We start from the raw sequence: 72,089 nt of genomic DNA on the forward strand, positions 1-72,089 counted from the left end.
ACCAAACCTATCTCCACACAAGATTGTGCACGAGTGTGCGCGCGTCGCGAGAGTTTTTGCAGGGTGAGATGTCTGCAGATGGAAAGTAAGCAAGTTGAAACGTTAGCAAATATAATTGCTGAGTGTTCTGACAGAGAAAGTTGGTTCAAATTGGTCGTTATTATTGTGACTAGAAAGTGTCTGATTATAGTTCCATGGTATGTAAAATAGTGTCAAAGAACTAGCAAGCTAACTAGCTTACTCAGAGGTGATTAGATGAGCTACTCTGCTGCACACATGCCAGCTAAAGAGCTAACTGGATGCACTTTATTATTTTACTTAAAGTAGATATTAGGGGTGGGCATCGACGATCGATAATTGATCGATAAGGATCTTGGTCGATCACAAAATAAAACATTTGGTCGGTCACAAAAAAAAAAAAAAAAAAATTTTTTTGTGATCGACCAAATGTTTTATTTTGTGATCGACCAAGATCCTTATCGATCAATTATCGATCGTCGATGCCCACCCCTAGTAGATATACTATCTTTCTTATTCTGCTAGAATTGGGCTTCATGGTAATACCATATTGGCATATTTACAGTACATGGACAGTGGATTGAAGCATTGGAAATGTCTGTTTTTTTATAGTTGGACGTACGATTTTTTTTCAGGTGAGAGAGTAAAGTCAAAATGACATTATCTGACTGCATTGCCCACAGCAATCCAATATTCAATTACAATTATGTTATGAATTGATATGGATCAATTTATACCTCTTATTAGATTATAAATACTCTGGTTGTTATGTTTGCCTTTTGGTTGACAGTAAAAGAGGGAGAGAGGAGGATAGAGAGGGAGAAAAGGAGAGAGAGCAGGATGGTGCACCAGAGAGAGAGAGCGAGCAAGAACCAGGTGAGAAAGTTGACAGGTAGCCAAGACCACATAAGTAAGTAGCCTTGAGAACCGAGGGTTCTCGAGCCTAACGGCCCATAGGTCTGTTTCCGTAGCGTGACGCGACTTAATGTACAAGTTAGTACACCCCCTGGACATGACGCTGGTATGTCGCAGGGTCTTACCCCCCGGGGGGGGGGGGGGGGGGGGTCCATGCCACGGTCCATGCCACCCCCCCAAGGCAGCAAACCTAGGGGAAACACTGTCTACCATAGAGCTAGGAGATGTCAACATGGTATCTACCATAGAGCCATGAGATGCAAACATGGTATCTACCATAGAGCCATGAGATGTAGACATGTGATCTACCATAGAGTCATGAGATGTAAACATGGTATCTACCATAGAGCCATGAGATGTAGACATGGTATCTACCATAGAGTCATGAGATGTAAACATGGTAACTATCTACCATAGAGCCATGAGATGTAGACATGGTAACTATCTACCATAGAGCCATGAGATGTAGACATGGTATCTACCATAGAGCCATGAGATGTAGACATGGTATCTACCATAGAGCCATGAGATGTAGACATGGTATCTACCACAGAGCCATGAGATGTAAACATGGTATCTACCATAGAGCCATGAGATGTAAACATGGTATCTACCATAGAGCCATGAGATGCAAACATGGTATCTACCATAGAGCCATGAGATGTAGACATGGTATCTACCATAGAGCCATGAGATGTAAACATGGTATCTACCATAGAGCCATGAGATGTCGACATGGTATCTACCATAGAGCCATGAGATGTAGACATGGTATCTACCATAGAGCCATGAGATGGAAACATGGTATCTACCATAGAGCCAAGAGATGTAGACATGGTATCTACCATAGAGCCATGAGATGTAAACATGGTATCTACCATAGAGCCATGAGATGTAAACATGGTATCTACCATAGAGCTAGGAGATGTAAACATGTGATCTACCATAGAGCCATGAGATGTAGACATGGTATCTACCATAGAGCCATGAGATGTAGACATGGTATCTACCATAGAGCCATGAGATGTAGACATGGTATCTACCATAGAGCCATGAGATGTAGACATGGTATCTACCATAGAGCCATGAGATGTAGACATGGTATCTACCATAGAGCCATGAGATGTAGACATGGTATCTACCATAGAGCCATGAGATGTAGACATGGTATCTACCACAGAGCCATGAGATGTAGACATGGTATCTACCACAGAGCCATGAGATGTAAACATGGTATCTACCATAGAGCCAGGAGATGTAGACATGGTATCTACCATAGAGCCATGAGATGTAGACATGGTATCTACCATAGAGCCATGAGATGTAGACATGGTATCTACCACAGAGCCATGAGATGTAGACATGGTATCTACCACAGAGCCAGGAGATGTAGACATGGTATCTACCATAGAGCCATGAGATGTAGACATGGTATCTACCATAGAGCCATGAGATGTAAACATGGTATCTACCATAGAGCCATGAGATGTAGACATGGTATCTACCACAGAGCCATGAGATGGAAACACTGCTATTGCTACTAGTGTAGGAATATGTGTGTTTTGTTTGTCTCAAATAGCAGTGTTTACATCGCTTCATTAGGACAAAACAGAGATAATTGTATTCGGTGCACCTGACAAAAGATCGAAAGTCAGTGCAAAACTTGATTCCCTCTCTAAACTAAAAAACAGGTCAGAAATCTTAGTGTACCGTATTTTCCGCACTATAAGGCGCACTTAAAAGCCTTTAATTTTCTCAAAAAACGACAGAGCGCCTTATATATGGATCAATTGGTTAATTGGTTGATCCATACTGGTTGTACACGGCGCTCAAGGCGCTCTGTCAAAATGTTTCAGTATGAAAAACCAATAAAAACTATTTACGGTAATAATAATAAAATGTTTCAGTATGACTGGTAAACTACAAAGCCGCACCGCTTGCAGCATTACGGCTACCGTTGTAACCGGTACTATGGCACCTTTCTAGAGACACGCTTACGACGCAGAGTTCAAGCTCAAGGCTGTCAGTCACGCAGTAGAATATGGGAATAGAGAAGCAGCGAGAGAATTCAACATTAATGAATCAATGGTACGGAAGTGGAGGAAGCAAGAAGATGACCTGCGCCAAGTAAAGAAGACTAAACAGAGTTTCTGAGGGAACAAAGTGAGATGGCCACAGTTAGAGGACAAACTCGAACAGTGGGTTGTTGAACAGAGAGCAGCAAGTAGAAGCGTCTCTACAGTCACTATTCGAATGAAGGCAACAGCGCTAGCACGGGACATGAACATCGATGAATTTCGAGGCGGTCCTTCTTGGTGCTTTCAACTTGAAGTTTTAAAGTACCCACTCGATATAATAAACAACAGTTTAACGATCACTAAACACTTATAATTTGTGTATTGGATTCATTATTCTTGTTTGCCATAGGCTACCGGTAAGGGAGGGTTGACTTGTAAACATACTTTCGTTTTAGCTCGTGTTCAAAAGCAAGAACTGTGTGTTCATCTTGTTATGTGTAGTTATGTGTTTTTAGCATGTCGATGTTCTCCCAGTATGTTGTGATGTTATTAAAATACAGTTTGGATCTTCGTAGCGATGTGTTTTGTTAGCCGCTAGCTGTTAGCGGCGTTCGTAGCTGTGGCTGTGTTTAGTCACTTTTCTCCCATTCAGTGTTTGAGGTGCACCAACATTCAAATACGCCTGTTGTGTTCAATCTTTCTCCGATTTCAATGTATGACACATCATTTGAAAGATTACAATCTGTAGTTTAAGCACATGTAAAAACTGAAAAATTACGTTGCACATTTCACCAGGAGCTGTCACATATTGGTTGTTGGTTATAATTGTATAGCCTATTGGTTGTTTTCTGGTGTTGTTTTCTTGTTTTGCTCTGTTTGTAGTCTACTTGATGTATTTTTATCAGCTGTTAAATCACCACAGCGGTTAATCCACTAATAGAGATAATACCAGATTGAAAATGCTTGTAGCCAACTACTCTATAGCTCGTGGTCGCAGCTATTGCGAATTGCTATTCACGCGAGTCAGCTGTGAATCACCACAGGTCCTTGACGCTTGTTGCAAAAATGGATGACGAACGGCTGATACTTGAGGTGGAAAAATATATATTTTGACAATGACAGTGGAGCAGGTAGAACGTTGACGGTGACGCAACGCTCAGGTGGAGCATGGACAACGGGAAGTTGACGCAAAGCCGATGGCGAGGTGACGCAACGCAGTAGGTGGAGCTTGGGCCTAACGCAACCCCAGTCAAACGTTTGACTGCAGTATCTTCTATTCTATGCGCCTTATAATCCGGTGCGCCCTATATATGAAAACAGTTCTAAAATAGGCCATTCATTGAAGGTGCGCCTTATAATCCGGTGCGCCTTATAGTGCGGAAAATACAGTAATTCTAGACTCAACAGCCACATGAACTCGATAACTAAATCAGCCTACTATCACCTGAAAAACATAACAAGAATGAGAGGTTTCATGTCCAAATAAGACCTTGAAAAAAAAAAAAACTCATCCATGCATTTGTTTCGAGTAGACTTGATTATTGTAATGGTCTACTAACAAGCCTATCTAAAGGGGCTGTTCGTAAGCTGCAGCTCATCCAAAACGCAACTGCTAGGGTCCTAACAAAAATGAATACGTTTGAACACATTACACCAATCCTGAGATCCCTACACTGGCTACCAGTCTCTCACAGAACATGGTCTGGGACCAAAATACATTTCAGATCTCCTCCCAACCTATATTCATATCAGATCTCCTCCCACCCTATATTCATATCAGATCTCCTCCCACCCTATATTCATATCAGATGTCCTCCCACCCTATATTCATATCAGATCTCCTCCCTCCCTATATTCATATCAGATCTCCTCCCACCCTGTATTCATATCAGATGTCCTCCCTCCCTATATTCATATCAGATCTCCTCCCTCCCTATATTCATATCAGATCTCCTCCCTCCCTATATTCATATCAGATCTCCTCCCTCCCTATATTCATATCAGATCTCCTCCCACCCTGTATTCATATCAGATCTCCTCCCTCCCTATATTCATATCAGATCTCCTCCCACCCTATATTCATATCAGATCTCCTCCCTCCCTATATTCATATCAGATCTCCTCCCTCCCTATATTCCCTAAGGCCCCTAAGGTCAGCTGCTGCATGCTCCTGGAACAAACTCCCTGAAGAAATCCAACAGGCGCAAACCCTAAAAATATTTAAATCTAAGCTAAAAACCTTCATGTTGCAGCAGTTATGATTAAACACTTCTATCAATGTCTTTTATCCATGAACTATTGTCTTATTAAATTGTTTTATCAATTTACCACTTATATTTGCTTTTATTCAGTCGTTTATATTTTCTTGCTATGCTCCTCTTGCTGTATTTTTAAATAATGGAAGTAAAGCACTTTGAATTGCCCCTGTTGAATGAAATGTGCCATACAAATAAACTTGCCTTGCCACTGGCAGCATTGATTTTACAGCAGTGCAATGACCCTCACCACTATACAACAAAGACTAACCATCAGTGTCTTCAATCTCCACTTCTACTTCGACCTCTTGTTTCACCATCACTCCCTCCTCCCTCATTTCTTCTCCTCCATCTTCTTCTTTCACCATCACACCCTTCTGCATTACAGCTGCACCTCCTTCCTCTTCTTTCACCATCACTCTCTTCTCCTCCACTTCTTCTTTCACCATCACACCATTCTCCTCTCCATCTTCTTCCTCCAGCTTCACTGCCACCATCGCTGGACCCCACTGTGTGATTTTCAGGGCTGGAGAACCACAGCCAGATCCGGGGGACTCTGTGGACTCTGGTTCATACATGGTTACATGAGCTGAAGAGGACCTGCATCTAGAAACAGTGGAGGCACAAACAGTGCAGGGTCAATTGACAGCCAACCAGTTAAATTAAAGCCCATCTAGACTAAAAATGCAATAATAAATTACTGATTGCATTTCTTTGTAATTAAAGGGTCTGGAAAGTAGACATTAAATGGTTCCAATTGTATTTTGTGTCCAAGAAAAAATTACAATAAACTTCTAGTTAGGCTCAACTTCCTGGTCAGACAGAGGGCTGTGTGGGCGTGGACTTTGCACGCTTGACTGCCCTTTAATTACCAACTGTTTAGCTGCTGCTGAAATGTGTAAATACTGAGCTAATACAATGACTTGGCTAAGATTATAGTTATATGCACCTGGCAGTATAATTCATCATATCAATTCAATGACCACCATTAGCATACTGTACACCTGGCACCCTATGGTGAATTATCGAACACAATAGGCTACTTGTGGACAGGATTCACAGCATGTGTATGACTTACTGATCAGTTGTTCCACAATGGTGTTGTCCTCCTTTTCTAATTCGCTGCCGTATTTTCACAATATCCTCCATGTTTAGTTTCTTCCCACACTGGACGTAGCACTGGCGCATGTCGTCATCACGATAGCGCTCTTCGACCTCTTGACCTCTAGTCTTGACCGCTGAACTGGCGTTACTGTCACTATCCATGTCATTACTGTCACTATCCATGTCATTACTGTCACTATCCATGTCATTACTGTCACTATCCATGTCATTCGGTGCTTCAGAGAGTCGATGCCTCTCTTTAAGAGCATGTGCATCTTGCCCTGAGGCATTTGTGCTGAGCATCTCATCTTTGGCCTTTTGGTTTTTGATGTAGTGCCGTAAAAACATATCCCACGGTGTGTCGTACTCTTCTTTAATGTTGGGAGAGTGATGGTTCCTACTGTGGGTGGGAGGTGGTGGTAGTGGTGGTGGCTGGAGCCTAATAAGATTGTCCTTCCGGTGGTTCTGTCCTTCTGTCTCTGCATCAGGGGACCCAAGGTGTGTCCTCTGGCTCTCTGACACTGAATAAGCAGAAGCATCCATCATTGCCCAGATGGGGAGTTCGCAGTGCAGGGAATCCTACGAATGAAGATGATCAAAATATTAAAACAAGAGTGAAGAAATGTAATTTGTAATCATCAGAAGTGGAAAACAGTAGCCAAGCTACAGTTAGGTCCATATATTGGACTCTGTCAGAATTGTTGTTATTTAAGCTGTTTAGTAAAACATACAGATTTCAAAACTTACAGTTATAGAATGAATATGGCCTTAAGTGCAGACTCAAATACCTCTTTAATTTGAGGGTATTAATATCAAAATTGGAGGAAGGGTGTAGAAATTACAGCTCTTTAATATGTAGCCCCCTCTTTTTCAAGAGACCAAACGGAAAATACCCTACGCTTCGTGCTTTGAATTGCCCTACATGGAACCGTGGGAATTGTTTTGATAGCACATTTTGTTTAGGAATTACGGTAATGAGAACAATGTGTGTAAAATGCATGGCCGTTTTTATTAAGGCGTTTATTTTATATAAAACGATTTATGACAGTTTTATAGTGGTATTGACAAAAAACGTTGCTATTTTCAAAAGCCGGGGTTTACGGTACAACCGTCAAATCGCCCAACCCTAGAATCTGTGAGATCTACCCAGTGTTTCCTATATTCCTGATGCTGAGCTGCACTTTTCCCTCTTTGTGTATTCCGGTAAGCTGTCTCCAGTTAAAAGGTAGAAACCCATGCTACTTTACTGAGCTCTCTGGATTAATTCAGGACAGAAACCACGCTTGTCCTGAAGCCAGATGTACTGAATGATAGACTATCCTTCAGCTCAGAAATAGATGTACTGCCATGATTATAAAGTCTAAATCAAGTTACTATTTAAACACCATCTCTGATTCTGGCGGTGATCCAACTACATATTGGAAAGCAGTTAAATCACAATAAATAGTTCCTCTCCCTGTCAACGTCATCAACTTTTATCCAAGTCTAACATCATATGGATACAAACAGAATAAGTGACGCTTTCCACCAGCATTTTATCAATCACTCCAACTCCTACCGTCAGGTCGGCGCCTCCGTTGTTGTTCAAGCTAGTGTCGCTTTCCCAGTCTTTGTGTAATAAGTGAACATGTTGTAATGTTTGCCCTCTAGCACAGTTATAAACTTAATAAATGACTTGTGTTGTCTTCAGTCTCAGCACTGTGTGCGTTTACTGATCCGCCATTTTAGTTCCACATCCCGTTCCTTGGTCTCGCGAGAATAACTGACGTCTTTATGACGTCTGAAGTTTATTTGTATAGCATTTTTCATACAACAGGGGCAATTCAAAGTGCTTTACTTTTTAAAAAAAAATACAAATATGATACACAAACAAAATACAAATATGATGCCTTAGGTTAGGAGAGACGTCAGCTATTCCCGTGAGACCAACGAACAGGTCCATACACAGTCCGGTAGGTGGCGGTAATGCGCCTTAAGTTGGTCGCAAACCTTCAAACTGAGGAGAAGAAGGAATGAGGAACTAATTTGGAAAGGTCAACGCTGCACGTTCATGGAGTAAATAAGCCGACTTGTCTTTACGGGATTCATTGGGATCGTAAATGCGGAACGTTGATGGAATACCCCCCCGACATCGTTCCCTGTAGAACATGTTATTGTGTTGGACAAAGTGCGTAGACAGTGCTGAGACTGAAGACAAGAGTATGTGAGAAGTCGTGTGTTTGTGTTTGTGTTTGCTAGCCCAGCTGGATGGCGAGACGTGCTGCCACATGCTTGCCTGCTGGGAGTAGTGAGTTACATACCATAGCCAAACATGTTAGTTTGTTAACTATGAAGTGAGTTACATGCCATAGCCAAACATGTTAGTTTGTTAACTATGAAGTGAGTTCCATGCCATAGCCAAACATGTTAGTTTGTTAACTATGATGAAGTGAGTTACATGCCATAGCCAAACATGTTAGTTTGTTAACTATGATGAAGTGAGTTACATGCCATAGCCAAACATGTTAGTTTGTTAACTATGATGAAGTGAGTTACATGCCATAGCCAAACATGTTAGTTTGTTAACTATGAAGTGAGTTACATGCCATAGCTAAACATGTTAGTTTGTTAACTATGAAGTGAGTTACATGCCATAGCCAAACATGTTAGTTTGTTAACTATGAAGTGAGTTACATGCCATAGCCAAACATGTTAGTTTGTTAACTATGTTGAAGTGAGTTACATGCCATAGCCAAACATGTTAGTTTGTTAACTATGAAGTGAGTTACATGCCATAGCCAAACATGTTAGTTTGTTAACTATGAAGTGAGTTACATGCCATAGCCAAACATGTTAGTTTGTTAACTATGAAGTGAGTTACATGCTATAGCCAAACATGTTAGTTTGTTAACTATGTTGAAGTGAGTTACATGCTATAGCCAAACATGTTAGTTTGTTAACTATGAAGTGAGTTACATACCATAGCCAAACATGTTAGTTTGTTAACTATGAAGTGAGTTACATGCCAAAGCCAAACATGTTAGTTTGTTAACTATGATGAAGTGAGTTACATGCCATAGCCAAACATGTTAGTTTGTTAACTATGATGAAGTGAGTTACATGCCATAGCCAAACATGTTAGTTTGTTAACTATGTTGAAGTGAGTTACATGCCATAGCCAAACATGTTAGTTTGTTAACTATGATGAAGTGAGTTACATGCCATAGCCAAACATGTTAGTTTGTTAACTATGTTGAAGTGAGTTACATGCTATAGCCAAACATGTTAGTTTGTTAACTATGAAGTGAGTTACATACCATAGCCAAACATGTTAGTTTGTTAACTATGAAGTGAGTTACATGCCAAAGCCAAACATGTTAGTTTGTTAACTATGATGAAGTGAGTTACATGCCATAGCCAAACATGTTAGTTTGTTAACTATGAAGTGAGTTACATGCCATAGCCAAACATGTTAGTTTGTTAACTATGTTGAAGTGAGTTACATGCCATAGCCAAACATGTTAGTTTGTTAACTATGATGAAGTGAGTTACATGCCATAGCTAAACATGTTAGTTTGTTAACTATGTTGAAGTGAGTTACATACCATAGCCAAACATGTTAGTTTGTTAACTATGAAGTGAGTTACATGCCATAGCCAAACATGTTAGTTTGTTAACTATGATGAAGTGAGTTACATGCCATAGCCAAACATGTTAGTTTGTTAACTATGAAGTGAGTTACATGCCATAGCCAAACATGTTAGTTTGTTAACTATGATGAAGTGAGTTACATGCCATAGCTAAACATGTTAGTTTGTTAACTATGTTGAAGTGAGTTACATGCCATAGCCAAACATGTTAGTTTGTTAACTATGAAGTGAGTTACATACCATAGCCAAACATGTTAGTTTGTTAACTATGAAGTGAGTTACATGGCATAGCCAAACATGTTAGTTTGTTAACTATGAAGTGAGTTACATGCCATAGCCAAACATGTTAGTTTGTTAACTATGATGAAGTGAGTTACATGCCAAAGCCAAACATGTTAGTTTGTTAACTATGAAGTGAGTTACATGCTATAGCCAAACATGTTAGTTTGTTAACTATGAAGTGAGTTACATGCTATAGCCAAACATGTTAGTTTGTTAACTATGAAGTGAGTTACATGCTATAGCTAAACATGTTAGTTTGTTAACTATGTTGAAGTGAGTTACATACCATAGCCAAACATGTTAGTTTGTTAACTATGAAGTGAGTTACATGCCATAGCCAAACATGTTAGTTTGTTAACTATGATGAAGTGAGTTACATACCATAGCCAAACATGTTAGTTTGTTAACTATGAAGTGAGTTACATGCCATAGCCAAACATGTTAGTTTGTTAACTATGTTGAAGTGAGTTACATACCATAGCCAAACATGTTAGTTTGTTAACTATGATGAAGTGAGTTACATGCCATAGCCAAACATGTTAGTTTGTTAACTATGTTGAAGTGAGTTACATACCATAGCCAAACATGTTAGTTTGTTAACTATGAAGTGAGTTACATGCCATAGCCAAACATGTTAGTTTGTTAACTATGAAGTGAGTTACATGCCATAGCCAAACATGTTAGTTTGTTAACTATGAAGTGAGTTACATGCCATAGCCAAACATGTTAGTTTGTTAACTATGAAGTGAGTTACATGCCATAGCCAAACATGTTAGTTTGTTAACTATGTTGAAGTGAGTTACATACCATAGCCAAACATGTTAGTTTGTTAACTATGAAGTGAGTTACATGCCATAGCCAAACATGTTAGTTTGTTAACTATGTTGAAGTGAGTTACATACCATAGCCAAACATGTTAGTTTGTTAACTATGATGAAGTGAGTTACATACCATAGCCAAACATGTTAGTTTGTTAACTATGTTGAAGTGAGTTACATACCATAGCCAAACATGTTAGTTTGTTAACTATGATGAAGTGAGTTACATGCCATAGCCAAACATGTTAGTTTGTTAACTATGTTGAAGTGAGTTACATGCCATAGCCAAACATGTTAGTTTGTTAACTATGAAGTGAGTTACATGCCATAGCCAAACATGTTAGTTTGTTAACTATGTTGAAGTGAGTTACATACCATAGCCAAACATGTTAGTTTGTTAACTATGAAGTGAGTTACATGCCATAGCCAAACATGTTAGTTTGTTAACTATGAAGTGAGTTACATGCCATAGCCAAACATGTTAGTTTGTTAACTATGTTGAAGTGAGTTACATACCATAGCCAAACATGTTAGTTTGTTAACTATGTTGAAGTGAGTTACATGCCATAGCCAAACATGTTAGTTTGTTAACTATGAAGTGAGTTACATACCATAGCCAAACATGTTAGTTTGTTAACTATGTTGAAGTGAGTTACATACCATAGCTAAACATGTTAGTTTGTTAACTATGAAGTGAGTTACATGCCATAGCCAAACATGTTAGTTTGTTAACTATGTTGAAGTGAGTTACATACCATAGCCAAACATGTTAGTTTGTTAACTATGATGAAGTGAGTTACATGCCATAGCCAAACATGTTAGTTTGTTAACTATGTTGAAGTGAGTTACATGCCATAGCTAAACATGTTAGTTTGTTAACTATGAAGTGAGTTACATGCCATAGCCAAACATGTTAGTTTGTTAACTATGTTGAAGTGAGTTACATGCCATAGCCAAACATGTTAGTTTGTTAACTATGAAGTGAGTTACATACCATAGCCAAACATGTTAGTTTGTTAACTATGTTGAAGTGAGTTACATGCCATAGCTAAACATGTTAGTTTGTTAACTATGAAGTGAGTTACATGCCATAGCCAAACATGTTAGTTTGTTAACTATGATGAAGTGAGTTACATGCCATAGCCAAACATGTTAGTTTGTTAACTATGAAGTGAGTTACATGCCAAAGCCAAACGTGTTAGTCCACACAGTCCAGTAGGTGGCGGTAATGCACCTTAAGCTGGTTGCCAACCGCCAATCAAATACAAAGAAGAAGAAGAAGAAGAGGAGAAGAAGAAGAAGCCCAACGAACGGGACGTGAAACTAAAATGGCGGATCAGTAAACGCACACAGTGCTGAGACTGAAGACAACACGAGTCATTTATTAAGTTTATAACTGTGCTAGAGGGCAAACATTACAACATGTTCACTTATTACACAAAGACTGGGAAAGCGACACTAGCTTGAACAACAACGGAGGCGCCGACCTGACGGTAGGAGTTGGAGTGATTGATGAATGAAGCAGAGAGCTGCTAGATACAATGGTCCAGTGTTTTTCAACCTTTTTTGTGCCACGGCACATTTCTTACCTTGAAAACAATCCCACGGCACAGTACTGAAAAGGTACCGAACCGTGACTTCAAAACCACAAATCTCTTACCTTTCAATAGCTATTTTCATTTCGTCTGCACTCTTATCCTGTGGCCTGTAAATGGTATTTGAAAATCATGGCATGATCAGCCTATTTGCTGTGTTGTCAACACAGAAAAAGCTAAACTTTTGTTTTTCCCTTGAAAAAGAGGGGGCCACATATTAAAGAGCTGTAATTCCTAGACCCTTCCTCCAATCTGGATGTGAATACCCTCAAATTAAAGAGGGTATTTCGTCTGCACTTTAAGGCCATATGCATTCTATAACTGCAACTTGAATATGTTTTGGTAAACAGCTAAAATAACAACAATTCTGTCAGTGTCCAAAATGCATATATATATACGGACCTACATATAGCTTGGCTACTGTTTTCCACTTCTGGTAAAAAAATGTTTTGATTACATTTCTTCACTTTTGTTTTAATATTTGGATCATCTTTATTCGTAGGATTCCCTGCACTGTGAACTCCCCATCTGGGCAATGATGGATGCTTCTGCTTGTTCTGGTCATGACGACATGCGCCAGTGCTACGTCCAGTGTGGGAAGAAACTAAACATGGAGGATATTGTGAAAATACGGCAGCGAATTAGAAAAGGAGGACAACACCATTGTGGTACAACTGATCAGTAAGTCATACACATGCTGTGAATCCTGTCCACAAGTAGCCTATTGTGTTCAGACTGTTCACAGGGTTCGACAGTAACGCTTGTCCGGAGCAAGTAAAACATTTGCCGGGTTTGTTTGCGCGAGCCCGATGACGCTGCTAGATCCTGGATATTTTTAACTGTGTGCAGGAAAAACAACAGACGGCATAATAATAATAATATCTTTACTCCACGATCATCTAGTCTGGTCTGGCGCCTGCGCCGTCTTTTGTTCTTCCTCAGTGTTTCCTCCAGGATTTTTCACATTAGTGGCGGAGCGGTTATCTTCCGCGCGCACGCGCATAAAACGCGCACTGGCGCTCAAAACAAAGACGTGGTTTCACCAAAAACTAGTATCGAGGGTGGCAACAATTATAATTTCTTAAATAGCGGTTAAGTCATTAAAGCCGAGCAGGTGATTTTATATAGAAGGTGATCAAATACCAACATATCCTACAGCTGCAGCGGAACATTCAGAACGCGCATGACACACACACACACACAGAAAGATCAATACGAAGTAGGCCTACGTGAGAGTACACGCACAGAACCGGCTAACGTTACTCATTATTAACTGTTTACACAAGTAAAATCACAGTGTGACAGTCAGATGGAGCATTCGGTAAACAACAACAGCAAGGTAATGCATCAGTTGAGTTAAAGAAAACCAACTCTTACCTTTGAGGACACCAACATGAGCCCTGCTTACCCGTACCTCCGCCGTCCTGTTCGTGGTGATTTTGAAGCAATAGATTATTTTTGCCCCGCGCGTATTGCTATGAATAGTTCGATCTCCACACATGACTCGGCGATGTTGTCATTTAGCCAGCTCTCAGAGAAGCACATCAGGCTGCACTCCCGTCTCCCGATACACTGAATGATGCATCACGAGTGCCTCCAACTCGTCACATTTGTTGGGTAAGGAGTTAACATTTCCCATTACGATTGATGGTAGAAACGGCTTGTATCTCCACCGCCTCCTCGATTTAGCTTTTAGCTTCGCTCCAGCTTTGCACCCCCGGTATTTCTTCCGTAGTTCCTTCGGTAATGAGTGTTTGAAACCCTCATGTTTTGCAGTCTCTCTTAGTGCAAAAATTCGGACCAATCACAAAACTGTTTTGAAAGCGCGTCGCCTCGCGCTGCGTGCCTGTTGAGAGTCTCGATTGCAGTGCGAACACAAATGACGAGGTTAATTGCAACATTGTAACATATTGTAAATAACTACCACTAAATCGTAACGAAATGTTGGTCTGGAAGCGCCTAAATCAAGCTTCAATCTGCTTTTTTTCTGTTCTCCGGTCATAATAACTCGCTGCCTTTCTGCGCAGCCTGAATCAAAGTGGACTGTCTGAATCATTTGGTGGCGGAGGAAATTCTTTGGTGGCGGCCCGCCACGAATAAATGCATATAGAGGACACACTTTTCCTGCACACAGGTAAAAATATCCAGGATCCAGCAGCGTTGTCGGGCTTGCACAAACAAATCTGGTGAATGTTTTACTTGCTCCGGGCAAGCGTTACTGTCGAACCCTGGTTCAATAATTCACCATAGGGTGCCAGGTGTACAGTATGCTAATGGTGGTCATTGAATTGATATGATGAATTATACTGCCAGGTGCATAACTATAATCTTAGCCAAGTCATTGTATTAGCTCAGTACATTTCAGCACCAGCTAAACAGTTGGTAATTAAAGGGCAGAACTATAAGCACATCTAATAGATGAATGTCATGTATGATAACGCAGCAAGCTAGCTTGAAAGGGAGCTGCCAGTCAAGCGTGCAAAGTCCACGCCCATACAGCCCCTGTCTGACCAGGAAGTTGAGCCTAACTAGAAGATTATTGTCATTTTTTCTTGTGTAAAGTATTTAAAATATCAAATATCAAAATACTAATTGGAACCGTTTAATGTCTATTTTCCAGACCCTTTAATTACAAAGAAATGCAATCAGTAATCCATAGATTATTGCATTTGCAGCACATGTCCTGTCAGTCTAGATGGGCTTTCAGTAGGGATGTCCCGATCCGATACTGATATCGGATATCGCCGCGATATTGGACCTGAATGCTGGATCGCGGATCGCACCAGAAAAAAAAGGCTCCGATCCGCGCTCTCGATCTGGTGTGTCACTCAAGTGACGACAACAGTAGTAGCCAGTAGGGATGCACCGAAATGAAAATACTTGGCCGAAGCCGAATTTAAGGAAACACTTGGCCGAATACCGAATGTGTATCGGCAGTTTTTAATTTTATCATTGCATAAACTAAATACATTTTGCTTTTTATTCATGCTTCTCAAAGAAAGAAATTGAGATTGAAAAAGAATAACTTTTATTGAACATTCCAGCAGACATCAGTCTATACCAACAAAGCACAATAAATAAAATAAATCAGTCAAATTAAATGTTTTTGTTTTCCCTGAATAGCTGCTGAAAGAAAATCTTTCATCAATGTAGGCCGAAGCTTTATTCATGACTTGTGTTAACAAGAATGATGTGCCATGATAATATTATTACAAAATACTTTGGAAGATTGCAAGTTAACTAATTAGGTGAACTCTCTTTAAAGAGATGCTACAGGATTTTGATAATTCTGTATGTTGTGGCTTAAGTATTGATGTCCGTATGGTTCAATGACATAGTGTTACGGCTGGGCCTTCACACACCCTCCCCCGCCCCCACAGCTCGAGCACAGTGTGCTCTCCGCCGCAGCTGAGGCTTGTCCCCGCTAATTAGATCTTCAGCCAAACCTGCACACCTGTCTCCACTCCCAATCAACCCTCTGTCTCCACTCCCAATCAACCCTCTGTCTACATCTACCCTGGACTTCTCTTCACTCATCGTCAGTTCTTCCCTAAGAATGGCCTGGCAAGTATCATCAAAACACGCCCACTATTCGGTGGTAAACATTCGGTGTTTTCACACATTCGGCCGAATACCGAATGTGCTTTATTTTGCGATATTCGGCCGAATACATTCGGTGGCCGGATGTTCGGTGCATCCCTAGTAGCCAGTGGTCACGTGCATGACCAGGGCTCGATAGTGCGACTGTTTTGGTCGCATTTGCGAGTGAATATATTTCTGTGCGACTTGGAAATACATTCAATCGCACCAGTGCGACTAAGAGACTGCTGAACTACTGTCATGCGCAGTCAAACTTATGTGTATAAGCGATGAGGGAATGAAAACAGTGAACAGAAACGCGTGCACGCGAGTCCTATATGCGCTTAAAATGCGCATAATGGATACAGCTCTCATAGTTCGTAGCGCTGTGTGCTTCCGGTTTCATTACAAAGAGGTTAACCCTATATGTGCCTGACGTCTAACAACATTCAAATGACTCTAATTTTTTCGGATTTCAATGTATGACACATCATTTGAAAGCTTATGATCCGTAGTTCCAATCCACAACACGTCGCATTTGTTGCTTTAATAAAGGCTGGCAGTCTTTAATTTAACTGTTGTTTGTGTGGACTATATACTGGGGAGGTATTTGTTATTATTCAGGGGTCAAAAAAATGTATACAAATATCGGATCGGTATCGGTATCGCAGATACCCGAAGCCCAGGTATCGGTATCGGTATCGGTAGTGAAAAAGTGGGATCGGGACATCCCTAGCTTTCAGTGAACTGGTTGGCTGTCATTTATAATTGACTCTGCACTGTTTGTGCCTCCATTGTTTCTAGCTGCAGGTCCTCTTCAGCTCATGTAACCATGTATGAACCAGAGTCCACAGAGTCCCCCGGATGTGACTGTGGTTTTCCAGCCCTGAAAATCACATGGTGGGGTCCAGAGATGGTGGCAGTGAAGCTGGAGGAAGAAGATGTAGAGGAGAATGGTGTGATGGTGAAAGAAGAAGTGGAGGAGAAGAGAGTGATGCTGAAAGAAGAAGATGGAGGTGCAGCTGTAATGCAGAAGGGTGTGATGGTGAAAGAAGAAGATGGAGGAGAAGAAGAAATGAGGGAGGAGGGAGGGATGGTGAAAGAAGAGGGCGAAGTAGAAGTGGAGATTGAAGACACGGATGGTAAGTCTTTGTTGTATAGTGGTGAGGGTCATTGCACTGCTGTAAAATCAATGCTGCCAGTGGCAAGGCAAGTTTATTTGTATGGAACATTTCATACAACAGGGGCAATTCAAAGTGCTTTACATGCATTAGGCTATTTTAAAATACAGCAAGAGGAGCATAGCAAGAAAATAAAAACGACTGAATAAAAGCAAATATAAGAGGTAAATTGATAAAACAATTTAATAAGACCATAGTTAATAGATAAAAGACATTGATAGAATTGTTTAATCATAACTGCTGCAACATGAAGGTTTTTAGCTTAGATTTTAATATTTTTAGGGTTTGCGCCTGTTTGATTTCTTCAGGGAGTTTGTTCCAGGAGCATGCAGCAGCTGACCTTAGGGGCCTTAGGGAATATAGGGAGGGAGGAGATCTGATATGAATATAGGGTGGGAGGAGATCTGATATGAATACAGGGTGGGAGGAGATCTGATATGAATATAGGGTGGGAGGAGATCTGATATGAATACAGGGTGGGAGGAGATCTGATATGAATATAGGGTGGGAGGAGATCTGATATGAATATAGGGTGGGAGGAGATCTGATATGAATATAGGGTGGGAGAAGGTCTGATATGAATATAGGGAGGGAGGAGGTCTGATATGAATATAGGGAGGGAGGAGATCTGATATGAATATAGGGTGGGAGGAGATCTGATATGAATACAGGGTGGGAGGAGATCTGATATGAATATCGGGAGGAGATCTGATATGAATATAGGGTGGGAGGAGATCTGATATGAATACAGGGTGGGAGGAGATCTGATATGAATATCGGGAGGAGATATGATATGAATATAGGGTGGGAGGAGATCTGAAATGTATTTTGGTCCCAGTCCATTTCTGTGAGAGACTGGTAGCCAGTGTAGGGATCTCAGGATTGGTGTAATGTGTTCAAACGTATTCATTTTTGTTAGGACCCTAGCAGTTGCGTTTTGGATGAGCTGCAGCTTACGAACAGCCCCTTTAGATAGGCCTGTTAGTAGACCATTACAATAATCAAGTCTACTCGAAACAAATGCATAGATGAGTTTTTCTTTCTTCAAGGTCTTATTTGGACATGAAACCTCTCATTCTTGTTATGTTTTTCAGGTGATAGTAGGCTGATTTAGTTATCGAGTTCATGTGGCTGTTGAAGTTTAAAGTCTAGAATTACACCAAGATTTCTGACCTGTTTTTTTGTTTAGAGAGAGAATCAAGTTTTGCACTGACTTTCGATCTTTTGTCAGGTGCACCGAATACAATTATCTCTGTTTTGTCCTAATGAAGCGATGTAAACACTGCTATTTGAGACAAACAAAACACGCATATTCCTACACTAGTAGTAGTAGGGTCCCAAACCTAAATTCCGTGACCACTCTCTGGCTAACATGTTTTGATGATTTATTTGACTTCTAGGGACCTTTTATGAAAAAGTTAGCCTCCAGGTCCCTCCCAAAAATCCCGTTTTTTTTTGCCAGAGGGCCAAATCCAAAATACCTGTAATCTTTAAGGCAGGTGAAAAGGGTAAAAAAATTAACTAATAGCTATCACTATGAAACTTCCCCAGTTAATCACTTACATTAAGACAATTATTTGTTGTATTACAAGTTTTCTGAAATTGTATGTTTAAATATGCAAATGAGGTGTTACCTAATTAAATATGCTGTAATTTGCATAACATTCAAGAACTTAAATCTGAACATTGGATAAAGCCAGGTTAAAAATTCTTGTTTCATCTTGTTGACACATTAGAGTCAAAGGCTTGATTCATTTGTTTGTTAAATTGGATGCCCGTTAGTTGCCACCAGGGTATCAACTATTATGAACGTATAACAAGAGACGTACCGTATTTTCTCACTTAAAAGCCTTTAATTTTTAAAAAAAAACTACAGTGCGCCTTATAATCCGGAGCGCCTTATATATGGATCAATTGGTTAATTGGTTGATCCATACTGGTTGTACACGGCGCTCAAGGCGCTCTGTCAAAATGTTTCAGTACGACTGGTAAACTACAAAGCCGCACCGCTTGCAGCATTACGGTAATCAGTAAACAAGTGACCGGTACTGTGCTTACTCACAGTCCCACACCACTTGTGTGTGTATAAAGACCCCAAGTAAAGAAGACTAAACAGAGTTTCCGAGGGAACAAAGCGAGATGGCCACAGTTACTTAGAGGACAAACTCGAACAGTGGGTTGTTGAACAGAGAGCAGCAAGTAGAAGCGTCTCTACAGTCACTATTCGAATGAAGGCAACAGCGCTAGCACGGGACATGAACATCGATGAATTTCGAGGCAGTCCTTCTTGGTGCTTTCAACTTGAAGTTTTAAAGTACCCACTCGATATAATAAACAACAGTTTAACGATCACTAAACACTTATAATTTGTGTATTGGATTCATTATTCTCGTTTGCCGGAGGCTACCGGTAAGGGAGGGTTGACTTGTAAACATACTTTCGTTTTAGCTCGTGTTCAAAAGCAAGAACTGTGTGTTCATCTAGTTATGTGTAGTTATGTGTTTTTAGCATGTCGATGTTCTCCCAGTATGTTGTGATGATATTAAAATACAGTTTAGACCTTCGTAGCGATGTGTTTTGTTAGCAGCGTTCGTAGCTGTGGCTGCGTTCAGAGTCACTTTTCTCCCATTCAGTGTTTGAGGTGAACCAACATTCAAATACGCCTGTCGTGTTCAATCTTTCTCTGATTTGAATGTATGACACATCATTTGAAAGCTTACAATCTGTAGTTTAAGCATGTGTAAAAACTGAAAAATTACGCACATTTCACCAGGAGCTGTCACATATTGGTTGTTGGTTATAATTGTATAGCCTATTGGTTGTTTTCTGGTGTTGTTTTGCTCTGTTTGTAGTCTACTTGATGTATTTGTATCAGCTGTTAAATCACCACAGCGGTTAATCCACTAATAGAGAAGATACCAGATTGAAAATGCTTGTAGCTAACTACTCTATATCTCGTGGTCGCAGCTATTGCGAATTGCTATTCACGCGAGTCAGCTGTGAATCACCGCAGGTCCTTGACGCTTGTTGCAAAAATGGATGACGAACGGCTGATACTTGAGGTGGAAAAATATATATTTTTGACAGTGGAGCAGGTAGAACGTTGACGGTGACAACGCTCAGGTGGAGCTTGGACAACGGGAAGTTGACACAACACCGATGGAGAGGTGACGCAACGCAGTAGGTGGAGCTTGGGCGTAACGCAACCCCAGTCAAACGTTTGACTGCAGTATCTTCTATTCTATGCGCCTTATAATCCGGTGCGCCCTGTATTGATTGATTGAAAACTTTATTACCGTAGAAGGTTTGCAGAAGTAGGTACATGAAAGTACATATTACATACAAGGTCAACTAAAAGGATAAAAACCCAAGAAAGCCACTGGCTTATTTCAATTGGGGTCCTTGATTCTCAATTCATCGTTACATGTAAGACAGACAAAAGAAAAAAACTAGTACTATCTACAAGATAATACAGACAAATAACTATTACTATCTACAAGATAAACATACATCCATCATGGGAAGAACAGTACAACAAAACATACGGTATGTACAGCGGGTAGGACAGGTGGGGACATACACCACAGGTGGGGGCGGGGGACAAAACACAAAGTATGTACAGTGGGTAGTTCGGGTCTTTTAATCTGATATGAAAACAGTTCTAAAATAGGCCATTCATTGAAGGTGCGCCTTATAATCCGGTGCGCCTTATAGTGCGGAAAATACGGTAATTATACTTCAAAATAAGCTCTTTAATAGCTGTAACTTGAATAGTTATAACAGAACAATTTAACCACTTTAAACACATGTGATCACTCTGAATGAGAACATTCTGCCTCACTAGATTCTGAATCCTCATCTCCCTCCTCCTCATCTCCCTCCTCACTCTCATAGCACTGAATACTCACTCTCACTGCAATACCATGTTTACATCTCATGGCTCTATGGTAGATACCATGTCTACATCTCATGGCTCTATGGTAGATACCATGTCTACATCTCATGGCTCTATGGTAGATACCATGTCTACATCTCATGGCTCTATGGTAGATACCATGTCTACATCTCATGGCTCTATGGTAGATACCATGTCTACATCTCATGGCTCTATGGTAGATACCATGTCTACATCTCATGGCTCTATGGTAGATACCATGTCTACATCTCATGGCTCTATGGTAGATACCATGTTTCCATCTCATGACTCTATGGTAGATACCATGTCTACATCTCATGGCTCTATGGTAGATACCATGTCACATACCCATCGGTTCTCAAGGCTACTTACTTATGTGGTCTTGACTACCTGTCAACTTTCTCACCTGGTTCTCGCTCTCTCTCTCTGGTGCACCATCCTGCTCTCTCTCCTTTTCTCCCTCTCTATCCTCCTCTCTCCCTCTTTTACTGTCAACCAAAAGGCAAACATAACAACCAGAGTATTTATAATCTAATAAGAGGTATAAATTGATCCATATCAATTCATAACATAATTATAATTGAATATTGGATTGCTGTGGGCAATGCAGTCAGATAATGTCATTTTGACTTTACTCTCTCACCTGAAAAAAAATAGTATGTCCAACTATAAAAAAAACTGACATTTCCAATGCTTCAATCCACTGTCCATGTACTGTAAATATGCCAATATGGTATTACCATGAAGCCCAATTCTAGCAGAATTATAGAAGTAGTAGTATATCTACTTTAAGTAAAATAATAAAGTGCATCCAGTTAGCTCTTTAGCTGGCATGTGTGCAGCAGACTAGCTCATCTAATCACCTCTGAGTAAGCTAATTAGCTTGCTAGTTCTTTGACACTATTTTACATACCATGGAACTATAATCAGACACTTTCTAGTCACAATAATAACGACCAATTTGAACCAACTTGCTCTGTTAGAACACTCAGCAATTATATTTGCTAACGTTTCAACTTGCTTACTTTCCATCTGCAGACATCTCACCCTGCAAAAACTCTCTCGCGTCGCGCGCGCACACTTGCACAATCTAGTGTGGAGATAGGTTTGGCTATGCGAGACTAATGCCGGACTAACGTTACCAACGAGCCCATGGGCTTGCCACTCGCCAGATTCGGATTGGGTGCATTTAAAAAAAGCTGATATTTTAGCCTACTTGTCAGATGTTTGGTGTCTACGTCCGTAATAATTCCTCTTTCTTGGGTGGGCGGGGGTTTCCGTTGCAAGGCAGTGGTAGGGGAAACACTGGTAGATACAGGGTTTGACGCTTACCTTTTCCCCAGGTAGCACTGTGCTACCATGTCAAAAAATTTAGTAGCACACCAAGAATTTCAGTAGCACAATGAAAATTGCGCAATTTTCGTATGACGACAACAAATTATCATAATCATAACATATCAGAATTATCATAACCGGCTCTTGACACTGTAGGTGTTTATTAATGCCTGTGTGGTGTTATTTTTAAATGTTTACATTTTTGAGTTAGTAATTCATAAAATACAAAGGTTCCATCTCACAGAACATAATGGAATGTAAAAACTTTGACGCTCAATATCTCTGAACTGCCCTAAGCGGAGATAGAACCTTATCATTCTAAACGGAGATAGAACCTTATCATTCTAAACGGAGATAGAACCTTATCATTCTAAACGGAGATAGAACCTTATCATTCTAAACGGAGATATAACCTTATCATTCTAAACGGAGATAGACTTTGTATGTTAATATCAAAGGACCATGTTGGAAATAGGTGTTCACACTTTCACATGTCATCCCTTGGATTACTGCTTACTGTCGAACCATGAATAAACTCAATCAATCAATCAAAGAGACAAAGCGGAGATTCCTTATTTGACAGCATCTAGACAACACAGCTCCGAGTCTGCCCAACCAGGTTAATGCCAGCACTCCAAAACCAACTCAGTAATCAATCAGCCAAACAGCAGTGAATATGCAAACCGTATAGCAGCCATTAATATGCAGCATACACAGGTAAGCCTACCTGGCTTCTGTGATTGTCTTTGGCTGCAGGTCCCGAAGTTAATATGTTGACAAGTTCAGTGATTTATCTCCTATGGTCACTTGTGATCATGAGGGACATGATCCCCATGATCTCTTACTCAGGGACACAGAGGCTCTCACAGTATGAATGAATGAATGAATGAATGAATGGTCTTTATTGTCATTGCTATAGTACAGGTACCAAACAACGACATTTAGGAGGGGTGGCTCCCCTGGTGTTAAAAAAAAAAAAAACAACTTGGCTCTATGGTAGATACCATGTCTACATCTCATGGCTCTATGGTAGATCACATGTTTACATCTCCTGGCTCTATGGTAGATTACATGTCTACATCTCATGGCTCTATGGTAGATTACATGTCTACATCTCATGGCTCTATGGTAGATACCATGTCTACATTAGGGATGGACGGTTTTTCGGTTAAACCGAAAACCGGGGTTTATAAAAATAGAAACGGTTTTTTATCAAAACCGTCTGAAACCGGATTTTTTTTTTTTTTTTTTTTTTTTCCTATGTTGTTCAAAGAATAAAACTGGAACATGTCACATTTTTGTCGTGTGTGAAAATAACAATGATACAGTCTGAATCTGCCGCGCAATGAGTGAGAGGTTTGGTCAGTTGTGAAGAATAACTGAGGATTAATATCTAATTGGGATTATATTTAAGGGTAACGAATCACTCTATGGGAAAGATAGTTGCCTTCAGTTATTGGTAGATAGGAAAGGTTTTTTACAATTAGTCGCTTACATTTAATAAGATAATTTTCGCTGCTCTCTGTAAAGCGCATTGGGTCACTTTTGTGAGAAATGCGCTATAGAAATAAAATGTGATTTGATTTGATATCAATCAATCAATCAAACTTTATTTATGTTCTATAGCACAAATCATGCATTGAATGTAACTCCAAGTGCAGTATTTACTAAACCACAATAAAACAAGAGCTATACGGATCAAGAGTGTTTGTGCACAGCACCACTGTGTGTGAAGGCGCTACTGAAAGTGATGACAGAACGCATGTCTCAGAAGATACGCGGTCAATTAGTGACGCAAACTTAGTTCTGTATTTATCTCTATCTGTATTAGTACATTTATTTTGAAAGCTCTATTTTGACAGCTCTACCATGGGCACTTTTATTTTGATGGGGCATTCTTTGTTGATTGACTTACGACAGTTCAGGACGAGTCAGTCTCGCGGCATGTGGTTTTTATGAAAAGCTTTAAGTATGTTCACTGCATAATTCTAAGTCTAATATTTCAGTGATTATTGAGCAGTATTCAAATATTTCAATACATTGAGCAGCAGCTGAAACTTTGTCTAAGAACCAAGATATTGAGAAAGCAGTTCATTCAATGAAGACGCTGTTCCAAGAGATGATCTTCCGTGCAGGCGTGCACCCTGGATCAGCGGAGCTGGTGTGTTAAGTGTTCATGTGTTTTCATGTATGGTGTAGCTTACAAAAGTCTGCCTTTCCACTTATATTTGTGAAACTAAGTAGCCTAAATGTGTTGCGACTGTGCTTACGGTGTTTTAATGGTGTTCGACATGAGTGTATTGTAGCAGTAGGGCTCAATTATTTGAAATTGTCGCTCTCTTTTTTTTTTTTTTTTTTCGTTTTTCGGTCGTTTTTCGGTTAACCGGAAAACCGCGGTTTTAGTCTTTGACGGTTTTTCGGTTTCAATAATTGGAAACCGTCCATCCCTAGTCTACATCTCATGGCTCTATGGTAGATACCATGTCTACATCTCATGGCTCTATGGTAGATACCATGTCTACATCTCATGGCTCTATGGTAGATACCATGTCTACATCTCATGGCTCTGCGGTAGATACCATGTCTACATCTCATGGCTCTATGGTAGATACCATGTCTACATCTCATGGCTCTATGGTAGATACCATGTTTACATCTCATGGCTCTATGGTAGATCACATGTTTACATCTCCTGGCTCTATGGTAGATACCATGTCTACATCTCATGGCTCTATGGTAGATACCATGTCTACATCTCCTGGCTCTATGGTAGATACCATGTCTACATCTCATGGCTCTATGGTAGATACCATGTCTACATCTCATGGCTCTATGGTAGATACCATGTCTACATCTCATGGCTCTATGGTAGATACCATGTCTACATCTCATGGCTCTATGGTAGATACCATGCTGAAAGTGCGAAAGGAGAAAGGCTATTAAGAGACGTCAAAACGTAAAGTTGAAGTGAAACAGCGATGGGATCTAACGCTGGCAGGCAGTGATTCTCAGGTTTTGATGTGAGTAAAAACATTTCATTGGTTGCTGTTTTCCGAGAGTCTGAGGCTGGACAGCTATAATAGTCCAAAATGCGTGCATCGCTCTAATGCAAGCGTCGGTATTAGCATCATTTTTATGTTCTGCAATATTGTTATGTTAGCCTCATTTAAGTATTCAGAGGGTTTAGAGAACGAATGGCACATAGAGAGTTTTTATGAATGGAACCGTGTACTCCATCACCTCATCAACGCAATCTAGACATTATAATGTTCCAGACCTTTGCTTGAAGACATTTTCTCTAACTGGACCTTGTTGAATTTTTGCTGAATACCCCTGCTATAGTCGTTCGGTGACAGGGCTATGTATGTCATCTGCATAGTTGTGGTAAGCAATTTTGTTCTTTTTTATGATGTGTCCCAATGGAAGCTTCTAGAGATTGAATAGGAGGGGGGATTGACCCTTGGCCGGCAATGGACCACACTGAACCGTCTACGAACTGGTGTCGGTCGCTTTAAAACATCAATGAAGGCGTGGGGCCTGGCGGACAGTGCGGCATGCGAGTGCGGTGACCCAGAGCAGACCGCCGACCACATAATCACCATCTGCCCCTTATATAGACCACCCTCAGAAGCCAGCCTCTTCGACCTAGAACCAGAGATGCGGGCATGGCTACGCGACACCGAGTTGGACCTCTGACGTTACACGAAAGAAGAAGAAGACCCTTGGGGAACCCCACATGTCATTTTAATTTGGTCGGACACAAAGTTGCCAATGGAGACATAATAGCTTCTGTCCTGTAGGTAGGATCTAAACCAGTCTAGTAGTACTAAAACTGAGATTTTTCTGGAGTCAGTGTTCACACGAATGTCATTAAGGACCTTCATTTGGGTTTGAGTGGTTTGGGGAGTTGGGGGCAGGGAGTGAGGGTGGGGGGAGAGAACAGGGGGCTGCACCGTCGCTTTAGTGGCTCAACAAGTTGGCTAACAATCTGTCTTGCCCTGGCGACTGAAGGGCGCAGTTCAGCCAGCTGTGATGAGTTTGGAGGGCCCTTTACTGTAGGCTGTCGAGTAGGGCTGGGTATCGCCACTGATTTCCCAAAACGATTCGATTCCGATTCACAGCTCACAATTCGATTCGATTCACGATTCGATTCGATTCGATTCCGATTCGATCTAGTTACAATATACATTTTTTGCTTGAATATGAAAGAGATTCTCAGAACTAATGCTATAAATGGTTCAAGGAACCCTATAACATGTAGCATTGTTAAACATATCAATGTTTACATTAAGAATTGACTCCAAAGCAGTTACATGAATGTACTTTTTATTGGAACATAAATGAACATCATTGACCAACATTTTGCTAATCCAAAATGCACCCAGACATCTGACTTTAAGCCTGGTGGTGACTTGAGTGTCCCTGCCATCGCCATGTTTTTAGATTTTAGTGTTGAGACCTTTCGTTGCGTGAGATATGATAAATTCTTGTAGCGCGAGATCTCGTTGCGGGTTGAAGCTGCAAGCAAAAAAAAAAAAAAAAAAAAAAATCGATCTCGGGATTTATGAATCGATAAATCGCTCATTCAATGAAGATCGATTCAGAATCGGGAAATCGATTTTTTGAACCCAGCCCTACTGTCGAGGCTGACGAGACGCGGTTGAAACGCCTCCTAGGATTACGGTGCTAGTTGTCCGTCTTCCATTCCTTTTCAAAGCCTTCTAAATCATCCGAATCAGTTATAACATTGTCATAATAATCATAGTAATAACTTTTATTTGTATAGTGCTTTTCCTGCAAACGTTGCAGCTCATCATCAATATCACTCCCTTCCGAACTAACTTCAGAAACTTCTCCGCTGTTGCCAAGATATTGTGAAAACAATTATAATCTGCACGTGTGTAGATACTCCCACGTGTATATGTTGATGCATTCCATTGGCCAAGAGACCAGAAGAATGTGGAAAAAATACACATACTACAAAATTACGTATCCGCTTTACCGGCTTGAAAGGTAGAACAACGCAACAGCGCCCCCGGTTTAAATGGGTTAACCATTGTGTTACTCCCCCAATCCACTTGGTCATACCATTTGACCTTTTGACCCTTGTAATATGTTGGGACAAACTCACACGTATATGACGGACAGGCATGTTTATATTATTTTATTTTATTACACCTTTTCTTTTAACAATATATTTGAGAAACCAGAGAGACACCATCATGTTTTGCAGTATAAACTATAGGTATATATCTATTTAAAATAATATTCTTCTTTTTGACAACTTTGCTCAATGTTTTGCACAAAATATGTTTGTAACCCTGTATATGTTCATATTCTTACAGATGAGCAGAGCTCCAACGCAAGTTCATACAGTGAGCCCAGCTCCACCACATCAGGGAACCATAAACAACACAGACACTCAGGAGAGAAAACACACCACTGCTCCCAGTGTGGCAAGAGTTACAAGCATGTAGCACACCTGAAGCAGCATCAGAGAATACACACTAGAGAAAAACCTTACCAGTGCGAGACATTTTTTACTCAAGCAGGGCACCTAACTATACACCAGAGAATACACACAGGAGAGAAACCATACCAGTGCTCCCAGTGTGGGAAGAGTTTCATTCATGCAGGAAACATAACTATACACCAGAGAATACACACAGGAGAGAAACCATACCAGTGCACACAGTGTGAGAAATGTTTTATGCAAGCAGGAAACCTAAAGAGACACCAGAGAATACACACAGGAGAGAAACCATACCAGTGCACACAGTGTGGCAAGAGTTTCCATCAGGAACAAAACCTAAAGAGCCACCTGAGAATTCACACAGGAGAGAAACCATACCAGTGCACACAGTGTGGGAAGAGTTTCACTCGGGCAGGATCCCTAATTGAACACCAGAGAATACACACAGGAGAGAAACCATACCAGTGCACACAGTGTGGCAAGAGTTTCAATCGGGAACAAAACCTAAAGAGCCACCTGAGAATTCACACAGGAGAGAAACCATACCAGTGCACACAGTGTGGCAAGAGTTTCAATCGGGAACAAAACCTAAAGAGCCATCTAAGAATTCACACAGGAGAGAAACCATACCAGTGCACACAGTGTGGGAAGAGTTTCATTCATGCAGGACACCTAAAGACACACCTGAGAATACACACAGGAGAGAAACCATACCAGTGCTCCCAGTGTGGGAAGAGTTTCAATCATGTAGGAACCCTAAGGAGACATCAGAGAATACACTCAGGAGAGAATTCATACCAGTGCTCTGACTGTGGGAAGAGTTTCAGTCAAGCAGGAAGCCTAAAGAAGCATCAGAGAGGAAGAATCTGCAGGAGTGTGTGATGTTCACCACACCGGATAAGTGGTTGTTGAAGATCACTCCACGGTTCTTGCCACCAGAGGGAGGCATCGAGCAGTCCACCCTGCCACAGGTCATTATAACACCACCAGAGGGCAATGATGAGCAGACCCCACCTCCGTCTGAGGAGGATCCAATGCCAGCATTGGGTCTGGACTTGAACTATGACATCGAGCTGTTCCCCATGATTAACCTGGGTTTACCACCAATGACTCTGTTGATGAATGATGAATGTTTCTGCCATGATCTGCCAGACTGATTTGCTATGAAATGTAGACCTGCTTGCATAGGAATAGAATCAGGAAGTGAAAAGCTAAACACATATACTCTGAGAGAAATCAACATATCCAAGATACCCACTAGAATGGGGTTGATTGTGTTGCAAGATGTATAAGAAATGTGAGATAGGACCAATGTGATGTAGCTGAGACTTGAGATAGGATGTGTGCGCTATCTTGTTGTTGATTAAAACAATGTCTTATGTTGAACTAGGGACAGAGCTTGAGGACAAAGGAGTTCCCCTTTTACTAAAATAAGCTCACTAGGCGTAAGAGTAAGTAACTTTCCCCTTCTTGACCAGATGGTCTCCGGGAGAGGAGAACTTCCTATTTTTAGCTAGTAGCTAATAGTTTGGAGTGATCCCAGCCAATTGGGCTGTAAAACGTAGAAGGTTTCTTACTGAATAATACTTGTTGCTCCAGGGCGCCTCACCCAACTATCCCTTTTAATAGTAATAATTACAATAATAATAACAATTCCAACTATGGTTTACATACAATATTACGTAACACCTTAGCATGAGTTTACAATTATAAGGTTCTATCTCCGTTTAGGGTAGTTCAAAGACACTGAGCGTCAAAGTTTTTACATTCCACTATGTTCCGTGAGATGGAACCTTTGTTTTTTATGAATTACCAACTCAAAATGCCAACATTTAAAAAATAACACCACACATTAATAAACACCTATTGGATCAGATTATGTAAAAGACCCAATTTTGACTAAAATTAAGATAGAACCTTATAATCCTAACTTCACAATTGTTTTAGCGCCCGCTGTGAGAGGAGGCACGCTAATATAGGACCTCCACCGGACTGCAGTCCTGCCGTGGACGCTACCCTACTCGCAATGACCTACACTTCTCACTTGGTTGCAAGGTATTCCAACCTGGGGCCTGGGCCTGGTTACCCCTGGTTACCCCTGGGGCCTGGGCCTGCATGGTTACCCCTGGTTACCCCTGGGGCCTGGGCCTGGTTACCCCTGGTTACCCCTGGGGCCTGGGCCTGCATGGTTACCCCTGGTTACCCCTTAATATCCAGGACCATAGTGTCCTTTCCTGGGGCCTGGGCCTGGTTACCCCTTGTTACCCCTTAATATCCAGGACTTAGCTACTGTCCCTTCCTTAGACCTCGGCGGGTCTATTACACGTTAATACAAGATGTGCTTATATCAGACAGTGGTGTTCAATAATGTATAGAATGTCAATTTAATTAATGATTATCCTTACTTTGTGACGGATCTTCACAGACACAGATCAGAATGGGTTTGACACACGATTCAGGCCCAGCACTTCCACCTAGAACACTATTGTCTACCTAAGCAGATTTCATTAAATGGCTCTGCTCACCTCTTTTGTGTTGGTACCGTGGAAGTGCTCAGTCCGAACCCAGCCTCGCCCACTCCTCCTTGCATCCCGTTGAAAATCACGTCGGGGTCACCAATTTTGTAAGGCGATCAACTTCTCCAGAATTGATTTAATTGAGTCGTCACTTTCAAGCGAGTTCGTTTAATCTCAACGAGACGTCCTTGATATAACTTCTTAAGATAAAATGATCTAATCAAATATTCGGCACCACTACTGAACTGTTCTTTAAGAGAATATTTATTCGAGCACATCAGCAAGCAATAGCATCAGCAAACAATAGCATTTCATTCCATGGAAAGGGGTCCTATCTAGTTTCACCTCCGCAGACCAGAATAGCTGGTTAACTGCAGAAGCTTCACCGGACAAGAGCCCCGTTTCGCCTTGGTCCATAGTCTTTATACATTTTCCTTAACATTTAGGGATGGGCTGTCCCTCTGGTAGGTTTTATGGTGAGCGTCTGTTTTATATCGGTATGTGGCTTTCGACTTCTTTCGGTGTCCGTGCGAGTGTGTTATCTTCTTCTTCTGACCCCCCGGTCGTTTGTCATGGTGAGAGTGTTGTCATGGAGAGAGTGTTTGGACACTCTGTCGGCAACAGTATCCTGAGCAGCCTAGTCTAGCCTAGTTAGATACACACACATTCTAATGTTTTTTAAGGAACCAGTAAGCATATGCACACAGTTATGTTTTTAGGATGCACAGATATTTTGATAGTTATTTTGGCTGTATTCTACGTGCGTTTTAAAGCACTAATTGGCCAGTTATTTAATCTTCAAACACATTCCCTCCTGACCAGGTCTGTAGGTCCTATGTCCTTATCAGGATCACTTGTGTAAACATCACTGTTGCCAGGCCCACAGACTCCCATGACTTGGGATTCGATTAACAAGTTAAAATACAGTATAGAAGAATAGACTTGCAAGCTGCCCACCGGGGACTGGGATCGAATCCCAGCTCGCCAGATCCGGATATGGCCGAGGCACACACAGGGAGCGGCATATTGAGCGGCCGCTCCCGAGGGCGGTATAGGAATAGTTCCAGACAAGGATCCGTCGCGCAACACCGCCCCCGGGGTGCCGGAATAACGGTGCTGGGCTCGAGGAGCCAGTCAGCTAGTCTGCCTGGCGATCTCCTCTGGGGCTGCCGGCCACGGGGTCGTGCGGCGAATCCTACGCAATAGGCAGGGGATAATTGGATGCTAGGTTGGGTTCAATTGGCTACCAAATTGGGTGAAAAAGGGATAAAAAAAAAATAATAAAAATAAAAAAAGAAGAAGAATAGACTTATCATTAATCATTAGTTATGATAGTATAAAATGAGTATAGGAAAATAGAATATCATAACAGCAGGTACAAAATGGTTGTTAGCACATAGGCAAAATAAGCAATCTACAGGCGGTTTGAACCACAACACTTTCTCCCAGTCAGGAGCCCCTTCCCCCCACGTCGCTCAAAAGCAGAACCTCTCTTTTATGGTTCTGTGAGACTTCAACTGACCTCAGTCACATATTATTTAAATGAACACACAGTACTTGATTTATCACTTCTAGTTATTTTAATACAAATCCCTAACAAAGTCATTGCTCACCATCATAGAATCCACTAGGAATTCTATATTGTATCACAGGGTGCTTGAGGAAAATGTGAGACCATGCAAAACTGAAGCTAAAGCAGATGTGGACCATGCAACATGACAATGACCCAAAACATGCCAGTAAATCCACCAACGAACGGCTCAAAAGAAAGAAATGGAGAGTTCTGGAACGGCTGAAGTGAAAGCCCGGATCTGAATCCTATTGAGATGCTGTGGGGTGATTTGAAACGGGCTGTGCATGCAAGACAAGACACCCCTCAAACACCACACATCTGGAATAATTCTGCATGGAGGAATGGGAACAACTGTGTCAGAGATTTAATCGAGGTTATTTCAGCCAAAAAGTGCAATACCAGCTATGAGGAAGGCAAGTTAGTTTTCATTGTTTTTTTTAACACATTTCACTTACTTTCAGAATGTCCTTTTGGCCATTTATTTGTTATTTATAGCTCATGGACCTCAATATATCCCGTGTATCAACAGCCAGTCCAGGTGTGTCCCAATGATCTAAAGCAGCAGCGTCCTCCTCTCTCTATCTACATGTCCTTTATGGGTCATTTTTTTAATACGGTGCCTTTTCCGTCCCCAGTACTAAATCATGTTGTATTTTGTCTAAATTTGGACAAATACTAATTCCATTAGGTTTTTCATGTATAGTCAATTGTTATTTATTATGAATACAATGATATGGGCTTCTAAGTTGTTGTTTTCTACATTTTAAAAGCTTTGGTTAAAGATGTAAATTTGATTTTGCATGGGATTTGGGATGTCCCCAGTGTTGTTCATTCAACTTCAATCCCAAAAATAACTATTAAAAACATATACATTTCCAAATATGTTATTATTATTTCATTTTCCTGATCAATATCTATTGAAATTAAATATAGTTTTTTATCCTTTTTTTTTATTTTGTACAAAAAAATAAGGTTTTGCTTACAATATTGCTTGTCCCTGCGATCACTGTCCACCCTGTTATGCTGTGTTAATGTCCCTTTTAAAAGAAAACCATATTTCTCAATCACATCACTCTCATGAGGTGACATCACATCAGAGGAGGGGATTTCAAATGTGGTAAGCTGTGTGATTTTCTACCTCTTTTACCATCTGATTTTTATGTTTTTATCCAGTGAGTTTAATGTGGTTGACCATAACGTGTCCACCCTGTTATGCCTAAATATTGAGGAGATCAATCAAATTGAATAATTTCAAAAAAAGTATTTAGTGCAAATTAGATTCCTCATCAAATATTCATGGTCATTCTAGTTATTATGCTAACACAGGCAGGCTAAAGGCTAACTTTAACTCAAAATATCCACCCTGTTAGTGTCCACCCTGTTATGTGTCCACTCTGTTCTGGAGACACTCGCCCTATTCAACTACAGAGGGTATTCTAAATAAAATAAAATGTAGGTGCCTGAGCTCGACCACTATGTTTTTCAGCAAGCTAGATATGTCCTTTATATAATAGAACATTAAAATGTAGATAAATCAACCATTTATTTTTCACAAGTTATGAAGTCCAAATGGCACCGTATAAAAAAAATGACCCTTATGCTAACTGACCTGGAAAGAATTTAGGCACCTTTAAATCATTTAGAAAGCACCTAAAACAGTGGATGATCAACACACACATCTGTCAACATTGAAATGTCCTGTCCTATACCTGTATGTCATGTGTACCGCCTGTCTGTGTACCGCCTAACATGTCTTACCTGTACAGTCTGTGTTGCTTGTTTTTAGTCTGCTTATCGTGCGTATATGTTGCTTGCTCTTTTAACCCCCTATGTTATGCCCTTAAGCTAAATGCTTGTCCTGTCTAGTTTTTTGTGCCTAGGTCTACCTATATTTTATCTTTTAAATGTACTTTTTCCTCCAGGGAGCCGTATAAGACATCATGGCATAGGGACTGCGGATGAAAACTAACTCTGGTGTATTTACAATTTATTTTTGTTTTATTAATATGCACTGTCCCTTGAATAAATAAATGAATCTGAATCTGAAACACAGGACAGAAGAAGACAAGAGGGAGGACGACTTTCAGCTGATGGTTTCATCTGTTCAGGTCTATAATGTCAGTGCAGAACAGTAGGAGACAAAGAGATACGTAAAGGCAGCACTCAAGTTGAGGGGGGATGAAGGGGGGTGGCATGGCCCCCCTGAAATAAAAACAGTCAAAATCATCCCCCTTCTAAAACTGCCCTCCCCCCTTTCTATCCCTTATGTCATTTTATCAATGAACGTGGCATTACTGCTATTTCAACATTTAGTTTTGCGCATATTGAGTAAAATACTGTGGGCGAGGGAGGGGGCACGCACACATGCAATGACATTTTTACCAAGTCACTGACGCTGTGGGGATGCTAAAATTGTCCCCATATGATAAAATCATTTCATTTTAATTTAATTTAATTTATTTATTTTTGCTTTGCTTTGCTTTTTGCTTTTTTGAGATTGTCATACATGTCATACATTTTTATTTGTATACAATTAATTAATTTCCCCATGGGCAAAAAAGGAGCAGGAAGAAGAAAAATCTTATAATTACCTGCCCCCTATTCATCATCAACAAAAATTACTCTTGATGGTCGGCGCACAACCAGAATTTGCACAAAATAATGTATATAATATTACAAAAATTAACAATGAAACCTACCAAGACCAACAAAGAAACAAACAATGAGCAAATTAACAATAACATTTATTTATTTTAAATAAAAAGACCACCTCCCCCCTGATTGTCTTTTCCAACTTGAGTACTGAGTAAAGGAATGGAGTTTCTAGATCATTCCAGCCAGCCAAGGAGGCAGGAAGAGGCCGACGGTCCCCAGGATGCACACCAAGATGAACACACAGAGGAAGATGCGGTCGATCACCATGGCGACATACAGTACTGCCACTCCTGCTTGACCTGGAAGGCAATGGACACAACAATACATCCGTGTCTCAGTCCAAGTCAGAGAATTAGACAAAGACAATGTTGATTATTAGTTCTGTTATTATGATCATAATGTTTCCTATTATGTGAACCGGGTTTTAACTCTGTTGTAGTGTGTTGTTGTGTAGTGGTCATGTGACCTTGAGAAAGGTAGCCACATCATGAACTCACATCTGGCATCATTTATGGTATGTGTGTGAGTGTGTGTGTGTGTGTGTTTGTGTGTGTGTGTGTGAGTGTGTGTGACATAGATGGTCAATCATTAAATACACATTTCATACAGACAGTACAAATGATTGGGCTCTATTTTCAGCCGGCATATAACGGAAGCAGGTCCAAGCGCAGGTGTACTGTTTAGTTTGTGTCGGCAGTAACAGGTGAAATTACCACAGTCCTAGACTAGGGGGCGCTGTCTCGCATGCACTCAGGTGGGCTGAATAGCGGTCAGGTGCACTGAACAATTCTGGCCTTAAAATGAACACTAATATTACAGACACGCCCCCCCCCTAACACCAGCTCCCACGTTCGCACTAGAACTTTTTTACGTAGAACAGCACAGAACCCATAAGGTTGTGAAAAAATAGATTTCTCTTCCAAAGCATGTAGCTAGCGTGCAACACAAAACGGTACATGTGGGAAAACTAGGGTTAGGGTTAGGGGTAGGGGTAGGGTTAGGGTTAGGATTAGGGTTAGGGTTAGGATTAGGGTTAGGGGTAGGGTTAGACATGCCAACATGTACCAAGTCGACGTAGCACCTAACCCTAACCCTAGTTTTCCCACATGTACCGTAACACATCCACCATACTGTATTCTTATTCAGTCACTCATCCATCCACAGAGAAGTCCATGTCCTCGGCTCGGAGGTGGTCAGCGATGTACTGCACCCCCTCCACAGCCTTCCACAGGGAGGGGGACAGGGAGAGGAGACCCTGGGCATCCCTGGGGGAGTTGCTGGAACCTCCAGCCTTGGTGACGTCTGCCCGGCCTGGACCCCCGCCTCCGCCTGTGTGACGCCGACACAGGACAGGACAGCTCCGCCTCCTCTCCTCCCCCTCCAGGGGGTGGGGCTGGTTCTGGGAGAGAGGCTGTTAAGCTCTGCGATGAAATACAATGAAAATAGAATTGAATAGAATAGAATGAGCATTTTAGATTTTTGGGGGGGACAAGCTGATATTTGTCTTCTGCCTTTTGCTGACCCTCCAACACATACGCACACACGCTCATACACACACACACACACACACACACACACACACACCTCTAAACCGGGGTCCTGAACCAGCATCCATGCGTTACCTTGGAGGCCTCCTTGTGCAGGCCGCAGTACTGGATGCTGCGGGAGCGACCGCGGACAGAGCTCTGGGGCCTCTCCCTCTCTCTCTCTCCCAGGCCGTACTGCACACTGAGGGAACGGAGCTTCGGCCTGGCCTGGCAGTGGTGGTGGTGGTGGTGGTGGTGGGGGTGGTGGTGGGGGTGCTTCTCCCTGGAGCGATGGGGGAGGTGGGGTCGGAGGGGAGGAGGAGGAGGAGGCGGTGTGGAGCAGCCTGGCCGGGTGGAAGAGAAGAAGGAGGAGGAGTGGGGTGGTGGTGGGGGTTCCTCCAGGAGGATGGTGTACTGGCTGTGGCTGGAGGAGAGTGACCCGCCCAGACCCAGAGGCTTCTGCTGCTGCTGTGGTAGCCCCACCAGGGGGGCCTCCGTCTCCGTGCGCCGACCCAGGGAGAGAGGACGAACGGGCCAAGCTGTCCTGGGGGGCACCCTGAGGGGAGGTGGCGGAGGAGGAGGTGGAGGGGGAGAAGTAGGGCTCGTCCCCGGGCCCAGAACACACACCACCCCAGACGCCGTCCCCCACCGCACCGCCGCCGCGGCCGACCCTGGTTTGCGTCATCTCTACGAGCTTCCCGCCTTTGACCTCTTTGACCACGGCCGGAGGAGGACGCCGTATGCACAGGACGCCGGGCACGACGTCCAGGAAGACGGCGCGCACCCAGCGCGGCATGGTGTGCGTGCGCGGCGAGCGGTGGTGCACGTTGAGCACGAAGATGGTGATGATGATGGAGAGGGTCATGGTGAAGAGGAGGTACTCGCCGATCAGCGGGATGACCAGCGAGGTGGACGGGATGATCTCGGTGATGAGGAGGAGGAAGACGGTCAGGGAGAGGAGGACGGAGATGCACAGGGTGATCTTCTCCCCGCAGTCGGAGGGCAGGTAGAAGACCAGGACGGTCAGGCAGGAGATGAGGAGGCAGGGGACGATGAGGTTGATGGTGTAGAAGAGAGGGAGCCTCTGGATGAAGAAGGAGTAGGTGATGTCGGAGTAGACCTCGTGGCAACATTCGTACTTCTTGATGTTGTAGTTGGCCACGGCGCTGACGAGCACCCACTCGCCGCTCTCCCAGTAGTTAATCTGGCGGGTCCAGAAAGGGGGCAGGGAGAGAGGGAGAGAGAGGAAGGGAGGGAGGGAAAGAGAGTGAGAGAACAAAAGGGAAAGAAAGCAAGAGAGAGAGAGAGAGAGAGAGAGAGAGAGAGAGAGAGAGAGAGAGAGATGAGAAATGAGAAAGGCATTCCGTTCATATTTACCCATAACAGACGATGTGTCCTCAACGTCACAGCCTGGAATGTAATGACAGGGGAAAAGAGCAGAATTCTTACCTGGTCCATGTTGCTGGCCACTCACCTGGTCCATGGTGCTGGCCCACTCACCTGGTCCATAGTGCAGGCCCACTCACCTGGTACACATTGGCTGGCCACTCACCTGGTCCACATTGCTGGCCATGCTGACCAGGTCGATCTTGGCTCTGTCGTAGGTCCACGAGCCGAACTTCATGGTGCAGTTCTGCTGGTCGAAGGGGAAGAAGGTGACGTCGATGCTGCAGGAGGACTTGTAGATGGCCGGGGGGACCCACTTGATCCAGCCGTCGTGGAAGAGGTGGGCCTTGGTCAGGTGGGTGACGGTGAAGTCACCGTCGGCACTGGAGAGGAGAGAGAGGGGAATTCATAAAATACAATGGTTCCATCTCACAGAACATAATGGAATGTAAAAACTTTGACGCTCAATATCTCTGAACTGCCCTAAACGGAGATAGAACCTTATAATTCTAAGGTCACACAGTCTGCTTAAACTAATACCACACAAACAATGATAATGTGTTCATGTTTTTATTGAACACACCATGTAAACATTCAGGGGGGGGGGGTGGAAAAGTATTGAATACATCAGAAATGATGTCCCCAGTGTGGCTTATTACAGTACTTGTTACCTGCAGTTTGAAGCTCTTGCTAAACATTTGTTTTACTGCAACATGTACTGATCTAGCTCCAAACAAGAATGTTTGCTGGTCATGTATTTGCATGTATATGCATAACTAATGTCATAATCTGTGATTGCAACAAACTCAAAAACTTTTTTTTTCTTTTTCTTTTGTCTCCCAGTACGACTACAACGCTTGGGCAGCAGACTGGTCCAAAGAAATGAGGGGGATCTCCCTGATCAGCAGCCGGCCACTGGACAACTGGATCATGTTCCTTAACCACCGCAATGCTGACGTAGCCCACGCCCTCCTGGACGGCTTAAATAAGGTGTCCCCACCCATGGGCATCCGCATGCAGAAGCCTGTTATGTGAGTTCTCACTCTGGGTTGGAGGCACACACACACACACACACACACACACACACACACACACACACACACAGTGCTATAGCACCACCTAGTGGCAGGGAGCAACATATGATACATAAGTTAATTACAACGGTGAGTCCAGCTGTGAATGGGCACAGCTAGAATTAAGGTTCCAAGCTTGAGTTAATGAGCACTTTAAGCTGCAGTATTGTACCACAGGTGTTTTACAAAGCCTTGAGTATTCTTTGCCAATCATACTTGGGTGTTATCTCAAAATGAACATGGTATCATCAGTGGAAGTCCCATTGGTTAGATGTCCCAGTGCTTTGACAGTTTTGGTCTGTGTACAGGGTGGAGTACGAGGACCGCCAGGAGTCTCTGCTCAGGGCTCTGCAGCACAACGTTACAGAGACCACCCAGATGGTTAGTCTCTGAGCATAACATGTCTAGCAATCGTCTTAATCTGTGTCCAGGTAACCACCTCTAGGTGTTGAATGAGGACTAAAGCATGTGTGTTACCTCCTCAGGTGGTGGTGATCCTCCCCAGCAACAGGAAGGATAAGTATGACAGTGTGAAGAAGTACCTGTGTGTGGACTGTCCCACCCCCAGCCAGTGTGTGTTGGCTCGCACCCTTTCCCGCCAACGGGTCGTGATGACTGTGGCCACCAAGATTGCCCTGCAGATGAACTGCAAGATGGGAGGAGAGCTCTGGAGTGTGGAGATCCCAGTAAGTCGACCCAGTAAGTGGTCAGCGATGTACTGCACCCCCTCCACGGCCTTCCACAAGGAGGGGGACAGGGAGAGGAGACCCTGGGCATCCCTGGGGGAGTTGCTGGAGCCTCCAGCCTTGGTGACGTCTGCCCGGCCTGGACCCCCGCCTCCGCCTGTGTGACGCCTTCACAGGACAGGACAGCTCCGCCTCCTCTCCTCCCCCCCCAGGGGGTGGGGCTGGGAGAGAGGAGGCTGTGGCTTACTGAGGCTTTTACCATTCAAGCTCTGCAATGAAATACAATGAAAATAGAATTGAATAGAATAGAATGAGCATTTTAGATTTTTTGGGGGACAAGCTGATATTTGTCTTCTGCCTTTGCTGACCCTCCAACACATACGCACACACACTCACACACACACAAGGGCTGTCCCAAGGGCTGTCTGTGGGCCCGCAATTAAACACAGACACCTTTAATTCGGCGACCTGCTACTACTACTACTACTACTACTGTAACTGCCTCTGTCAAACAGCCCCAGACACAGGGCAGACGCACTGCTATGTTTAGCCAACTTGAATGCCAACATGGCCATCAGGGTTTTTCCTGGCTCAAAATGAGGCAGAGGTGGTACCAGTGGTGTTTGACATCGGGGGGGACCCATGAAGCAGGGCTGTCTGGGGGTCCTTAAACATCAAACACTTAATTTCTTGCATTCTGGTGAATTGATATGCACCAATTTGTGCCCTTTCTGCATCAATTTATGGTGGAAATGTCATTATTTATGTAAAGGAAAACACAATATTCAGGCACCAGATGACCATTCAAAATATAATGTAATATAATGCAATATAAGGCTCTCAGGCATTCTGTAGTTTCAAATATGTATTCTCCTTGAGCAGTCAACATACTATCAGCTATTTCGCTAGCAAAAACGAAAGCTAACTTATTTGCGAAACAGCGCCCCCGCCACCACGTCGGCGCAGTGCCGCAATTGCAGTTAGATTTTTTTGGCGACTTTGCGACGCACCGACGCACATTACGCAAGTCGACGTATTGACGTAGTCGATTACGTCGACTACGTCCCAGCCCTAACACACACACACACACACACACACACACACACACACACACACACACACACACACACACACACACACACACACACACACACACACACACACACGCAGGGCTTAAAGAGGGAAAAAATCCTGTGCCTGAAACTTTTTCTTGGGGAGGGGGGTCACAAACTGATTAAATCACTTAAGGCCAAACTGATTGCATCACTTGTTAAGCCACTATCACTAAAACAATAGATCAATAGATCTCCATCAAGTAGAATACTGATGACTAGTGACCAGTCATGCACGAGGGCTGACGAGTTGGCGATGTTTACTTTCCTGCTGGCTAGGTGTTGTGTTGTTACTTTGGCCAGATCATCATCAAAAAATCGAACAAGGACATTGAGGATTTTGTCCATGTTAAGATTAGTAGCTTCGTCGATATTCATTGAAAAAAGTTGCTTTTTTTAAGCTTTTCACACAGCCGTTTTTTAAATTCCGGGGCAAGGCCATGTGTGTTTAAATAGCTGGCGTGCTTATTGGAAACGGACAGCTTTGTCAGTGCATTTCTGTCTTCTGATAGCTTCTTGCACAAATCGACGAGTGGCTGAGCCATTGTGAAAGACAGATCAAGTTCAGCTATAAACGCGCACACTCTGATCTTTTGCTCGCAAACACGGTCGGTCATTGAAGATGAAGTGGTAGGCTACCTGTCGCCGTCGCTCCCGGCAAGGTTGTTGTATGAGCAAGCGCTCGAACCGAAGCTTGGTGACCGGGATCTGAGGCATGTCGAGCAATAACCTTCTTCCCACTACTATACTTTATACTATACGATATATATGTATATATATACTGTATATATATATATATATATATACTATAGTATATACTATACTGCCGTAGACAAGTTTCTTTGAGCACGGCGTACAGAAACAAGCACCTGGCTCCCTCAGTTTGAGGCACCACGTCCCCAGCCAGCACGCCCACGTGGGTCCCATATGGTTTCAAGGTGGGCTAACCCATATGGGCCTCATGTCGGCAATGTTAGCGGGATCCACTTGGGTCCCAACTGGGATGCCCATGTGGGCTTTAGGTGGGTTCTACCTGGGCCCTAGGTGGGCCCCAACTAGGCATGTCTATATGGGACCGAGGTGGGTCCTAACTGGGATGCCCATGTGGGCTTTAGGTGGGTTCTACCTGGGCCCTAGGTGGGCCCCAACCAGGCAAGTCTATATGGGACCGAGGTGGGTCCTAACTGGGATGCCCATGTGGGCTTAAGGTGGGTTCTACCTGGGCCCTAGGTGGGCCCCAACCAGGCAAGTCTATATGGGACCGAGGTGGGCCCTAACTGGGTTTGGTTGTGCAATGGTTCCTTTGATTTCCAATGTGGGTCCTAATAAGATTTAAATATAAATAAAATAGATTAAGCAGTATTTGACATGAACCATGTTAATTCTTGTAAACACACCTAAAATAAAAATTGGGTATAACATTTTACACGTCTTAAGTTTTACCAGGATGAAAATAGACAATATATATTTTGACAAATTTATTAAAAACAATATTACAACAAGATAATAAAAATACAATGAAAATAACAATGCAGCAGTGTAAAGGTGCAGGAAAAGGCACACATCAAATGTACAGGTGTACATACAGTATATACATACAAATTGTACACTTAAAATAAAAAAATATTCCCACAATGCTCCACAGAGACTAATAACAGAACAAAATATAAGAATAAAAATGGGCGCTCTGGTAAAGTCTCTGCGTCCTCACTGGCAGGTGAGTCAGTAGGATACAACAGCAGTGACAACACACAAAAAACAGACACGTCCATACACTCAGTGACTCAGTGACTCAGTTCGGTTCGTTAGGTTCAGTTCAGTTTAGTTCTGTTCAGTACAGTACAGTTGAGTTGCAGTTACAGTAGTGTTCCTGAAGTGTTCATATGTTCAGGTCACGGCCGTTCACTCAGTGACTCAGTTCAGTTCGGTACAGTTCCAGTTCGGTGGGGGTGTGGCAGGGTAGGGGGGGGGGGGGGGGGGGCGGAGGTGGGTGGTTGGTGGTGATGGTGGGGGTAGTGGTGAAGTCACCACCTGCCACCCTGCCCCAAGCCTGCAACCTGCTGCCCACCGAGCAGTTGTACAGTTTAATGGCTGATGGGACAAAGGAGTTATTGAACCGCTTCGTACCTGCTGGCAGTGCGATGAGCCACCAGCTGTGGCTGCTCTTCCGCCCAGCGAGGATGGGGTGGTGTGGTGTGGTGTGTCCAAGCAGTGCAATAAAAAAAAAATCTTGGGCCCTCTGTGCGTGTCTCTTCAGCCTTTCGGTTTTAATCCCCAGTGACAGAACCAACCACAGGGCAGCATTGTAGAGAAAGAGAGACAGAGACTTTGCCTACTGGGTTGGTGCATCATCCAGTTGTAGAAGCTGTGTCCGAGGTCTAACTCTTTTTCCACCTCTATCGCGAGCTCCAGTGAACCACTTGGAGAGAGCCTTTTCTGCATCCTTGTGGTTGGTTTCTTGAGTGAGGGCATTTTTCTTTAGTCCCCCTAATAGAAATGACAAGGGGCCAACTGTTAGAAATTATAGCATTATGGAACTTTCTTGAGTGACATCAGTTTAAATGTTTTGAAGATTTGTTGTGCCCCGTTTCCATTGCTGTATATACTGTCTTTGCTGTGGCATACCTTCTATTGGTATACATCAAATGTGTTGCCAAATAAAAAATGTAAAAGTTAGACTGAGCAATTCAACACTCAAACTTACCATATATGACATCATAAAGGTGCATTTCTCTGAACTTCTTGCTGTGACGTCCATGAAGGTTGAACTGGACTGCCAGATCATTTGAGAGGAGGTACGGCATCATTGTTCTGGTAGCATCATCCAGTGAAGTACCTCCGATATCTCCAACCATGGCAACCTGAGTGTATGGGGGGAAAAAATCACAGGAAGGAAAAGCTGTAAGTGCCCAATATAAAATAGCCAGACCTGCTAGACTAATGTCAAAAGAGAGTGACCGTGGGTGCACATGACTGGATTGAAGGAGAGGAGGGTGACCTCTCACCCTCACCTGAGAAGAACTGGACGATCTCCTCCTTGCTGCAGCCGAAGGGCAGGCCGCGCAGCCGCACCAGGCCGTCCCCCTCCGTCTCTGGTAGTGATGGGGGAAACAAAGCTTTCGACGCAATTGACACGTTCGACACAATTGTGTCGGAAAAAGTGTCGATCTTTCGATGCAGTCGATACAGCAACTCCATACTGCCACCTGCTGGTCAGGTCATGGTACTGCCTATACTGCCATCTGCTGGTCAGGTCGTGGTACAGCAGCTCCACAATGACATCGCTGGTCAGGTCGTGGTATGGCGGCTGTATCGACTTATTCACAAGTCAGGAATTTGAGGCAAAATACAATAAGCCCACCGTCATCTGCGATGTCTTGTTCAATAAAGGTGCTGTGACAAACTGTGTCGATGTGTATGTGGCCATATATGTGGTCTTAAAAGTTGGTGTGTCTAGTAGACTATAATAAATACATATATGAATAAATAAATAAATGCAACTGTTGTGTCCATTTCTGATATGAATAGAATAGAATTTGCCATTTAGCAAACGCTTTTAATCCAAAAGCTACTTACAGGGACATTCCCCCTGGAGTAATTGTAGTACTCAAGGGCACACTAGTGGTGGTGTTTCAGGCAGGATTTGAACTCACAACCTTCCGATCACCAGTCCAATTCACTCCACTATCCCCTTGACATGTAAGGATACAAATCGGAATGACATTTCGGTTAGATATAAATGGTCATTAGATATAAATGGTCAACATGTCATAACAGGGTCAACAGTGTTGGGACGTGCTCGTGGAACAGGGAAAGAGTGCAAAACAAGGCTACATTGTGGAAACTGGACAGACTTGTGCTTATGTGAACAATCAAATATTTATTGCTTGTGTACATGAACAGGCAACGTTTTTTTATGTGTATCTATCTGGCTAGCCTATGTGTTGCAATTATGAATCTATGACTATCTCTGTATGTTCTATATCTATCTATCAATATCTACCAATCTCATGTCTATTTCTATCTCTATCTCTGTCTCTGTCAATAAATGTATTCTGTCTAGCGTCCGTATGTCTCCACTCTAACTACAACCCTCGAATATGAGTGAATATGAGTGAATATGAGAGAGTTCAACGTCATTTTATGCAGTACCAAACTTGGAACACTGCCCCGTTTGCGGAACGACTGACACACGGTTCAGATGTGCGTGTGTGACGTACGAATCTTTCTTCGAGTAGTCACGTGGTTTTTGCCATTTGACACAAGCATCGATACATTTGTATCGACGCACATTGCGTCGGAAGATAGACGCCGTGTCGTGACTACTGCGTCGAGCGTAACATCCCTAGTCTCTGGGCAGTTGGGACCAGTGTGTTTCATCACCCAGTCCATCTCCACATTGTTCGACTTAAACACTGAGACAAACACATAAACATGTCCTGAATTAACATCCAATCATGCAACCGGTAGTCTCTTAAACGAGAGCTGCCAGCTGCGTCGATCTGGCAAGCTAGACTATAAAACCTATGTTTTTAGGCCATACCACCTCCTTACTCATGGTGAAGTTGTTAGTGATTAGTGTATTGATGAATATGCATTAAAAAAAAAAGAAGAAAAAAAAAACCTTCCACATATCTGTGCCCCAGGGTCTCTCTGTCTTTCTTGACGGCGATCTTCAGGTCGTCTTCGGTCTCCAGCTCAACGAACGCCTCTCCGCTGGGCCTGCCCTCCCGGGTGTAGGTGAAATGGATACTCGTGCCATTGTTTGCAACTTTACAATCTGGAAGACAAATCAACAGTTGTTGAATTTTCCCCCCCCACACACACACACACACACACACACACACACACACACACACACACACAGACACACACACACACACGCACACACACACACACACACACACACACACACACACACACACACAAATGCCTTTGAAGAGTCTTAGTAGATAATCAGTGATAGGCTAAATCTGTTGAATGAATGCCACATGCAAAAGCTTAGTTTCTAGATGACTAAAACCAGATTGGTGTTCATAGTAGAGTATCCTATCTTCTCACCTGAGAAAAACCTGGAGACTTCGTCCACAGCGCAGGACCAGGGGAGGCCCCGCACGCGTACCACAAACCCTTCTCCATCAGCCATGATGGTCGTGTAGTCTGGATAGTCAGCCCTGGGAGACGCACAAGATCACACAATGTAGATGAATGAATGGTCTTTATTGTCATTGATATAGTACAGGTACCATACAACGAAATTTGGGAGGGGGGGGCTCCCCTGGTGCTAGGAAAAAAATACTAAAACAAGGGAAAAGGGCTGGTTTACATAAATAAAGGCTATGTACACTATCCACTATACTATACTATACAAATAAAACACTGTGCTGTACTCTATGCTATGCTATAAATATCCTAACATTTCCTATCTCTGAACCTTATGTGCACGAGGGTTGTCATATTGCACATAGTGTTATAGCTTAGCTAACATACAGTTGGCTGACTGGTAGCCGAGATCATCAAATGCCATTGATTGATTGATTGAAAACTTTATTAGAAGATTTGCAGAAGTAGGTACATGGAAGTACATATTACATACAAGGTCATCTAAAAGGATAAAAACCCAAGAAAGCCACTGGCTTATTTCAATTGGGGTCCTTGATTTTCAATTCATCGTTACATGTAAGACAGACAAAAAAAAAAAAAAAAACTAGTACTATCTACAAGATAATACAGACAAATAACTATTACTATCTACAAGATAAACATACATCCATCATGGGAAGAACAATACAACAAAACATAAGGTATGTACAGCGGGTAGGACAGGTGGGGACATACACCACAGGTGGGGGCGGGGGACAAAACACAAAGTATGTACAGTGGGTAGTTCGGGTCTTTTAATCAGATTTTTGATTTAGAGGGTCCAGTTACGGATTGCAGCCTCCTGTAAATGTTTTTTGAGAGTGGTTTTGAAGGTGGGCAGTGTTTTGCACTCCTTTAAGATTATAGGAAGGGCGTTCCACATTTTTACTGCATAGTTTGCAAACGAGTTTAACCCCTTGTTTGTGGTGCAACGCGGTTGAACGTGGTTCGTGGAGCTTCCTCTGGTGTTGTATGTGTGGACGTTGTTCACTTTTTGGAAGTATGTTGACAGGTACTTGGGTGTCTTTGTGGTGTAGCGTATCTTGAAGACCAGGCCCAGTGCAAGCTGCTGCACTCTGTCAACTACTCGTAGCCAATCAAGGCTAAAAAAATGAGCAGCGGTTAGATGTGTCCTAGGGTTGAGGCCTAGCAGAAGCCTAACCAGTTTATTTTGGGCTGTCTGGAGTCTTGTTTTATGGGCCTTTGTGGTTCTATAGTACCATGATGTTACGGCATAGTCGAAGTGACATTGAATGAGAGCTCCTGATAGGGTCCTCAGTGTGTTTTTACTGACAAGTGAGGATATCCTGTACAAGAATCTAGTTCTATGGTTCACTTTTTTGATTACTTTTGCTGCCATTTTATCTCCGGAAAGATTTGCCTCTAAGATGGAGCCCAGGTATGTAATATCCTCTTTTCTTGTGATATTAATGTTACCCACTTTTATTTTAAAATGTTCAGCCTTTCTGAGTTTAGATGGGGATCCGTATAGGATGGTTTCAGTTTTACCTAGGTGTATTGATAGTTTATTGTCAGCTAGCCAGATGCAGATTCTACTCAGTTCAGTGCTTAGCGCTTTTTCCACCTGCAATATGTCCCTGTCAGAGACCAGCAGAGCCGAGTCATCCGCGAACAGGAACAAATTGCAATCACATGCTGATGACATGTCATTCACATATATTAGGAACAGTAAAGGTCCCAATATGCTTCCTTGTGGAACGCCGCAGGTCACTGGGAGGGGGGGGGGACAGTGTTCCGTTCACACTAACCACCTGTTCCCTCCCCTCTAAGTAGGATTGTATCCAGCTCACCGATGTTCTATCGAACCCAATTGCTTTCAGTTTATCTAACAATATGTGGTGATCTACTGTGTCGAAGGCCTTCTGGAGGTCCAGCATGACCATGCCGCAGTACTTGCCCGAGTCCACCTCATGGTTGATGTGGTCGTTCAAATAGAGAAGGCATGTGTCAGTGGAATGGGATGTTCTGAATCCTGATTGAAATTCATACATCAGATTTTTTTCGGTAAGGTACCTATCAACCTGTTCATAAACAGTTTTTCCATAAGTTTCGAGATGGAATTAAGAATAGAAACAGGTCGGTAGTTGCCTGGGTCTAATTTGCTTCCTTTTTTATACAGTGGGGTTACCCTTGCTATTTTAAAGTCAAGGGGGACGTGTCCCTGTTTGATGGAGAGGTTTATTATGTGGGTGATGATTGGGGTAATGGAGGCAGCTGAGTCTTTTAGAAATCTGGCTGGAATATTGTCATGGCCCGTGGCCTTTTCTGAGTGTAGAGCGCCCAGCTTTTTAAACACCTCATCGTTTGACACCATGGAGAGTTTAAAATCATCTTTGCGTACACCCAGTTTATTGTAGAACGCACGGATGTGCTCTACACCATAACGCCCTGAGTGGGGTGGTAGATTGTTAACTAATTTAGTGGCTAATTTAGTGGCCAGATCATGGTCATACTCATAAAGATCGTTGGATAGTGTGCAAATTGCGTTTGACTAATGCATATGGGGATACGTGAGGCTAACATACTCAGGCGCCATTTCAGAGGCAGAGCGCATCATTAAAACAGTCCTGGGACTAAAACCATTGGGACCAGCGTGGATCTAGTCTATTTGCAGAATGCAGACGCGAGTATGCTGATTTGCAAAATAAACGACTGGCCTTTATTGATGCATTAAGTTACATTCATTAGACATGTTATTCTGATTCATTCGAATATAGTGTGAAATGCGGCGAGCTGCGCTACTTGCTACACAAAGCATGCTATCCGCACGCAGACAAAGGCGCAGGCCTCAAGACTTTCCACGGCTTATTCATTGGAAGTGATTCAGGCCAGTCTTACAACCTGCAAACACAAACATACATGCGACTAGGCCATTGGAGCATGCATTCTTACAAACGCGTTGATTTAGGTATACTTACAGTTTGAATTTCATGCAATAGTACCTTGATTTCGTAAGAAATAAATATGGTATTCGCTATTCGGCGTTTGCTGGGCTGGCAATCCCCGGTTCTATTCTGGATCAAGGTGCGCATGCGCATTACCCCGGCACCGTTATCTAAAGAAGATTCTCAACTCCTCCTCTTACGTTGACAATTCGAATGCTGTCACGTGGGACACGTCTATCAAGAAAATATCTTTAAAACATAATAATTTAATCTAAACGCAAATGCAGGTAATTCCTCTCTATGACATGAAGTTATAACAATTAATTCAATATTAATTTCAAAATCTGTGATTTGACCCCAGAGGAGCTTTCTTGACTAGGTCTGGCTCCTTTTTTACTTAACCTTTGTGTGATGTTCACTTTTTGGACCCTTTCGTAGTGTTCGGGTCCAGTTGACCCGGGACATCATTGGGGTTTTAAAAGCACTTGTCTTGACACGGTGCTCCTAGTCCCAAGGGTGACCCATACAAGGGGGTATACTCAGGGCGCAAGAAAGCCCCAAAATAGCGCTGGAGGGCTAAAGGGCGCCTCCTGTGGGCACAAACAGGTACTGTACCCAATAATGCACAATAGGTACTGTGTACACATTCAAAAGTGCATATCTTTTGTTCTAGTGGATCTAGGGGGCTGCCCTTTGGAGAGGCTGGAGCAGAGGATGCTTAGTAACAACTCACAAAGTGTCAGACCCCTGGGAATAGGTGGGGCCGAACGACAGCATGATGAGTAGAAGCGTTTTTACGCACATGATGCCCCTAACTTTGAAAATGCAAAATCCACTATAATAAAGACCTGGGTGTCATAAATCATACTTATCTAGGAAAAATGTTAATGAAACAATGTTTTCATTGCTGTTTATTATTTTTAATTTATATTCTCAATTGAATTTCACATTTATCTAATTATAATCAAAGCTGTAAAGAAAATACAGGTAATGAACAAGAATAGAAATGAAAGAACCAAACTAAGATTGTTTTTGCCAATAGCTATGAAATACATCTCTCAAAAATGTCTGCAAATGCTGAATCACAAAACACGAACGGAATGTACACTGTTTTCACTGTCACTGTCGAAATACAGTATTATGTCTGAAAAATCCCAAATAATTCTGAAATACCACTGGCTACAATTGTGTGTGCATGGGTATGCCTGTCTACACAACACATGAAGCACAGAATGTTACAGTGTGTGTACCTCAAATGTACTTTTTGCAGTTGCTGCATACGTTCTGTACAGTGCAAGAAAATGTAAAAATGTTTACAATGTTGCACTTCAAAGGGTAAAAAGTGCGAGAGCAGACGGCTTCTTGGCACGGGAAAGCTAGAGCAGAGGTGTGTGAGTGAGTGAGTGAGTGTCAGTGTGAGTGTGTGTATGTTTCTGTGCGTCTCTGTGCATCCGGGCCTAAATGACCCGAAGATCTTATGAAGGACATAAATGTGTTGGGGTATTGTAGGATGTGTAAAAACATTTTTTTTCACTTTTACATGTTTTTCATAGAAAATAAGCCAAGGCCATGGAGTTTCATATTGATCAAATGTATTCTTGTACCATTTCTCACCAAGTAAAAATGTAAAACGGGTCCGGTTGACCCGAACACCACACAAGGGTTAATTGTCTTTTGCAGCAAGCTCTAAAAAAACACCCAAAAAAACCTGGAAGAGGCCATAACCAGCTTAAACTCAGGAAAGACTAATTGGCATAAATGCTTGTACTCGTGTCTTTGTATGCTACCATTGATAATAGCCTGCTCCTCTGAAGTGGCTTTCAAAACTTCGAAAATGGCCCCCTGTCAAAGTCTTAACTTAACCCCCCCCCCTTCCAACCCATGCCAGTGAGCCCACATGTAGCCCACGTGGGACACACATGGGCTTGCCCACTTCCAACCCGTGCCAGTTAGCCCACATGTAGACCACGTGGGAACCACATGGGCTTGCTCACTTCCATCCCATGCCCAGTTAGCCCATATGCAGACCATGTGGGACCCTCATAATTTGCCCAGTTCCAGCCCATGCCCACTTGGTACCCAAGTAGCCCGCATTGAACCCATATGGGTCCCACGTGGGCGTGCTGGCTGGGTCACTACTCTCCTCTATCCATGCCCAGCGCCATTTATTCCTTACTCCTCGTTCTAGTATAGCTGTGTCTTCGCCATGTTTAAGAAACTTGGCTTCCATTTTAATAGACTCTTACTAAAGTTAGCGAGATAGCGGGCTGCTTGCTAAAAGCGAACGTCTCTACAAGCTAACATTACACTCATTCAAACTTCTTAAGGCCCGCCCCACTACTCTGCCTCCGATTGGCTAGAAGTCGTTGGTTGGCTTGAGCAATGTGATACCATTGGTAGGCGGAACTGTCTCTTTGCTGAAGATGACTCTTTAAATTACGATGCAAATAGCATGTTTTTATTTTTTATTTTATTGCTCAAAATTCCCCCGCGCCGGAAATCTTTAAGCCCTGTATATAGGAAATAAATAGATCCCTAACCCACCTCCATCCCCTCGTATGCGTGTGTGTGTATGTGTGTGTGTGTGTGTTTGTGTGTATGGTCCCACCTGTTGTCTGGTGATGTGCTCCGCGGGGTCCTGGTCCACCTCCATCCCCTGGTCCTCCAGGGGCAGGAAGTCCTCCCCGCCGTCAGGCTCGTCACCGTCGTCCCTGGCAACAGCCATCCCAGCATCCCCTGCTGCTTGCCCTGCGCCCTCTGGACATGACACAGACAACGCGGAGCTCAGAGGGCCGGGTCATGACGTAGTTCGTTACATAACACAGCATACTGCAGTGTTTCCCCTAGGTTTGCTGCCTTGGGGGGGTGGCATGGACCGTGGCAATGCTACAGACTACAGAGGGGGCGGGGCCTAACTGACTGACCAGGGGGCCGTTCCACTAAAGGTGGCTTAGTATATCGGCGATTGAAATAAATCAGGCGATCAGGCAACTCGGGATTAGAATTCAAGCCTCAGGTGATTCCTCGAACGAGGATCAGGCTCGTGTGATGAGTGTTCACAGAAGACAGGCTTACAAATCTTCGATATGGGCGCATGCACGCAGACATAAAGAGCCCCGAAGAGTCGATCTGTCGAAATGAAGATACTCCACTTTGCAGGGGTTCTACATTTGCGCAGCATTCCGAATTATTGATCTTTATGAAGACGGAAAAATAAGATGTAAAATAGTGCAATACTGCCGCAATTAACAAGGCGAGGGAAATGGTTTGGCAAGAAATTGCTGACCGATTAAATGCGTAGGTCATACTAGCCCCAGTTATTGTTATATGTTCATATTTTAATAAATGAATATTTACTACTGTGGTGATATCAGCAGCAGGCTACTAACCATCATATCGCCACAATGGCCTAGTGGTATCGACCGCTGCCATAGGATTCATTCGTCATTTTTAGACGGTGGTTCAAATCCCTCTTCGGACACACTTTTACTGCATTTCGTTGTCTGAATCTAATCTAAAATCTCATCTAAAAAAGTATGTAGGCTATAAAATTATGGTGCAGGCTAATTTACAAGAACTGACACGATTACAATGGTGTTTGAAGCCTTTGCATGAAATCTTTGGTTAAATGTAAAAAAAAAAAAACACTTAAGCGGGGTACACACATAAGGAATTTCAAAATCTTAACAGAAATCTTATCTGAGACAGACCCCACACATGAAGAAACTAAATCTTGGATTTGAACAGCCTTGATCGTGTTGTGTGTGGTGTGCGCGAATTTCCCCATTTCAGCACCCCACAGACATAAAGATTTTCGTTACGACACACTCCAAACTCTCTTGTCTCGTTCCCCACGCTTCTTGATTGGCGAGCAGGGTTGCCAGATGGGAATGACATTTTCCACCCTAACCTGGCAACCCTATGGTTTCTGGTCGGAAGTATTGAGCGCATTTCACATTTACAATTACCGGCCACGCCCATTTTCCGAGCAGGTTGCCGGGAGAGTTGATTGCACAGTTGAAGAGAATTGACTCTTAACACACCTCACACCCCAGGATTTTGTTATAGGAAAATGTTAAGAGCCATCTGATAACCGGCCGTTTTCTGTTGTTTTCAGACAACCCAAAAAATCCTTATGTGTGTACCCCGCATTAGTCAAGTCTCGAACACGCAACCTTTGGAACTCAAGCTGGCTGCCTTAACCACTGCGCCAGCCAGACCGGTGTGATGACAGCAATGCTTTTTTTTACACTCTTTTATTTATTGATCTATCGATCTATCTATCACACTTTCAAAATATCAAGTTATCTATCACACAATCAAACTATCTATCGATCGATCACACTTTCAAAATATAAAATTATCTATCTATCACACAGTCAACCTATCCATCTATCTATCTCGTGTGAAGTGGGAACTAATATTTCCTAAAAGAGGAACTGTCGTTCGGGATGTAGTTTCCGCCTGTGAGCCTTTTTTGACGCGCGTCTTACTTTAGCCAGTGTTTTAGCCTGGTCGCGACCAGGCTAATTATATCTGACTCAGAAGGAGCTCAACCAAGCAGCGAATTATTTGAGCCACATTGATGGAACCGATATTACTTATATAATATTATTATTATTATTATTATTATATTACTTATATTTACCAAATGTTATTGTATTGTATAGTTGTTGAAAAAACCTCAATAAACAGAGGGGGCGGGGCCTCACCGTTGGACTCAAACAGAGCCATGGGGATGAAGGGCCTGCCCTCCATCAGCGCGTCCCTCAACTTCTCCAGGGGCTCAGTAGGAAGCAGAGACACGGGGACCAGAGGAGCCACCTCCACTCTCTGAGGATCACACACACACACACACACACACACACAACAATCAGTTAAACATCAGACAGACACACACACACACACGCAGCAGACACACACAACAAACAGTTACACATCAGAAACACACACACGACAATCATCAGACACTCACACCACAATCAGTTACACATCAGAGACACACAAACAACAACATCAATCAGTTACACACTGTATACATACACAGTCAGACAAGGCCCGTTCAAAAATGACACTTTCTGTTGCTGCACCCAAGCTGTGTTCCAGCCCTTCCACCAGCCATCCCACTCTCCATACATTCAAGACCAGACTCAGGACCCATCTGTTCAGACTGGCCTTCCTACAGCATGGCAGAGGTCCTGAGTAACACTATCCCCCCATAGCTGCCTAAGCTTTTACTACTTTCTTCGTTCTTTTTTAATATGATTTTATCTCTTTTTTTTTGCTTCTCTTTGTTTTCTGTACAGTGTCCTTGAGTTTGAGGAAGGCACTTTTAAATTAAATCTATTATTATTCTTATTCTATAACACTTCAGAGGAGCATCTGATGTACACAGACGGTCTCCTGGGACCACTCACCTTATATAACACTTCAGAGGAGCATCTGATGTACACAGACGGTCTCCTGGGACCACTCACCTTATATAACACTTCAGAGGAGCATCTGATGTACACAGACGGTCTCCTGGGACCACTCACCGCGGTCGACTCCTCCACCTCCGTGTTCTGAGAGACCTCAGTGGAGACGTAGTCTGGGGAGTCCAACTGGATCAAAGCAACACCATCCTCTCCAGATGCAGCATCCATCTTTCTTATTCTGCTAGAATTGGGCTTCATGGTAATACCAATGATGTTTGTAAAATAACGTTAAAAAATGCACATTGTAGGCTATGTAGCTACTAGGGTGTGCGTTTTAACTTAAAGCATTTTGTAACTTTCAGGTACTGACATTTTGATATTGCCTAAATGCTATTTATCCAGCCCAACTGCCCAAATGCTTTTTATCCGGTGATCAAAAGTAGCCCATTCGGCGGTAATCCGCCCCATCTGGCAACCCTGCTTTGCACAGTAGCTAAGTACAGATGCTAGCTCTACCAAGCTGTCGAGCTAGCATAACCTCGACCGTTCTCTTAGTCTGCAGAGATCAATATAAATGTTTTAAACAAACAACATCTATGTCATGTCAACTAGAATACACAGGCAGGCACTCCAAAATCTGCCAAATAGAATATATATGAGGAATTCCTCTCAAAGTGGTGAAATGGTTACTCACATCACAGGAGTGTCTTGTTATCACGGATTAGAAGTTTGCTGCTTTGCCGAGTCCTTTCCCGCCTTTTCCTCTGCCAGCCCGCACGGGTTCAGGAGGAGGAGGGGGACACGCACGCGCCTTTGACTCTGCAGTAGCCTGTACAGATGCTGCGAGCTCTACCAAGCTCTCAACAAGTCACCTCAGGGACCGTTATCAAGTGATGTCATACAAATGCAGAAATTGTATTATTGTACCAAAAATGCACATTTTGTTGCAATGTTTTAATAAGTTATTTCAGTCCAGTGAATACATGTTTAAGAAATACACTCCCGTATTGCAATTAGAAAACCATTTACTTTTCCAATTTAATGAGAAATAGATTTAAAATATTGGCTACCCCCAATCTATTGTTTGTCTGCTTCTTATCAGTCTTTATCATATTGTAGCGAACGGGAATCTTCTAGTGTAACTCGCCCCATGCGGGAGTCGAACCCCAACCTCCCACATAACCGACGGCCGCGCTAACCATTAGACCAAGAGAGTTAATTCCCTTGGTGGAGCTGTTAACGGGCCTCATACAGGATCGTTACAATATCATCGGTTTCATCGTTCTATGAAAGCTGCACTTCGGGCTAGCCTCAAGGACAGTGGTTGGGTCGACAGGCTGCCGTGGGTCATGTTGGGCCTTAGGACCGCCCCTAAAGAAGACCTTCGGTCGTCATCCGCCGAGCTTGTCTACGGACAGCCGCTACGGGTTCCTGGGGATTTCGTCCCTAACGCCACGATCCCTTGGTCGGCGCTCAAACAGCGAGCCGAGTTTTTGGATAATGCCAAGGCATTCGCACCTGTACCCACCTCACAGCATGGGCTACCCCAGTCATATATGCCACCCTGCCTGCGAACGGCGGAGTACGTGTTCATCCGCCATGACGCCCACCGAGGGCCATTTCAACCGCCCTATGACGGACCGTTTCGGGTTCTGGAGGCTGGAGACAAGGCTTTTCTGGTGGACATCGGGGGTAAGCCAGATTACATTTCAGTGGACAGACTTAAACCAGCTCACGTGGATCTGGACCAGCCCGTGGGGTTGGCTCGGCCCCCGAGGCGGGGCCGCCCTCCAGCTATGCCCCCACGCCACCGCAAAGCCTCTAAAAGACCACCTGCTGTCCCTCATAAGCAGACCCCTGTTGAACTGTCAGTCCCTGCTCCGGTTTTACGGAGCCGTTTTGGACGGGTGATCCGGGCCCCGCAATGGTGACTGTTCTCAATTATGGTGAATTCTGGGGGGAGGTCTGTAGCGGAAATACTATGATGTAGGATGTACATAATTCACCTGTGTGTTTGGTTATGGGGAATTGTGTGCGGGCACCTTAACGCCGGTCACTGGGGTGTGACGTATGGGGTTACAGGTAACATTTAAGTGTTGTATGTTGCTATGGGGCGAGTTCAATAAATGCCGACACGGTCGGCTTTATACTGGCACCAAGTCTCCGTTTCGTTTGTACGCTCCAACTCCTACAATGGTATATTTACAGTACATGGACAGTGGATTGAAGCATTGGCACAACCCTCACTCATTGGAAATGTCTGTTTTCTATAGATGGATATACCATTTATTTTTCAGCAAACCAATATTCAATTCGAATTATGTTATGAATTGATATGGATCAATTTATACCTATTATTAAATTATAAATACTCTGGTTGTTATGTTTGCCTTTTGGTTGACAGCAAAAGAGGAGGATAGAGAAGGAGAGAAGGAGAGAGAGCAGGATGGTGTCGGCACACCAAAGAGAGAGAGCAAGAACCAGGTGAGAAAGTGGACAGGTAGTCAAGACCACATATGCCACAGTCCATGCCACCCCCTCTCCAAGGCAGCAAACCTAGGGGAAACACTGAGAGCAGATAGCTGAACTGTTCAGTGTCAAGCCTGGAGAAATGGAGATGGAGGTTATAAAGCTCCAGAATAATGTCCAGCTACAATCGCAACAACATTCACAACATGTCTGGAGCCTGGTAGACCCAGAAAACTATAAGAATATTCACCAAGCAGCCCTGAAAGTATTTGTTGTATTTGGCTCTACATACCTTTGAGAATCAGATTTTTCTGATATGAATGTAATGAAATACTACTACTACTTCTGAACAAGACTGACAGATGAGCATCTAAATGACTCTATAAGAGTGAACCTAAGTGGATACACTCCAGCATACACAACTCTTGTAGACTCCATGCAGTGACATTCATCTCAAGTGTAGGAATGAGTGAATCAGGGCTGGACTGGCCATCTGGCATACCGGGCATTTGTTAGGGTTAGTTAAATGCCCGGTATGCCAGATGGCCCCAAAACAAAAAAAAAAAAAAAAAATTTACACTTTTTTAATATTTTTTTTTACCAGCAGGCCCGGCCGAAAGCTACCATCGAACGGCCCATAAATCGAAAGCTACCATTGAACGGCCCATAAATCAGGGACAGCGGCCCATTGGCCAATTTTCTATACAGACACTGGGCTGGCCCAATCAACAGAGAGAAGGGGGGGGGGGGTGGGGTCAGGGGTCACGCACGCACGCAGCACCAGACCTCCGTCTCAGTTTCGCGGTAGTTTTGGGCCGAGCCGGCCGGCAAAATAAATTTAGTTAGCCTGGATAGTTACTAGATAGATACTGAGAGAGATGGAGCGCAAAAGCACACTAAAACGGAAGGGAGGCTGGGAAAAACTTAGGGAGAAAAACAAGAAGAAACTCGAGGCAGATCCTGCCAAATGTGTAAACATTAGGGACATGTTTGCTGCACCCTCAAGTTTACCACAGCAGCAACAGCAACAGGTTGAAGAGGAGGCTAGCAGGGAGGAGCGGGAGCAGGGTACAGATACAGAGGTTTAGGGTTAGGGTTAGGGTTGAAAAGGAGGCTAGCAGGGAGGAGCGGGAGCAGGGGACAGATACAGAGGATAGAGAGGATACAGAAGAAGCGGGGCCGAGTCAGCCTGTAACCGTTGACCCGGTAAGGAAAATATAGGTAGCTGTGTAGGGGTGTAACGGATCGCCCCCCACGGTTCGGCACGCATGTGTACCGCGGATCAATTGCAAAATGTAACCAAGTAATAATATTACTTAATATTAGTTAATATCCCTTCTAAATCACAATGTAGAGTTGCCATGAAAAGATAGACGCGACAGTTGCGTGCTTTGTTTTACTCTAAAGCGCAATGATAGGTTGATAATGGAAAAATAAATCTAGAACAACAAGGCTGCGTTCGTAAATTCGCTCTGGAATCTGATCACTGAGTACACTGGTCTACTTGCACTGGTACCATTGCTTATTGTATGTAGTCGTCTTTGTAGTGGTTTGGGGGAATACTACAGTTTGTCATATGACTGTACAGCACAGTATATAAGACGAGTATATAAGGCAAGTATTTTTGTGCTGGTGGGTGTGGTCCGACCGATTGGGGTGGGCCTGTCTGGGCCAAAAATGCCAGGGCCTAATTTTTGTCCCAGTCCAGCCCTGGAGTGAATGCATTATTACACACATGCACAATTTTTTTGGAAAGAGACAAAAGAAGAAAAAAATACTAATGTTTTCTGACTGAAAAAACTAGAAAAGGTGAATGCACTTATTACACACATGTGGACCATACAATTATAAGCTTTTGATATGTGAATGGAGGTGATGTGATACATTGATATATGGATACAGAATATACTGCTACTACTATAGTGAGCTTACACATTGACATTTGAAACAGAGCATGCTAGTGAAGAATATCAGAGTGTTTTGATACGTTATGTGAATGAATGTAAGTAATAAGATATGAGTAGCTCGCGGCCACTTACATTTTTTCAAAGTAGCTCTCGGATGAAAAAAGGTTGGAGACCCCTAGCCTACAACATCCTCTACCATGGTTGAAATTGAGGACAGTGATAAAAGCAGTCAAGAGAGCAGTGATGATGATGATTAAGCTTGTAGCATAAATAAATGCTTAGGCTGTAACTTTTTGTTGAAAAGTTGATTTCAGTGTTTACAGAACAGAGCAGTGCTTAAAGAGATGTCCGTTTATTTCAGTGTGTTTAAAGAACAGACATTCAGTTAGTGCTTAAAGAGATGTCAGTTGATTTCATTGTGTTTAAAGGAGTCTGACAGACTTTCATGCTTAAAGAGCAGTCATTTGATTTTGCATATGTTTCTATTGTTTTGCACATAATCATTTGTTTGTTCATCTTCATTTATGAATAAATGTCGTTTTGCTAATATAAGTTATCCATGTATCCCTTTTTTATCCATCCTGTGGGACGGGTCGTGACTCGCGAGCTCGGGGAGCACCAAGCAGCATCCCTAGGTGCTCCTCTGAGCACTGGCCCCAAAAAGTTATGTGCACCCCTTATTATTATTATTATGTAGCGGAGGTCATTTTAAATCACGCTGTCATGATGACGTAGCCCTGTCTGTGACTTCTGATAGCCCAGATATACAGTCGTCACACCACGAGGATGTCCTCTGTCTCTGGGTCTGTGGGTCCCATGTTGGACTGTTCTAGGACTCACCTTCTTGCTGTAAATACATGTTGAGCCTTGGATGAGCAGTGCTGCCTCTGCAAAGAGGTTGCCGAGAGCATCCGGAACCACATGAAGACCTACGTCAAGTTGCTATGACGACGACGACATGTGTCGAGGAGTCACGGACTCACCGGACTGAACGGTTTGGCGACCCGAGAGCGAGGTTGCTCTTCGTTCTAGAAACTTCTGCCCTAACTGTGGGGGAGGGAGGTAGGGAGGGAGCGAGAGAGGAAGGGAGAGAGAAAGCGAGAGGGGGAAGGAGGGAGAGAGAGAGAAGGATGGAGGGAGAGAACAAGAGGGAAGGAGGCGTCTGGACTATTAGAGGGAGCTACAGGACTGGGGGTGGAGAGTGGATGATGATGGGATGACCCCTCGTCCACTCTCCTCCACCCCGGTCCTGTAGCTCCCTCTACAGGCCAGGTGCTGCATGCTCCCCACACCCACCGTTTGATCCGTTTCACAGATCTGATAGATTGGGCATCTGATTGATTGATTGATTGATTGAAAACTTTATTAGAAGATTTGCAGAAGTAGGTACATGGCAGTACATATTACATACAAGGTCAACTAACAGGATAAAAACCCAAGAAAGCCACTGGCTTATTTCAATTGGGGTCCTTGATCTCTGGGCTAAAGCAGCTGTACCTAGCTTATACTACATTGCTTACACCCGTCCAGGCCTGTCAGATCTGTGAAGGGGAGTGAACCAGAGGCGGGAAGGTAGTACCTTCTGGAATGAAACACAGCCAATTCTGTAGCAACACTGACAATGTGGCTAAACTGGCTAAACTGAAGACCTTCTAGAGATATTCTCAATGTGAAAACGAGGGCCTGTTAAGTTATTCACTGATCAGACTGAACCACAACGTGGATGGATACTTCTCGATACGTCTGTGGCAATCGATTCTATCTTTGTACCATCAGCCTACTCTTAGGGTACTTAACTACCGTCGTGAATAATGATTGTGTGGTGTATGTTCATTTACTTGGCATCCTTGCAGTATGTATATAAATTGTCATTTATATACAGGGAGGGAGGAGGAGAGGGGGGAAGAGGGAGGGAGGGAGGGAGGGGGAGAGGGAGGGAGGGAGGGGGGGAGGGGGAGAGGGAGGGAGGGAGGGGGAGAGGGAGGGATGGAGGGAGGGGGAGAGGGAGGGAGGGAGGGAGGGAGGGGGAGAGGGAGGGAGGGAGGGAAGGAGGGAGGGAGAGAGAGGGAAGGAGGGAGGGAGCGAGAGAAGAAGGGAGGGAAGGAGGGAGCAAGAGAGGGAGGGAAGGAGGGAGAGAGCAAGAGAGGGGAGGAGGGAGCGAGGACAACATCAGCAGGGTAAGAGGAGGCAGCATCTATGACATCACCACAGGGGGTCTGGCAGAGGGAGGGACACAGTGTGACCTGGTCTCTCCAGGTACGGCGTGGTGCACCCTGGGACAGGAGACCAGGGGGGCGTGGTGCACCCTGGGACAGGAGACCAGGGGGGCGTGGTGCACCCTGGGACAGGAGACCAGGGGGCGTGGCCTACGGTACGTACCACACTCTGCTTCACCAGGTCTTCATAGCTCATCCCATCTGCCTGGGGCTCTGCAAGCAACAGACACACACACATTCAACACACACACATCCAACCGACACATGGAATGGAATATATTTGAATATGACAGGGTGAATGTATGGGGACTGAGGGAAGGACAGACGGACAGACAGGCAGACAGACAGGCAGACAGACAGAGAGGATAGTGGATTGGGGGACGGACAGTCAGAGAGGACAGGGGTTTGAGGGACAGACAGACAGACAGGGGGGATTGAGGGAGGGACAGACAGACAGACAGAGAGGATAGGGAATTGAGAGACAGACAGACAGGGGACTGAATGGCAGACAGACAGGATAGGGGATTGAGGGACAGACAGAGAGAATAGGGGATTGACAGAGGGACAGACAGAGAGGATAGGGGATTGAGAGACAGACAGAGAGGCAGACAGACAGACAGACAGACAGAGAACAGGATAAACAGTAGTACCGCCTGGGAATACCTGGCATTATGAAGTCCTGACCACCTCCAAACTCAGCGGGGATGTCAGCCAGGAAGTCGTGGTCCTCGTCAGAATGGTCGTCACCTAGGCCCAGACACAGAGGAACAGTAGTACCATTAAGACGAACGTCGGGGCCTAATGCCATTTAGGCTACCATCGTACCTCGGTGTACCTTTCACCCAGGCCCAGACACACAGGAATGATACCACTAAGATGACTGGGACTAGTGTCAGGTGGACTACCTACCATCATCCCTAGCACCTACCTATCTCCTCGTTACCACCTAGTGTTCATGTTTCTATGAAATGGTATCCTGTTTGCTTTAGCTTATATCCGATGTACTTGTATCATTTCTATAGCAGGGCTCCGTTGAAAAAGACACTCTGGTCTGATTTGAAAATCAGAAAATCAGAAAAAAACGTTCTTTGTATAGCGCTTTTCCTGCAAACGTTGCAGCTCAAAGTGCTCCAATCATTATATAATCATAATTTAATTATTTAGTCATTTAAAGGCAATATTAAAAAGATGGGTTTTTAGTCTTGACTTGGACATATTTGCTGAGGTTGCATCCCTAATGTAAACTGGCAGTGCATTCCACAATTTGGGTGCATCAAATGAGAATGCAGCCTCACCAAATCTCTTCTCTAATGATATTTAGATAGTGTAAATAGTACTGTACTGACACCCGGAACCTTCTCTAACTCAGACAGACAGCAGCGGAGACCACAGCAGGACCCAGAGAGACCGGCCGTCAGCCCCGCTACTGGGTCAGGTGCTGAGGCTGGGTGTGAGGAGGGGTCAGCTGACCAGGGTTGACCAGGGACGGTCTGGGGTTACAGGGTGGGTCAAAGGTTAAAGGTCAGGGTGTCAGGTCTCACCCTGGTGGTCGTGGAGTCTGAGTCCCTCTGGCTGGGCGTCCTCCCCTCCTTCCCCTCCCTCTCTCTCTTCTCTCTCGTCCAGCTGCAGGTACGTCCTCTTCAGCTCCTCGTCTGACACAAACACACACACAGGGGTAGTGGTGGTCTAGTGGATAGTGAGTTGGACTTGGGATCGGAAGGTTGTGAGTTCAAATCCCGCCTGAAGCCACACCACTACTAGTGTGCCCTTGGGTAAGGCACTTAGCCCTCAGTTACTCCAGGGGGAATGTCCCTGTAATTCGTAATTGTAAGTCGCTTTGGATAAAAGCGTTTGCTAAATGGCTAAATTAATTAAATTACACCCTGAGACCCCCAGAGGCCACCGTTAGTACACACTTATGAGCCACACACTCACGCACACTTATAAGCATGGAGACACACGCACGCACACTTATAGTAGGTCACAGCTGGACAGAAATCACACACACACACACACACTTATAGTAAGCCACAGCTGTACAGAAATACACACACAAACTTATAGTAAGCCACAGCTGTACAGAAATACACACACACACACACACACAAACTTATAGTAAGCCACAGCTGCACAGAAACACACACACACACACACACACCGTTCTCTTTAGGATCCTCTTCCGTGTCTTCAGCTTCTCTTTCATTTTAGCCGAATAAATGTAGTTCAGGTCTGCAACAGAACAGGAGACGTGACTTACTCAGCCCAGGCAGGACACAAGCAGGAACACAACACCAGTTCCAGGCGCCCCAGAGACCGTTTTACCTGTCAACTCCGGTCCGTTCTTCAGCTTGCGATCGGGGGGGTCGTCTGGAACGAGAGGAGGGCATGGGTCAGGACTCGCAGCCTAACACGCTCTCTCTGTCCAACTCACAGCCTAACACGCTCTGTCTGTCCAACTCACAGCCTAACACAGTCTGTCTGTCCAACTCACAGCCTAACACGCTCTGTCTGTCCAACTCACAGCCTAACACAGTCTGTCTGTCCAACTCACAGCCTAACACACTCTGTCTGTCCAACTCACAGCCTAACACGCTCTGTCTGTCCAACTCACAGCCTAACACGCTCTGTCTGTCCAACTCACAGCCTAACACGCTCTGTCTGTCCAACTCAAAGCCTAACACGCTCTGTCTGTCCAACTCACAGCCTAACACGCTCTGTCTGTCCAACTCACAGCCTAACACGCTCTGTCTGTCCAACTCACAGCCTAACACGCTCTGTCTGTCCAACTCACAGCCTAACACAGTCTGTCTGTCCAACTCACAGCCTAACACACTCTGTCTGTTCAACTCACAGCCTAACGGTCTGTCTGTCCAACTCACAGCCTAACACGCTATGTCTGTCCAACTCACAGCCTAACACGCTCTGTCTGTCCAACTCACAGCCTAACACGCTCTGTCTGTCCAACTCACAGCCTAACACGCTCTGTCTGTCCAACTCACAGCCTAACACGCTCTGTCTGTCCAACTCACAGCCTAACACGCTCTGTCTGTCCAACTCACAGCCTAACACGCTGTCTGTCCAACTCACAGCCTAACACGCTCTGTCTGTCCAAATCACAGCCTTACACGGTCTGTCTGTCCAACTCACAGCCTAACGGTCTGTCTGTCCAACTCACAGCCTAACACGCTCTGTCTGTCCAACTCACAGCCTAACACGCTCTGTCTGTCCAACTCACAGCCTAACACGCTCTGTCTGTCCAACTCACAGCCTAACGGTCTGTCTGTCCAACTCACAGCCTAACACGCTCTGTCTGTCCAACTCACAGCCTAACATGGTCTGTCTCACACTCACGGGAGACTCATTGACGACACACACATTGAAACACCAACACACACACAAACAAACAAACGCACGGTGGGGCCTTTCCTTTTCCTCTTGCCCTCATCGCTGAGACCCTGAGGCACCTTGTAACATTTACCTAGGAGGACAGACGGACGGACATTTAATATCTTTATTTGCGTTCACATTTTACAATAAAATTCTTGAACACAAACAGTATTAGTTGCACCAGCATAGGACACTCGATAATTCAAGCTTTACAATCTGTCTATGGGTACAGGTAGCAGCGTCTCCTCCATATGTGGCGGCTGCCAATTATTGCAGATATTGAGCAGAATTTTGCCACGGCCTTTGCTTAGGCTTGGGAATTCCTGCCATCTGCAACCCCCTGACGACTAGTCTGTGGACATTACCAAGGCTTCCAAATATAAACACTAATAATTTACATTTGTACCCAAGCTGTACAATGGCATCTTTGAGTGTATGGTACTTCACAACTTTGGTAAGAAAGGCCTCTTCTAGGCTGTAGTCAAACGCGCAACCCACTTCCAAAATGATGACCTCTCTACTGTCCTCATCGACAACAACAACATCTGGTGTATTGGCTGCAACATTTGAAAAATAGTCATATTCATTATTGCACAGGTTGAACATGGTAGTTGAGACACGTGTGTGTTTATAGGTTTTAACAGAGGGTGTAACACATGGGTCTCCAAACTTTTTTCTGTGAGGGCCACATAATTTTTCCTTTCTGTGATGGGGGGCCTGGGTTGGTCTCTAACATAAAATAATATGGAACGGAGTGGAATGGAGGCGGTTGCGCAAAGCAATTGCACGCAGGAGAGCACTGGTGGATGCAAACAAAGTCTAAACAGTTGAATTTGGATGGAATTTAGACCTATAGTGATATGTCAATGAAATATAATCAGTTTTACAGTCTGATACTTGAGAGAGGACCCTCATCATACACGGGGGGACCCATGAAGCAGGGCTGTCTGGGGGTCCTTAAACGAGCATCAAACACTTAATTTCTTGCATTCTGGTGAATTTAGATGCAATTTGTGCCCTTTCTGCATCAATTTATAGTGGAAATTTATTTCCAATTATTTGCGAAACAGCGCCCCCGCCACCACGTCGGTGCAATGCCGCAATTGCAGTTAGAAATTACACGTTGTTCAAAGGGCCGGTCCAAGTGTGGGGGTGGGCCGTGTTCGGCCCGCGGGCCGTAGTTTGGGGACCCCTGGTGTAACATATGAGAGCATGTCCTTAACTAGCAAGTCAACAATTCTATCATGCCTAGCGATGTACATGCCTTTATATACAAAGCAGCCATTCAGAATATGTGACAGGGATTCAGTGATTGAATTCTGATCATGGTGCAGACAGTGGGGAGAGAATGTGTTAGGGTACCACAGAGAGAGATTGAGTCTAGTTGGGAGGACCTGTAATCTAGCTTTAACTGTAAAAGTGACTATATCCTCATCTACTGCATGGTTCTTAAATATTGAGTGAGAAACAGAATGATCAGTAGTAGGGAGGCAAGCTAGCTTTCCCTGTAGTTTTAAACCAGTCCAGTGTTGTTGCTGTCTTTGGTGCTGTAACCTAACAAGGTACCTTCGTGCATGGTCTGGTGACAAATGATGTTCTGTGTCAATAACAGTAGCCCTTACTGAGGTTGAACAGTCAGTTAGAACATTCTCGGACACTGTTACAGTGTCTGCTCTGAGTCAGACCTCACCCAGTCCAGGGAAACTCCAGTTCTCGCACAGAGGTCATTGAGGTCAGGCCAATCTGACCAGACCCCAAAACCAGCAGAGTGGGTACTGTCCATCTTGAAATGGGGCAGTTCCTCTTGAAGCCCAGGAAGAAGCTGGGCTCACCCTCTCTTGCCAAGGGAACTTTGCGGCGTCTCATGTCCAGAAACAAGGAGGACCTCGCAAGTTCTCTGACGGTCTTCTCATCACAGTTCAGCATGTTTAACACGTGTGAGAGGCGTGTGGCGTTGTTGTATATCCATTCCACGTTTGGAACACCAAACCCTCCCTCCTGTTTAGAGTGGAACATAATGTCTCTGGTGGTACGGGAGTTCAGTCCAAACCACTTCCTCACCAGAGAGAAAACCACTTGATCATTCATTCATCATGTCCCAGTTAGACCACTTGATCATTCATTCATCATGTCCCAGTTCTTCTATGGGAGCTCCCGGATGATCGGCTGTTGCAACAAATGAGCGAATTTGGTCTCAACTGCGGCGTCCATGACGTCCAGAAACACAATGACCCAATTTGAACGAGTGATGAAGATCCAGTAACAAGTAAACACTTCAATGAAGTTGTACTCTCTATGCCAGTGGAGGCTGGTGACTTCCAGAATTGAGGAGGCCAATTTTTTTTCCGCTTGCTCGCTTCACTCGCGATGGAATGTTCCCTGTTCTTCATATCTGTCTTTGTTAAACATTATTAATTTGTGTTTGGCGGTACTGAAGGGATTGGGACACTCTCAGGATGGTGGATGAAGCAGCTTTTATTGCCTGCACAATGGGTCATCAAATAAACAAAACAATTGGCATGAATCTCTGGTCCGCCTGCAGCAGCTATTGTCCCTTCTGCTCAGGCTCACAACATTCACCACAACATACTACATACAATCAATGACATGTCAAAAGCACTCAAACACTATGTCAATCAGACACACAACATACAATTCAGAACAATACTTCATCCATTTCTAATATTTATCCTGCAGAACAGCACTCACACACGCGTGTGGCGGAAAAAGGTACTACACGGAGGCCAGGCCTCCTGTGCCCACCCATTTTCAGTGATTTGGCCAATCACATATTGCCATGAAAAAAATTGCATTACATTGACTTCTATGAGAAACCACTTTCCGACAGGAGGCCTGGCCTCCATGTAGTACCTTTTTCCGCCACACGCGTGTATGAGTGCTGTTCTGCAGGATAAATATTAGAAATGGATGAAGTATTGTTCTGAATTGTATGTTGTGTGTCTGATAAAAAATATAATTATTGCTTTTTTAAATCTCTCTCTCTTCTTTAAAATTATTGGGGAGGCCAGGCCTCCTCCACCTCTATGGAGGAGCCTCCACTGCTCTATGCTTAAAAACGTCTTCTAGAAGAAACGTGATGGGAACTGTTTTGAAAAGAACCGCGCAGACGCCATCTTTGAATTGGACCGGCAGCGTTTTTCTTCTTCTTTGTGTCGTTCCTCTCTGACGTCAGTGTGAACCGAGACCATGTGCTCTAGCGCCACCTACTGTGGAGAGCGTGTATGACCAGATGGTGCTTAATCCAATGTCTATATTTCTTTCTCTGAGAAGAAAAAAACAGAAATAAAACAAAGACTGAAACTACAGACTCATTCATATATCTGTGTGTGCATTCTTTTTGATTTCAGATTTAACCTCTGAAGGGCGAAAGGCAGCCAGCCTACTCTTAGGGTATTTGCATACCGTCATGAATAATGATTGTGTGGTGTATGTTCATTTACTTGGCATCCTTGCAGCATGTATATAAATTGTCATTTTCATTTATACAGTCATCTGGCCACCTTATAAAGACTTTTTGTCCTTTACACAACAATGCGACAATTTCCTACAAACTACAGACATACAACATTATACATTTGGTCACAGCTTTCATTAAAAACCCATGATATACCTGACAGAGAAAACATTAAGAGAATGAGTTTTTTTTTCTGCTCTATAGTCACTCCAGAACACATACAACGAAGAAAAAAACAAACAAACATGCAATTGTCATAATATTTGTCATATTAAAATGCGAAAAAGGTGAGATCCTTAGGTCCTGACAATAAATCGATCCTAAACATTTGCTGAATTTGTGTGACATTCTCTCTTGGGCACCGTAGACATAATGTAGGTATAACCTCCCCTACCCCTAACCCTGCCACCCCCCTGGACATTGCTGTGTTCTATGTGCTCATGTTATCTGTTGCTTCTGTGTTTTTCCCATATTGTCAGTGTCTTTGAGCCCCGGAAAAGCGCTATATAAATACAATTAATTATTATTAATAAGAGCCGGGCATCTTTCCATTGACCTTTGGTTATTAGCACCTAGGACAGAGCCAGCAGAACAGGACATGTAAAAAGTGTGTGTTTAAAGCGCTCTTTCTCTCACACACACACACACACACACACACACACACATTACGTTCCGGGTGAGATGAAGGGTGTCCCCTTTTGAGTCCATGTTAGGCACACACAGTCTCAGGAGAGGTCAGCGGGTGCTGCCGTGGGGGCGTGTTTGAAGCGGTCGTGGGCCCTGGTCTTGCTGAGCAGCGTGAGCCCCATGCTGTCCACCGTCTCCTCCAGACCAGTGGCGTAGCGCAAAATCCCGGGGCCCCCCCGCAAGGTGGCGGTGGGGGCCCTTTCGCAACGGAGTAAAAAAAAAAATGCGTTATTGACGTTGCGAAATTTCGCAATATGCACTCTACATTCTAAATGCTTGACTTAGCAAAAGGTACAAACAAGTGAGAGCAATAACTAAAACCAAATGGTAGACTACATCAGTAGAATGTATTATAAGTAGAAAAGTACAAGCTTTATTTCTTTTAACAAAGTGTGGTGTGCACAGCAGCGCGATATCTGTAAACATACAAGCTGTAGACTCTCCGCTAAGGGTTGCCAGATGGGATTGAGAATTTCCAACCTAACCAATCTAAAAACTTCTAAATCCACCAAAAACCAGCCCATCTGGCAACCCTGTCTCCGCTGCATCAGAGTCTACTTGTTGCGTAAAATTGGCCAGGGTTAGTCAAATCCTTTGTTGGACATCTCGTTTCTTAAGTCCTGGTATATTGTGGCATTTCTTTAATGTTTGCCATCTGGTCTAGGAATACCCAGGGAGACGCAGACAGCAGAAGTAGATTAGAAAAAGAAACATCTATATATAGCCTAACCATGCTGAATGATGTACCTGTATGATGCACTGACAGTCTGTGACTGTGAACCTGGCCGGACCCTGCCCTTCTGCCTGAGTTTGAGTATGATGCTGCCCAAATAAATGTTATTGTTTAGTGCTGTACGCTTTCGTGGTATTATATTGTGTGAATTATCATCTGTATGTTGTTTTTCTTTCACTCGACTAACCGCTGAGATAATACTTGACTTGAGACATGTACTTCCGTAAACATATTTTTTTTATTTTATTTTTTTACAATATCGGACCGACAGTCCCACATATAGCGGCTATAATGTCAGAATAGAGAATCTACCACCACCTAAAGAATGCTTATTGTACTTTGTATTGTATTTTCGCTTGCTCATTTTCCTTGTGTCTCGCTGCCTACGTGTGACGTCAAAGTCATGTTGCTATTGGATACGGCTAACTATGTATATATATTTTTTATATAGGCCTATATATTAAAATTAAGGTTGACACAATGAAGGGCCACTTATTTTCTTTGTTTTATATTTTTTTAAATTATAAAAAAAAAATAAAAAAAATAAAAGTTGGATCCAATGTTAGGGGGCCCCCTAGTGGCTGGGGCCCCCCCGCGGTGCGTCGCTTGCGGGCCCGTCCGCTACGCCACTGCTCCAGACCCTCCTTCCTGTCTACCTCCACTGTGTAGTCGTTGGCCTGGTGGGGGGGGGGGAGACAAGGAAGGCAAGGCTTTACCACCCTGGTTACACACTCATCCCCTCAGTCCCAGTCCTGAGCCGAACTGTGCTGAGCTGGGCTGGGCTGGGCTGTACTATACATCCAGCACAGTTGCTGAAACAGTTGTGGAAAGGACAACGTGAACGGAAACTACCAGAGCGCCAGCACAGTATGGTTGGGCTCGGCCCTGTTGGTGTATAAAGCCCCTTAGAAAACACTCTCACTCTCACACACTCACACTCACACTCACACACACTCACACACTCACACTCACACTCACACACTCACACACTCACACACTCACACACTCACACACTCACTCACTCACCAGCTGCAGGGAAGCAAGCATGTACTTGCAGGCCTCAAAGTTGTCCAGGCCGTGGACTATGGAAGCGAACGACTTCCTGTTCCCGACCTCACTCAGGGCTGCTACGAACAGGTCTCCGTAGTCATGGATGTCGAAGGTGGGACGCTCCTCCTGGAGAGAGGGGGGGCGGGGGGGAGGGAGAGAGAGAGGGGTCAGGGGGACTAGAGGTTAGCTAATAGCCGCAGAGCATAGGGGGGGGGGGGGGTTGGTTCTGTGACTGTCTTTTCTGTGTCACTGGGAGCCTCCTCTCGAAAGGACTGTAAACGTGAAATGTGAGTCAGGCCAAAGGGGGGGGGGGGGGGGGTTACCCCGGTTACGGTGGCCTGGTGGGGCCAGGAGGAGGAGGTCTCACCTGGAGCAGCAGCTCAGGCCTCATCATGTCCTCCCACGTCTTCACCCGTCGCGACAACTCCGACTCCTGGGCGTAACCCTGAGAGTTCTTCAGGAACTGCTCCTGAAGGAGGGAGGGAGAGGGAGGAGCAAGAGGGAAGGAGGGAGGGAGAGGGAGGGAAGGAGGGAGGGAGAGAGAGAGAGGGAGGGAGCGAGGGAGAGGGAGGAAAGGAGGGAGAGAGGGAGAGGGAGGGGAGCGAGGGAGAGGGAGGGAAGGAGGGAGGGAGAGAGAGGGAAGGAGGGAGGGGGAGAGGGAGGGAGGGAGAGGGGGAGAGGGAGGGAGGGAGAGGGGGGGAGGGAGAGGGGGGGAGGGAGGGAAGGAGGGAGGGAGAGAGAGAGGGAGGGAGGGAGGGGGAGAGGGAGGGAGGGAGGGGGAGAGGGAGGGGGTGAGGGAGGGAGGGAGGGGGAGAGGGAGGGAGGGAGGGAGGGGTAGAGGGAGTGAGGGGGAGAGGGAGGGAGGGGGAGAGGGAGGGAAGGAGGGAGGGAGAGAGAGGGAAGGAGGGAGGGAGGGAAGGAGCTAGCAAGAGAGGGAGGGAAGGAGGGAGAGAGCCAGAGAGAGGGGAGGAGGGAGCGAGGACAACATCAGCAGGGTGAGAGGAGGCAGCATGTATGACATCACCACAGGGGGTCTGGCAGAGGGAGGGACATAGTGTGACCTGGTCTCTCCAGGTACGGCGTGGTGCACCCTGGGACAGGAGACCAGGGGGGCGTGGTGCACCCTGGGTCAGGAGACCAGGGGGCGTGGCATACGGTACGTACCACACTCTGCTTCACCAGGTCTTCATAGCTCATCCCATCTGCCTGGGGCTCTGCAAGCAACAGACACACACACATTCAACACACACACATCCAACCGACACATGGAATGGAATATATTTGAATATGACAGGGGGGACTGAGGGAGGGACAGACGGACAGACAGGCAGACAGACAGAGAGGATAGTGGATTGGGGGACGGACAGTCAGAGAGGACAGGGGTTTGAGGGACAGACAGACAGACAGGGGGGATTGAGGGAGGGACAGACAGACAGACAGAGAGGATAGGGAATTGAGAGACAGACAGACAGGGGACTGAATGGCAGACAGACAGGATAGGGGATTGAGGGACAGACAGAGAGAATAGGGGATTGACAGAGGGACAGACAGAGAGGATAGGGGATTGAGAGACAGACAGAGAGGCAGACAGACAGACAGACAGACAGACAGACAGAGAACAGGATAAACAGTAGCACCGCCTGGCGCCTGGGAATACCTGGCACGATGAAGTCCTGACCACCTCCAAACTCAGCTGGGATGTCAGCCAGGAAGTCGTGGTCATCGTCAGAATGGTCGTCACCTAGGCCCAGACACAGAGGAACAGTAGTACCATTAAGATGAACGTCGGGGCCTAATGCCATTTAGGCTACCATCGTACCTCGGTGTACCTTTCACCCAGGCCCAGACACACAGGAATGATACCACTAAGATGACTGGGACTAGTGTCAGGTGGACTACCTACCATCATCCCTAGCACCTACCTATCTCCTCGTTACCACCTAGTGTTCATGTTTCTATGAAATGGTATCCTGTTTGCTTGAGCTTATATCCGATGTACTTGTATCATTTCTATAGCAGGGCTCCGTTGAAAAAGACACTCTGGTCTGATTTGAA

The 72,089-nt window shown here is 44.0% G+C and overlaps 2 protein-coding genes across 2 annotated transcripts; both read right to left on the reverse strand.

Moving 5' to 3' along the window:
• Positions 1–36,012: 36,012 nt before the first annotated feature.
• LOC308175220 (neuronal acetylcholine receptor subunit alpha-4-like) lies at positions 36,013–38,706 on the reverse strand (the record flags this gene model as incomplete). The annotated part of the gene is made up of 5 exons (XM_080550930.1): positions 36,013–36,261; positions 36,485–36,583; positions 37,038–37,592; positions 37,941–38,157; positions 38,645–38,706. The coding sequence occupies 5 exons, from the start codon at positions 38,704–38,706 to the stop codon at positions 36,013–36,015; spliced, it is 1,182 nt and encodes a 393-aa protein (XP_080407056.1).
• Positions 38,707–43,465: 4,759 nt separating this feature from the next.
• Positions 43,466–45,791, reverse strand: LOC308175221 (heterogeneous nuclear ribonucleoprotein H-like; the record flags this gene model as incomplete). Its single annotated transcript, XM_080550931.1, has 4 exons — positions 43,466–43,506; positions 43,657–43,737; positions 45,270–45,425; positions 45,707–45,791. 4 exons carry the CDS (start codon positions 45,789–45,791, stop codon positions 43,466–43,468), a joined length of 363 nt encoding a protein of 120 aa, XP_080407057.1.
• Positions 45,792–72,089: the final 26,298 nt, after the last annotated feature.

The sequence above is a fragment of the Nansenia antarctica genome (assembly GCF_963989245.1).
Source record: "Nansenia antarctica genome assembly, contig: SCAFFOLD_67, whole genome shotgun sequence".
Classification (NCBI taxonomy): domain Eukaryota; kingdom Metazoa; phylum Chordata; class Actinopteri; order Argentiniformes; family Microstomatidae; genus Nansenia; species Nansenia antarctica.